Here is a 72,089-nt window from a genome sequence, read left to right on the forward strand (position 1 = left end):
TATCACTTCAAGTAAGTCAGTGTTGCTTGCTTGAGAATAAAGAAGCATGACATAATAACAAAGAGAGAAAATAAAAAGGAAAAAAAAAACAGCCACATTTAGTCACAATAGAGACTCACAACAGTGTTGATCCTTATGAGTTACCACAAAAGAAAGGAAATAGATAAGCCAAAGTGTTGCAATATTGTATAGATTCCCTCTAAATAACTAAGGAATTGTAATGAAGCTACAAGGTCCTTTGCTCCACCAAAGGACACAAGAAAATAAGTATAACACAGAAAAGATAAATCCAGAAAAAATGCAGACTAAAAAGAAACTGCATAAAAATGAGAATACATAAACAAGAAAAAGATCTAGGGGCCTATTAAGTAAGTCTATAAGAGTAACAAACTTGTCTATCTAATTAGCAATGAACATTCTGGTTCACATTCAGTGACACATACTATTCCCTTAGTAGGCTTATTACATATTCTACATTATTCTGCTAAGGTATTTACATCTGGGTGCAGAAATTCACAATGCTCTACAGATATAAACACTAATACAATTATTTACTAATAACATTATTTTCCCCCTTGTGCTTTTTTCTTTGTTATTTGGACCAATAAAAACATGACTTTTTTATTAAATACGACATGCTTTGTATTTTTATCCTCTTTGCACATTTTTGGCAGTACATTTTGTTACTTTTAGAAAGTCCTTATCAAACTAGTATTCCATTTCTAACTAAAATACTTGAAAGTGGATCCCTTTTCTATAAACACTGAGTGGAATGTAAATAGTTAGGTTCCCCTGCAAAACTGACTGGATGGTTTTCATGTTGTCAGTAAATGCTGAACTGTGTCGTTATCAGACTACAAATACGCTGGCCACTAGGTTATAGCATGTGGCTACATGTAGGGTGACTTTGAAACTACATATGAGCTATAATTATTATATGAGTTATAATTAGAAATGTTGCAGCCAGATTGAAGAATAGAGGCTTACCAAGCAGTCAGTCTACAAACTCAGAAGTTAGGGCAGAAGTGAGGGCAAACAAAATGCCTTTTAAAAAGGTATAGTAGAAACAGAGCACTACATGCCATTGCTAATTGGGATGAGCAAAGTTTTTCGCCTTATACCAATTATCGGCATTATTGCACATTTTCATAAATGTGAAAACTCCCACAAATCTGTGCTATAATTTCACCATTCAAGAAAAAATAGCTCTGTAGCTGTGTGGTGCATAGAGTGAGAGAAACAGTCTAACCTCTACGTTGGAAGCTATAACTACTCTGTACTTCTAATTGGCTTTTTAATTCCCATAAGTATATGTACATTTCTCAGCATTCTCAGATATCCATTCTGGAATATTGAACAAACAGGGATGAATCAGGGTCACCCTCACAGGATACAGGGAAGGTAATTCAGTAGTGATGAGTGAATCTGTCCCATTTCACTGTGCCGAAAAATTTGCAAAACTTTAAAAAAATGTGTGAAATATGTAAAAAAAAAAAAAATGATGCGCACTACAATTTTTTGACACAAGGCAATTTTTTTTAAGCATGCAACTTTTTTTTGAGAAAATCAGAAATTCATCGCAAATCCGTGCCTGGCTTATTATGTCACAAGGAGCCCAGCTGTTTTTCTATTAGGATGGAATGGTGAGTTTCTGATGCTTTCCCTTTACTACACTACACAAAAAAAAATAGTTTTGTGTTTTTTTTTTACCATACAGAAATGACATACTATCCATATACATATAACCTTAAAAAAAAGTCAGAAGGAGGACCAAAATGGTAGCGCACTCCTAACACAATGATTAGATATGCCTGGGTGCTCAAAAGAATAATGCAATAGTCCAAAATAATTTGGCACAACACAGGACTTATTAATCAATACTGAAAATGTCAATATAATGTCACAATAGTCACAATTAAGAATAGTCTCTTTCCCAATGAAACTTACAAGGTCCCTACTACATTCTCATAAAAAGGCACACACCATATGGATATGGGAATAAAACATGAACTCCTTGCAAATAATGTGGCCGTAAGCATAAAAGTCATTGGCCACAGGAACAAATCTGTGTTGAGCATTGGGTTGACATTTTAATTAGCATTACCAATTACAAGTACCAGAATACTAAATGCCACGTGTAGCATGGCCCTTACATGCTTTAAGTCATTAAAAAGCATGTTGGGAGACTGCCAATCCAGATTCTACCGCTGCTACTCTGTGAACAGGTCTGATAAGCTGAGAAGGAATAATTAGCACAATTAGCACGTCTCTGATGGTCAGTAAACAGTTTTACTTGCAATAATTGTTTTAGTGAGTTGAATATTATGTTACTTTGATTTAGAGACAGTCTAGGACAGTCTTGGCTTTCGCAGACAGCTAAATTCACTCTGTCTCTCAATGTACTGGGTTATATGAGATGTGAGAGAATACAGAAGATAAGCAGAAGCAGTTTCCACCACTCTCCTAAACCTGCTAATCAATTTCAGATAACTGACTAAGGCATTTCACATAATAAGTTAATCAATCTCACATGAATATTTTTACATTAAATGTGAATTCAATATGCCAGCTCACGTCTATGTACTTTTTAGTATCAATTGTTTTACCATAGTGATTTAATATTTTAAATTTGCAAAACAAGGGAAGCCTATATTTTACAGGAAATATTTATTTGCATTTGAAGTCTCTTGACAGATTAAAAGGCTAGATGATCATTTATAGTCACAATTAATAAAACCTAATTTTATATAAGGACCTATTTTTTATTTATCTTCTAGAGGTATTCTAAGCCCTGGTATGGGGTGTAGACGCAGCATGCACAGGCTGTCTGGTACTGTGGAATATTTTGCTGTCCATTTTGTATGTATATATTTCTAGGCATTAAACCATCATGTATCATATATGCAATTCTCAGTACTAAAAACCAGACAATGAAATAGCACCAGAGAAACATGGGCCAGACCCAGAACTAGACCAAGTAGCAAGTGGTTTCTAATAAAATGGCTAGAGAATCTGTATAATATTATATATATATATATATATATATATATACATATATATATATTGTATTACATTCATGTATTGTAATACATTCATGTATTATTAATGTATTACAACTACTTTGAGAACTCAGTGGTTCCAAAAGTACAGTATTTGAGTCCTAGGGTGTCTCCACCTGATGCACCAGTTGTACTGTAATTCTGTCATTGGTATGAATAATTGTTTGTATTTTATGCAATTTCCTATAACTCCAAAGGAAGACATCTAAGTCTTGTGTCAGTGGAAGTGTTATTTAAATGGTTACATTCATGAAAACATACATGTAATATAATCTTTATCCCAAGAAAATAGGGATATATATTTTTATATAGTTCTAACACATCAATGATCTAATTTTCACATAGAATAGCTTATATTAAATCTTGTTTCTAGGATTGTTCCCTTTTAAAGGAATAGTATTATCAGTTTGGGTATCCACTGAATATTTTAATAGCTAGACTGTGTGTTTCTGTGTGTCTAATAGGTCACTTATTACAAAATGAGACAATGCTGCATGTTTTTAACTCAGTTAATAATACAAACAGTGTTCTATACTGCCTAGCTCCCACGTGTCTCTGAAATACACTGTACAGGACACAATCTAGCAGAACACTTAACCATATCATTATATTTAAGGTCATCAAGACTGGCCAGATCAAGGATGACTTTGATATATTTTGTCATATTAAATATACTGACAAATGGTCTAGGACAGAGAGGCCACATTCACTACGGAAGAGAAGTTGTTCGTTCTGAATATGTGGTGTTGGGTCTGTGAAAAATAAGAACTATTGGGGAGGAATTCAGGTGGATGAAATAATATGGGTCTTAGTTACAGTATCAATGTGTATTAAATGTATTGCATACAATATTTGTGAATTGTGCAAATATCTAGCTTTACCTGACAGTAACTAATATGTTATTAAATGAAGTAAGTATTGGGCTGAAAATGGCTTTGGATTCCCCTGTTCATGGGAGTGTATGTGTTCAGGTGGGTATCGTATATGGGTGTCATAAAACCCATACCGTATCTATCAGGGGTTCCCAACCTCTTTTTACCTGAGAGCATCATTTAAATATATCAAAAGTTAGGGAGAAATGCAAACATGGGAAAAATTCCCACCAATAAGGGCTGTAATTGGTTATTTAGTAGCTCGATGTTGACTGGCAGACTACACAAGGCTCTGTTTGGCAGTAAACTTTATGCCTCCAAAACTTACCTCCAAGTCAGACATAAGCACCAAAAATAAAAAATAAGCACCTGTTTTGAGGCCACTGGGAGCAACATCAAAGGGCTTGGTGAACAACATGTTGCTCATGAGTTACTGGTTGGTAATCACTGGTATATATGCTGTAAATGCTATTAGCTCAATAATTTAAGTAGAATAAATATAAAATGTAATTAGTCACAAAAAATGAGAAGTGCCTGTAGAGCTATGGGTACTATGGCAATAAATGACAAAAACAATTTAGCAGGTGAGTGTGAGTGGACTGGTGATCGTAAGGGCTTCTCACCATGGAATCAGGCCCTGGGGGGTGCTGTATTGTCTTTGATAAAGTTGCAGGTTGCCATGATGATGTAAGCTCACATATTTATAGCAAGATGTATCAAAGTGGATTTGAAGATTATTTACTTGTGAGAATTTTGTGCTGCAGAGACATGAGATGAGATTGAGTGTAGTTGGCCATTAGCCATATTGATTAGGTACATTATGATCACCCCTCTGCTTGCATTATCACTATGAAGGGATATAGAAAATGAGCCATGAGAGAAGTGAGATGCCATATAAGTGCAGTGTCACAGACACTGCTGTTATTGAAAAAAAGTTATAGCTAAAATGATTTGGCATGAGGTAATAATATCTTATCATTAAATTAATATGGGAGAGGGTGAGGCAAACAGCCTAATTTCAGATGGGGCTTCGTTACAGTGCATTAAAACATCCCTTAGACTATAAAATGTATTTTTATGGGCAGATATACTTGTGACAAGATGGGTTAATGAACAAGCCTGCAGCATAATTCTCCAGATCCCTACAGCCAGCAGCAATGTATAGGATTATGTATTTTAAATCAGTGGTAAGACTGCTCTTTTGTGCTCTGTGATGGAATACATTTTCCCTTTCAAATTACTTACTTGTTAGCCTTTGGGTGGGAAAATGCAGACAAGGCACTCAAGCTGACTGATGGCTCCCAGAATCCAGCTGCTGAATATGCTGCTAACTTCACCTGTGTAGAAAAGTTTCACTGAGCTACAGTATGCCTTCTGCCTAGGTATGGAAGAGAGCAGACAACAGGTGCAAGCAGACAACAGGTGCAATCTCAGTGAAATAGTTTTAGGAGGAAGAAATCTAACTGTAATGTTGAAAGGTGGTGGCGGCACAGAAAATAGTAAAATGAAATAAAGAGGTTAGGGTGATATAATAAGATAAGAGATATGTAGGTGTGGAAAAATGAATTATAAGATTTATTTTTCCCTTTAGGTTTTACTGCATGTTTTTGTATTCAGTTTCATCCTAGTCTGCAACTGAAAATGCTCTTTGCTTGTAAGGGACAGCAAAAAAGCATATTAAAAAGCATATATTTTTTATTGTTATTTTTGCTTTTTATTGATTTTTTTTTGTGCTTGTATTTCTAGCCAGGCCCTCTCTTTTTCATCTTCCATTCAACTTTTCTGATACTGCCTGGTTGCTAGGGTAATTAAGCCATACAAATAAATAGCATTAATTAGAAAGGCTTATTTATCAATTTTCAAATTTGTGAATTTTAGCGTTTTTTCAGTTTCAATAAACTCAAAATGTTATCAAATTTGAATAAATTTGAATATAAAAGAAACTTGACTATCTCTAGAGGTCTGTAAGGTCTGTAGGGATACAGTTTTCTTTCCCAAATGTCAGAATTCCACTCATCAGATCTATTAAATGCCAGATTAACTATGCAACCAATGTATTGTGCACTTCAGGAACTGAGAGGAATCCCTGCCATACAACAGAGAAGAAAAAAAAATGCTTTTCCATAGTATTCTGAAGTGCACCCTTGTACTAATTGTGCCAATGTTACTATTGAAATGGTCTGTCAGTAAACACTAAGGGCTGTGACACGGGGAGATTAGTCGCCACGCGACAAATCTTTCTTGTCGCAGGTGACTAATCTCCCTGAAATGCCAACCCACTGGATAGAATTTAAATTGCCAGTCAGATGACATATGCGGCGGCGCAATTTGCCGAAGTTTCCTTGAGAGGAAACTTCTGCAACTTCGGCAAATAGCGGCACCGCGTATGCCATCCCACTGGCAATTTACATTCTAGCCAGTGGGTTGGCATTTCGGGGAGATTAGTCACCCGCAACAAGGGAGATTTTTTGACTAATCTTCCCGTGTGTCACAGCCCTTATTGTAGAAATAAGTCTATCCTAAACATTGTAACAAGCAGAAAAAGGAACAGTATTCATTGTCAATCAGTTTTGCCCACATAGGACAGGCCACAAAAATAGGTTAGCAAATAAATAATACGTGTAATAGTACAAGTATTGTGAAGTCTAAACAAAAATCTCTTGCCTGTGGTTGGGTGGAAGAAAATGCCCCCTGGTGTTATAAACCTACAAGTTATATAGTTAGGACATTGAAAACAACCTGGTTTGTCATTAGCTACTGGAAGATCTCATACCCTCGGATCACTTAAATTGGTGCCCCTTTTATAACTTATTAAAGCATACCCAATTGAGGAGTTTGAGGCACTAAAAAAAGACCAACTATGTATTAATGGCTGTTGAGATGCTGAAGAGAAATCACTTGCAGTACTTAAGTTTAGAAGGAAATGATCTGTGATCATTACAACTCTTCCTTCCCTTAGCATCTAAATGCACTATGAGGTGCCTACTTCTGCATGTTCATGAGTAAAGATGTAAATATAACTTTTTCTTTCTTTCAAAGAATAATAAAAGAATTGTCTTTACAATGTATAGAAGCATTCATTCCACATTTTCTAAAAACTATTGTTTCAATTCAGTTTTATTTTCTTTTTCATACTTAAGGACTAAAATAAAATTCTTTGAGTAGCTAGGGGATAGTGGAATTCACAGCACACTCTTGCTATATACCCAATCTATATATAGGACTGAAGCATACATCATTTACAACCCTGGAAGGCACAAGTGCAAGAGCACTAAGGGGCATTAGTGCTCATTTAACAACACGTGTGCCCCCCTGGAGTTGTTCCTCTCTGCATGGAGCATTGCCTGTGCACAGATCTTTGTGTTTTTGAAGCTATTGAACAATGCCCCATACAGTGGCCAATTTACACACTACAAGAGGCATTATGAATGCATCCTCTAATCTGTAAATATATACAGTGCAATTACTAAGCTTGAAAACTATGTGGTTCTTGCAAAAGCATACAGAACTTAGCAGTCCTCCCCCCGCCCTCCCCAAGTTGGCATGGACTGATAGCTAAATATGTAAATATAACAGTGTAGAGGCAAGCAAGCAAACATAACTGGATACACATTCAAGAACGGGAGCAAGTTCCTTTATGGTCAAGCACATTTACTCCCATATGTATTAAAAAGCACTAAGTTTGCCCAGGAGCAGTAATCCATAGCAACCAATAAGATGTTTGCTTTTAAACAGGTGACCAGAAAATTCTGCTTGCCGATTGGTTTCTATGGGTTACTGCTCCTGGGCAAACTTAGTGCCTTTTATTACATAACCCCATCAGTGTATTAAATCAAATTAAAATTGCAAATGCTTCATTGGTTCTGGTTTGAGATTATTTTTTCTTTGTGGAATGTTGTGTCCATTTTTATATTATTTTATGTGGGTGTGTAGCTGACCCCTGCAATAAAATGGTTTATTATTACTTTATGTAAAGTATATAATGATGCTCTCTAGGAGATCTGTGTTCCCCTCAAACAATCTCCAGTAAGAAAGGGTAAAAAATAGGTCCAATGAATTCTGTTAGAAAAGCGTATGAGAGGGCATCGAAAGTTTCAGGTGAAAGGTGTGGGATAGAGTTACAGTGGTTTGTGAGTGGAATTTTTCTGAACAAGAGCCTGTTTTACCCTAAAAGTTTTACAACGTGCGGTGACACTGTTAGCGTGTCACCTTTCCTAATCAGGTGGTTGCATCTCTGAGGAAACACTACCTGACTGGCCCAGCTAAACAATTTGCAGACGCACAGTACAAAAAGGTGAACTAAAGTTCATGCACAGAGCATTTTTTTTAGGGGACAAAAATGCTGTACATTGACTTACTGTGCCGGAGATTTACCTCCATCCATATATACTTACCATAGTCAAAACAATAAATAATTACATGAATTAGTCACAAATAAAATGAATAACTCAACATAAAATCAAAACAAAAGACACCTTTACAATGCAATAAATAAATAAATAGATAGATCTGTTTCCTGTAGTTAGTTGCACTGATCCCTGATCACAGGATTCCTATTTCTTAACAGGTAAAGCAGGTAATAGGAATTGCATCCAAATATTCATTTAAATATTTCATTTTTAAATATTTAATAGCGATGAGCGAAATTTTTCACCAGGCATGGATTTGCAGCGAAATCCATTGCATTTCACCATTGGCACCTTTTTCAGCGAAACGGGTGCAAAAATTTGCCGCAAAAATAATTCAGCAAGTAAGAAAAAGTCGCAGTCGCATCAAAAAAGTTGCGGACATTTAAAAAATCCTGCAGAAGCCTTGTTTCATTAATTTTTTCGCCGTTTTGCAAATTTTTCTGCAGTTTCGTAAACTAATTTCAAATATTCAAATGTCCATTTCAAATATTCAAATATTTTATACTGGGCAATGAATAGACAAATAATATCATATAAACACCAAGAAATATCAGTCTCAGATTGGATCTTTCTTCTTGTGGCTTCTCCAATCAGAGCATAGCTCTCTTGACAGACAGTAAAATTGACCAATCAGGGCAAAGCTGAAGCACTGCAGAAATGAAGGCTGATAAGAAGGACCTTCAGGCTATAAACTTTACCTAAGATCCTCACCAACTGTGAACTTTTGCTGCAGATTTCCTCCCACTCTCCCAGGTACTCTCCTGTTTATGTTCTAAAGGCTTTATCATTAGCTGAAATTTAATAGTATTTTGTCACCTGGCAACTATAATATCCCTATCACCCTTGCTCCAGTCCTAAATTAACTCTTTCCACCTGAAAAGGCTAATTGTGCTTTTATATGTTTTTATATATTTTTTGTTGTTTTTTTTCTTACTTTTGTCATTGTTTTGTTCATTTCTACTCAGTTACAGTGGAGCCCTCATGAGATTGCATAGTTGGGAAACAAACCAATGTTGTGTATCAGTGCCAGTGTTATAGTGCGAGGGCCTAAATATCTGCCATCAGTACCCACTGCATCTCACTGCATATAATGTGCAGGTTTTGTAAATACAGACTGCATTTCACTGTATATAATGTGCCTGGGATGTTAGTACCCACTGCCTTTGTCTCTATAAAAGTAACTAAAACATATTTAAGCTAACTGATCCCAAACACAAATGGACAGAGAATCCCTCACAGAAGTGCATGTATGAATACTTTTACATCATGAGTGTTTTAAGGTGAAAAAAGCACTTCACAGTATATATATATATATATATATATATATATATATATATATATAAAGCACAGTATACCCTGGAAGTCATTAGGAACCACAAGAGGTAGTTGGGAGGTTCATTTTTTATGCCAGCAGCAAAATTCGCAAACCTGCTGAAAAATGTCCTTCTTATGCTGCTACTGCACAACTTTTTTGATGCAACTGCAACTTTTTCCTCACTCGATTTTTTGTTACACCAAATTTTTGCAGCAGTTTTGTGAAAAAAATCACCAATGGCAAAATTTTGCATTGAATCTATGCCTGGCGAAAAAATTCGCTCATCCCTAGTGTTGCAGAAATGTATATATATATATATATATATATATATATATACTTGCTACTACATTATCTGCTGCAAATGTTAGGTTTTGACCTTTTAAATCCCATGGTTTTAGTTGAAATTATTTACGTAATGAACAATACATTCCTTACTTCAAGCACATTGAAAGTCAGTCCTGACAAACACAGGCTGCAGGGCACATTTACCTCTCATGTGATAGAGTTCCTCGCAATACTCATCTGGACATGACACAGACAAATGAGGAATGCTATAAAGTTAGCCTCTGATTTTATGCATTATCTTAACTAGATTTAAGCAAAAGCGAAATTCCAAATAGTACAAGTTATTGCCTAGTCCCAGTGGAATTTAAAAGCAGAGGTGGGGGGAATCACTGGGCAGCTTGAAACTGTTGTTCTGAAGGTACTGTCTGACCTTAGGCAAGATGCAAAATTATATGAACCTACAGTGTACCAGTGCATCTCGTAATTACGATAAAATGACAAGCTTGGCTCCAAGTTTATTTCATACATCTAATTAACCTGCTTTGTTGGCTGTAATGTTTTATGAGCAGTTTCACAGCTTCTTGTTCTCTACTCTTTCTCCAGAGAGTTAAGAATATCTCTGAGATTGTTGACTGTGCTGTGAAAGGTTTGTTTATTTGGACCCAGTGGGCTTTTTGTTTTTCTATGATTGCACTTCATGGGTGATTGAGAAAAGATGTGAAGCTTTGTAGCACATTAAACCTGGCTGTTTCAAGTTCTAATTAAGTAAACAATCCTTTACATCGAAGTCCATCTATGTAGCAAAAGGCAGAGTAAATCCTTGCAAGTTCTATTGGCAGCAAGATGCCTTTGAAAAGTCTTTAGGTTATCCGAAGAAAAGCTTTTTTTTTTTTTTAACGTAACAACCATATCAAATAATCCAGGATTTTCCACTTTGACACATCCCTTCCTCTGGAGGAGTGCATTCTGCCCTTGAGGAAAAGACAAAGACAGAGAAAACCTTGATTAGAAATCAAAGACGGCTTTACACGTGCACCCACATTTATCAGCAAAAAAATAACAAAAGGATCTAATATTGTGGAATGAAAGATCAACAGGCCTGGAACAGTGTTGCAAACAACTGTAAGTCTTGTTCACCATACTTCCAGCCTTGTTTAGGTGTAGGCCCCCTTTGACAACATTCCTTGCTTAATGAGAGATGAAATATTTGGGTCCTATGAAAAGCTGAATAGTGCAACTGAGCACCCTCAGGTTTTTCCTGCAGCTGATCAGTTTATCATTTAATCCTTTACTGCAGAAAACTCTTCTGCTATTATATGTTTACAGACAGTTAGCTGGGAATGGGATTTAAACCATATATTGTAGTTTCAGAAAAAAGAAAAGTAGAATCTGCCATTTAGATTCAGCTGGGATCAGAATGTTAAAGTCCGTCAGCCTTCCAGCAAAGCAAGGCTTATACCTGAATGAATGAATAGAACTTTCTTCTCTAACCAGCTATCGCTGAAAGTAATTTAAAATGTGTTAGTGTAACATATACTGAAATGTTTGCCTGGCAAACTTGTAATTGGAAAAGCTTTTCATTCCAAGTTGAGTTCCACAAGGATGCCTATCGGCCTCTTGGCTGTTTGCTTTGCATCATAATAATCTTGGTAATTGTTTGGCTAGGCTGAGCTCCAGGTGGAAGGTGATGATACAGTAATCCAGTCTAACGCTGCGCCACTGGGCACCGGTTCCCTAACTACATAGATTTGTACTTAACTGGAGGGCACAGCATTGCAAAGTAATGCAAAAAAAATTGAGAGAGCCTTAAAAAAGTGAAGAAAGAAAATCTATGTCTCTATAATCAGAAGCACCAGTATTAAAAAATGAATTTATTCAACTTTTACTGTTGAAGATTTGCAAGCCATATGCAGTCAATAGATTAGAAAGAATATTGTTTTAACTACTTAAAATATCTAACAGCCATTTGAATATTTTTAAGTCTTTTTAAGGTTTTAATGGGTTAATGTACTAGATACTAGATAGGTGCCAAACTGTGCCAGTTACAGGTATCAACCAATTAGATCTTTGCTTTCATGTTCAAATTTGTAGCATACTTAACTAATTTCTGATTGGTTACTGTACCAGAGCAATTTAACCCCAAAGTTTATCATGTAATAAAATATGTAAAGTTTGTTATACAGATCTAATGTTTAGCATCCAGTCAAAAGATAGCATTTACTGGTCATTCTCTAAAAGCAATTATCTTATTGGTTATTGGTAACTGGAGCTGGGCAAACCTAGGCAAACCCTGGAAATTTACCACATTTGCTTCAGAGCTTCCCTGCTTTGCGTTCCACCTGCGTTTGCCACTTACATATGCCTGTGTGAGGATGAGCACAGTAGCAACAATAGGATGCATTTGTTTCTGTGCCTCTGTGGTGGAATGCAGAGGAATGCAACACAGGGAAGCGCAAAAGCAAACAATCGTGAGTACGAGCCTTAAGGTCCCCATACACGGGCAGATTGTGGCTGCTGATATCGGTCCCTTGGACCGGTTCGATCCTGAAATTGGCCATATCTCGATCGGCCAGGTTAGAAAATTCAGTCGGATCGGGGACCGCATCGGCTCGTTGATGCGGTCCCCAAACCGACTGCCCCTTGCCGCCAGTATAATTCGATTGTTTGGCCCCAGGGCCAAATGATCAAATTATTTTTATTTTAACTACACGCTCCCCGATATCGCCCACTCATAGGTGGCGATCTCACCAAGCGAGCGGATCTCAGCATGTGTGTGGACCTTTAAGCATTGTCTCCCAAACAATCTTTATAAGTTCCAGTAAACTTACTGACCACATGTGGAGCTTGAACAATGTCAATGCACCAGTTGATTTTCTGAAGGGTTAATTCTTACAACGGATATTACAAATACTGCAATTATTTGAGCATTCAAATAAGTTTTTGGTCTATTTAAAGTTAAAATGAAAACAAAAATCTAATTAGTTGCTATGGGTAACAGTACAATTTATATTGATAAATCAACCATGTGTCATAAAAACCTAGGTTCAGTGCCAGATTTCTCGAATTTCTCGGATTTCCCATGACTAGCTCTCACTAGACAGGTGTCTAGCACTGGTTACATTCCGATTCTTCCTTAGTTGCGTCCTTGCTACATAGTGTGGAGAAAGGGATTGGGGTAGTAGGATTACACCTCTCTCCTGAACAAGTTGGATAGGATGCCAAAGGTTCTTGAACATGAACAAAAGGTTTATTTGCAAAACACATATGGAATAATGCAGCATCACTTGTGGTAGATGAACTACAACAATAATGTCATGATTGGTATCCCAAAACCCAGAGCAGGTGGCAAGGTGCAGTGATGGCTCACGCATCTGCTTATAAAAGCCGCCTTTCACGTCGGAAGGAGCCCTTTGCTACACAGATGCCGCCAGGACTTAGAGAGAGAACCAAGGCAAGAGTTCTGGGCAGATAAAGGAACCAAATTGTTTGATAGGTGAAACAGGAACAAGTCAGCATAGTCATAGAACAGGCCAGGGTCAAAAACCAACAGACAGCGTGGCACAGAATGTGAAAGTATCAGGAACTATAGGGATTTGAACCCTGGACTGTATGCGGAACTCTAGGTGCACATGCTTGCTGAGCCACAGGGGGCTTTTTGAGCTACATGGGATCGGTTGCCCTAATGTCCCCTCTGCCTTTCTACCAGTTTCTCTGTCTATATTGGTCATCACATGTGTGGCTGCTTTAGTAATTACCATACTATATAAACCCTCTCCAGACTACACCCAGTGCTCGATCATCGTTCCCGCTGAGCCTGGTCTTGCCACCTCTAATTCCTGATTCCTGTGTTCCCTGCCTTGTTCCTGTTTGGTTTTTGCGATATTGACTTCTGCCCGACTTTCTGGATTGCTTGAACTCTGCCTGGACTGACCCCTGCCTGACTAACAGACCTGCTAGAACTCTGCCTGGATTGACCCCTGCCTGATTATCGGACTTGCTAGAACTCTGCCTGGACTGACCCCTGCCTGCCTTCGGATTCGCCTGTTACCGAACTCTATATCTTATCACAGGCTGGTACAGTACTTTTATTTCCATTCTGTTTTGTTTTTCATTAAAGCTCTTTCATTCATCTCACTTGGCTGTCTGGCCCTTTAAGGGAGTTCTGGGTTATCTGCACATAGGCTCCTACCTGCCAGCCACCCACCTGTGGCTGCACCTGACAGAAAGACTAGTCAAAAAACAGGCAGAGGCTGGTTCAGGCAGTTATACAGGGATGGCCAGGAACAGACAGAAGTCAAAACACAGACAATCCGCACAAGGAACACACCCAGGAATTGACATACGCTGGGCAGTGAGTACACAGTCGTGGCACCTTTAAATATTTGAATTTTGTGCCAAAATGACATCAGACACAGCGCCCTGTACAAAAAGGCATGCAGCACAGTGAGGAGGATGGCAGCTGTCCCCAGGGTTGCCCTACTAGACCACCAGGTATTGTTACAAATAAAACACATGCACCACAGGGTAGATGATCTGGCAGAATTCAAGATACACCTTAAGGACTACCGGCAAGTGATCCAGATCCCCTTTCAGTAGAAATGTTCAGGTAAATACTATGTCTGAATCTCCTTTTCACACTGTGATCCCCTCCACTCTAAGGCATGTATTGACTAGGGAAAGCTACCTTCAAATATCAATCTTCTAGTGGGGCTCAGTTCTGCCCTTTCTAGCTATTTCTGTCTAACTTACAGTGTCAATGATACGGCTATTCCTATTTTGTCTAAACCTTGTTCACTGGGACCTTGTTCCCAACACTCTTTACTGGGGTTATGTTGTCCCAGGGCTCCCCAGCAGGATCCAACCTGTTGGTGGAAGTCAAAGAGGAGAAGACCTGGGGCCTTATTTATAAATATTGGGCAAATTTGCTGTATCATACTGTAACCAATCAGTGATTAGCTTTTTTTTAGCAGCTGCTGGTGGAACAGTGTCTGCAAACAATCTGTCAGTTGCCATGGGATACTGCCCAGGTGCAAATTTGCCCAGCCTTTATAAATGACCCCACATATGAGCTTGCACTCAACATATTAAACTACTGTATAACAGGAAGTGGTAACCACCCTCCCAGACTAATAGGAAACACATCTTGCCAGGTTTACAGGCAACCTGCTTAGCATTTGGTAATACTACATATCTTTGTATGCTTTTGACATTACTATATAATCTGTTATACTGCAGTCTATTCTAAATATAATACATTTTTGTTAATTTCAGCTTGAATATGATCCCACCATGACATTGTGTAAGCACCAGTTTTGATTTACTTTATTATCTGATTGACATTTACAAATTATATCCCATGTCCTAAATCATATTCCCCAGTGAGCAAGAGATTTTTTATAACCCCAAATTTCTGATCTGATGTTGTAACAACATTTCCTGCACAGCTTGTTTCCCTTGATAATTGAATAACTCATTAATTAGTTAATCTGGATCTGGCTTTTCCAATCAGCTGTCTATATATTTAGAGCTAGCATAACGAAAGCACTATTTGTTATAATATTTCACAGTTATAAGGAACTAGCAGTTAAACAAGGCAGCTGGAAAAGAGAGGCAAGGCATTGGACTATCTTCAAGGGTGAAGACAAATGGTACTTCTAGTAGCAGCTACTCGTCATGGCTAAAAAATAGCCAATGGTGATTAGTATTGTCTATGGCAGGGTATTTTCTGGCATTTAGTTACCTTGACAAGTAGCTACTACTAAGTAGTTCTGTGTGTCTTTGCACTACATCATGATGCACCCAAACAACACTAACCTTGGCAGACAACACAAACCAGAGCTCTCAGAAGGTTGTTGGGAGAGCAGACAGTTGATAATCCAATACATATATGAATGCAATGCTGGATTTCTAATGATGGCGCCCAGAGGCCTTCCCCATTCCCTGCCCCCCTCAGGATTGCGCATGCGCATCCATTTAGTTCACATATGAAGCACTGGGTACAGAGTGCACTGAAGTTTAGGTGCGAGTGTTCAGCATGCTGCCCCAGACCTTTGTGGCCTCAACACAAATCCGGGCCTGTATGAATGGCATATCAACTTCAATGTGTCTATGAAGATTTTCATTCATCCAGGTCATGGTATATCTAGTATAAATAAATTTAAAGCAACTGGACTTGTTTGGTAATCAGTGGGGATCATGCATCTCAGTAACTTTATTTGCACATCCAGGGGTTAACAGCATACAGGCACATATGCACAACATTTTGTACAAGCATGCATTCACAGGTAACATTTTCACACTATCCAGACAATTTTAGTTTCTATTACTGATAACCTAACCTAGCTATCTTCCTTGTCCCCAGTCCTGGGATCCCTGTTTTATCAATATGACATTCTCTGCAGTGTCCCCTTGCTATTCCGCATAGGCTTTTTCCTACTGGCACTACTCCTGGCCTGAGGCTGTACAACCCTTCTCAGTAGCCTATCCTCTTGGGTCCCTATCCGGTGGATGCTTCCCCAGGAAACTATTTTCTTTACTTTATTCATTGGGGCAATAGGGGGCCGATACTATATAGCCCTGTCTCAGACACCTAATGCCTGCTTACTAGTGATGGGCGAAAAGTTTCGCGAGGCATGGATTCGCGGCGAATTTCCGCGTTTCGCCATTGGCGGATTGTTTCGCGAAACGGATGAAAAATTTCGCCGCGGAAAAATTCGACGCACGTCCAAAAATTGTCGCCGGCGTCTTAAGAGAATAGTCGCGGGCGACGAAATAATAGCCGCGCGCGACGAAACAATAGCTGCGCAACAAAATAATAGCCGCGTGCGACGAAACAATAGCCGCGCGACAAAATAATAGCCGCGTGCGACGAAACAATAGCCGTGCGACAAAATAATAGCCGCGGGCGACGAAACAATAGCCGCGGGCGACGAAACAATAGCCGTGCAACAAAATAATAGCCGCGTGCGACGAAACAATAGCCGCGTGCGACAAAATAATAGCCGCGTGCGACCCCCTACAAGGTGGTCACATTCTTGATCATGCAAATCAGCACCAGATTTTTGCAGCTGCAAATTTCCACTGGTTTCCTAAAAAGCCAGCTTCTACCTACTTTTCTGGTAATTAATTCACTAACAATCTTTATGTTATGTTTAACTCCTTTCCCCACCCCCATATTCCTAAAAATAAGGCTTCTATCAAAATCATACTTCATATGTCTTCATGTCACATATTTACTCCTGCAACTGCCCTACTATTCCAGATACTGACTATTCCACTCCAATATCCAGCTACTGGGCTCATACATCCAGTGACCCCCCTCTTGTACCATGCCATTTCCTTCATTGGCTTCAGCTGTCGTTCATAATAAAATGCACAATTCTGACCCTGATTTTCAAAGAAGTTCACATCTCTACCCCATATGGTATCTCTAAGTATTCACCAAACACTTTTATAATGATCTACTCCTCAGCACCTCACCAATTACCTATTTACTGTACAAACATTCATGACTTCACTAGAGTAGCACTCTTTCTCTGGATTTCCCTTCTACATTATATTAGACTTTCTCTAATCTTGCTGAATCCCACCTTATGTGCCATACCTTCTTCCCCTTCTAGAATGTAAAATCAAATAAACAAAGTCAGTATTTGTATATACTGCAGAATATAGTAGTTCTTTATAAATGTACTAATACTAGTTATTATAATAACATTAAAATAGCTGCACCAATGTGCATTTGGCAAAACCATTGCTGAATGAATTGATGAATATATTTGTTTATCAACAGTGCAACTTAATATCTGTATATATATATATTATTAGTAACATTTATGCGCCAACATATTCCGCATCGCTGTACAATAAGTGGGTTTCATACATTGGACATACAGAGAAACATATAAAACAATCAATAACCGATACAAGAGGTGAAGAGGGCCCTGCCCAAAAGAGCTTACAATCTACAAGTATATATTTTGTTTGTCTTTATTCTGTGGTTATGTCCTAAGATGTGCACTTGCTAATTTATAATTATTGTTTTGTAAACCACTGTGGGTGGATACATCTGTACTTTGCACTTCTGCAAAATGGTAACTAATTGCCATCTTATCTCATGACAGGCCAGGAGCTGTGCCTGTATAAGGATTTGCTCTGCACCCCTCCCTGTGGTTCTGCTTTGATCTGTATCATGCTACTGCAATGTTCTGCTAAGTGGATTGGCTCAAGGTCAAGGAATGTTTGACCCAGAGGTCAACTGCTTAAACCCGGTAAGGAAAGCTGCAATTGTAAATGATAAATGGCCTACTTTATGTGAGAAATAACCCAGTGGGCAAGGGTATTTATAATGGATCTAAGAGGTTTACTAGATGGCAAGTTTAGATGATAGGTCAAAGGTCTAGTGTTAAGAATCCAATTAACTAATTATTTCTTTATGAACCTCCTGGGGCTTGCTTTTCTATATACTCTTGTTTAAAGCAATTAAATATATACAACAGAATAATAAATAATGAAACACATAGGCTATTTTGGTTTTATTTGGATAAAGGGATTTAATGTGTTGCATGTTGGACACTGGAGATCACGTTTTGCATTTGCATTGTAAAAATTCCCATAAAAGATCTGATTTATTAAATAGATCACAGAAAAGTGTCACTGTCAGACTGCATTCCTGAAACTAACATTTCAAGTCAGGGCTACATTTAGTAATGGAACCCAGTCCAAAAACTGTAATGTAGCAAACAATCTATCAATACCCTGAGCCCAGGACTCACTGCTGATTTATTGTACATTTACCTTAGTGTAACTGCTTCTACAATAAATGTTAGCATATGAATGCTATTGTCAAATACACTGAATAACATTATGTAGCTGAACAGTCAAATAAAATCTATACATGTATAGGGGCTAGAGCATTATTATCACTACCGTCACAACTCACTAAAGAATCTTGTTGTTTACAGGCAGTAAACAAATTTAAAGGCACTGCAGAATATATAACAGAGAGAAGCAGCAATACTTTTGCTGACAAAGGGGATGAGCAAGAAGGTAATCAAATGTCTTCAGCTAAACTGTTTCAAGAAACAGAGACAGCAACTAGTGATCCCTTCCCGTTCCACTTTGCCAAAAAATTAGCGAATCTTTCAAAAGATTCTCGAAACAGCAAAAATGTGGCAATTCCAATCTGCCAATTGTGAAATGCGGAAATTCGCTGCAAATCCATGCCTGACGAATTATTTCGCCCATCACTAGCAGCTACATCTTGAACCCTGACAAAGCTTGTGAAAGGACCTCCAGGGTCCAAAACATTGCCGTATTCATGCCATATGTGAAATAAAGGCGGTTTTATGATTACAAAATGGGAGTGCTGCAATCTTGAGGAATTGGAGCTTGAAGGTATGGGTATAGACCCATTTTGCTGTGTGCACATGTGTGCTGGAAATCCACTGTGAAAGTATACTGTTTCAAAAGTCAGAACCAGCAGTGCAAAAGCTAGAAAGGGACAAATACCGCCTTCAGTGGAAATCCCATTTACAAATAACTTTAAAGGTATTAACGTGTCATTTTTGTATATTGGAAAGTTGAATTTAGAATTATATTTTCTTTAAATAAAGCAAATGGTAAAAAATTTAAAATCTATCTATAAATGTATGCTTAGTTAATTTAGTGCTTCTTGTATATATGCAAAAAATGCTATAATAAAACATATTTAAATATAAACATAAGTACAGAGAGAGAGAGAGAGAGCAAATTGCTAAATAATAGTTAAGGTTTTTGAATCAAAGAGGCAAAAATGTTTTCAAATCTTAGACATGCCATTTAATGTTAAGAAAATCAAGAGACTGCCCTTGAGCTTTGTAGACAGACATTGCAAAGGCAAGACAAGGTAGAAATTGTAAATGTTTGAACTGCAAGGGCTAGGTTGTACTACTGAATGCTATATTTATACCGAATATGTGCTTTTTCTATACGCAATATGCTGTAGTAGCAGAGAAGGTTGCTGACATTTACCTGTAGGGTGCCTGGGGGCAGTGTCAAAGAAATGTTAAAAAAAACAAAAACAAAATAAAGACACACTCACAGGTCTTAAAATAATAAAGAGGTGCTTTATTTCAGATAAAATAGGCTGTAGTACATATTTAGTATTTGCCACAATACACTGCAGACTATGGAATGTCACTGGCGGCCAGGTGTGTGATTTTGGAGTAAATGAATGTTAGCTTGATGCTCAGAACCTTTAAAACCCTTAGGTACAGTGTATGTCTGCACTTTGCATATCTTCCATTACTATGAAACAAGAAATCTCATGGATCAGATTAATAGACAGGTTTTCTTGCATATGGGGATCATTTTTTTTTTTTTAAAGATGAAAAAAATTGTAGTTGTCCTTCTTCTGTATGAGAAATTGATCAATGACAAGTCTGGGTACATTTAGGGGGAGATTTACTAATCCACGAAAGGTACGAAGGCGTTTTTTTGTAATGATCTGTATTTTTGCGATTTTTGCCGTCGCAACTTTTTCGTATGTCCTGCGACTTTTTCGTCGATCTCGCGAAAAAATCGGATTGGTTTTTCTGCCGTTTACTATTGCTCAATACGAAAAAATCGCGACGGCGGCAAAATAGTCGCGCAGAAAAGGATAAAGTCGCAACGGCGACGAAAAAGTCGCAAAATTTGCGTTTCCAATACGATTTTTTCCTTTCGGGATTCGGATTCGTGGATTAGTAAATCTGCCCCTTAGTCTTACCCTAAGGAAGGCCAACATTTGAACATTTGCTTGGTCAGGATTCATCCCCCAGATGAATTCCATGTTCAAATGGATGGAGTGCGCTGATACAACATAACACTGCAAAATTTTTCGCCAGGCATGAATTAGTCGCGTGACAAAAAAAAGGTTGTGTGCCTCAAAAATTTATGTTGCACATCAAACAAAATTGTTGCAACATAATTTTTTGCAGTTGCAGCTTATCTGCTCATATATGGTGCACTTTGATAGGCCTAACTGACCAACATTTGGCAGAAAATTGGACAGGTTTAAAAATGTCATAGCTGCAACCCTCATCCCAACAGCCTGTATCCCTATCATTGTGATTTGATCGGTTGGCCCGAGGGACAAATGACTGGATGAGTCCAATATCGCTTACCTCAAGGTGGTCATATCGGCAAATACAGACTCTCTTTTGGTAAACTTGACAGGAAGCCTAAAGTGCACTGGGGGAAGCAAAATTCATATACACATGGCTATCTGACATGGATACACAAACAGAACAGTTAGAACAGCAATGCCTGCAAAGTACCTGCTAGGCAGAGAAAGAGATGGAGAGAAGTTCTCTCTTTTAAATCATTTGTTTAATGCCTAACAATACATTACCTCTATCTTTGTGTGATAGTTCGTGTACACTGAGCAGACAACCAGCAGAGGGAACCCTTCTTCCCAGATAAATGAAAACTGGCTTTGGTAGTCCCATCAGGATTGGAAAAACCCATAGACATTTCTGCAACCTGTTATATCTTTATTGCCATTTACCATATTTACTTAGTTTCACATTTATTACAATCCTCCAGATTTTTCACACTATTACCGAACATGGAAGTGTACAATGTTTAAAAACCTTGAGGACTTTGGAAATTTCAGGACTTTTGGCAGTCAAAGGGTTACTGTAAAATGCTCATTCAGGGAAAGGCCAGTAAACCTGAACACTTTATGATTTAAGGTAAGCATTTTGTGTCGTTTTATCTACTTCTCTGCGCTGATTGCAATGTATTATGCACAGATGTAACCAACATCTGGATGTGTTTAGTAAGCGAGATAGAGTGACAAATCAAATTTATTGTGGATGTGCATGGGTGCAGTGAGCAGATGCACCTCAAATTCAAAAAAACTGCTTGTTCTTTAAAGGTTAGAAGAAATAGCTCATGATAAATAGGATGAATGCCTGCTTTTGATGTAAAAGGAAAAAAGACCACATAAACTTTGTCTCAAACAAAAACCACATAGGCCACACACTAATATCTCACCCCAGCTATCATTGTCAGTGTTTTTTGAGTATATATGGATATTCCTAACGCAAGGTGCAATAACCAAAAACACCTTTGGGCTTCTCAAAGTAAGTTAAAGAATAAAAAAGCCAGACCAGTTTAGAAATTCATATGTTAGATATGTTAGAAAGGGATTTTTGTAAAGCTTTTATAAAGCACCCCTGGACAAAGCAACTGTGAAATGTTTCATCATCAGTAATCCTAATACAGATATGGAATCTATTATCCAGAATGTTGGGACCTGGGGGATTTTAGATGTAATTTGCAGAATCCTACCATGAGGCTACAAAAAATTATTTATTTGTTGAATTAAAAATCATAGTAGGATTCTTTTGCCACAAACATGGTTTAATGCTAGCAAAATACCTGTATTATTACAGAGGGAAAGGAAATAATTAATAGTTTAATTAAACTGTTGCGCCAACCCAGTCTGCTCTGATGAATCACACATAAGTGTGACTTTTGACACAGGGGAAACCTGTGCCTACCGCCACTCTGGAGCAGTAATTCCAGGTTTCATACTGTAGGCTACATCAATAGGCAAAGTAGACTTGTGCCTAGAGAATAATGACCAAACATCAATTTTATGCAAACCACCACAAAGTATCCAATCTGTTTTTTGTTTTTTTTTGAGGCAACTGTGCCTGATATTTATAAACACACAAGTGCCATTGCATATGCTTAAATGCACTGAACATGGCTGAACTATAGTTCCTATCTGAGAACAAAAACAGTTTGCCAATTTCTTGGTACAATTTTAGACATCAAAGTATCATGAAAGCATATCTTGCTTGTGCCTATCAAAAAGGAAAGGATGAATTCCTGCCTTTAAATACACCCATTGAGAACTTGAAAAGTGAAAATAATGATAGTAAAGGGGGCATTTACTAACGCTTGATTGTTATTTATTTATTTTCTTTTTGGTTAGTTATTTTTCCCTTCAAAATACAATTTTGTTGCTGAAAGAAAAATGTGATTTTTCATGATTTATTATTCAACAAATCCAAAAGCAAAAATAAGCCAACTAAAACCTGTCGAGATCATGTTGAAGTCAATGGCAGATGTCCCTCCTACAACTGGAATATCTTTCTTTGCTTTGTAGTTTTTGAGGTTTTTTGATGCTGGCTTCTTCCTGCGACAATACAAAAAGTTTGCGTTTTTTCCACATCTCGTTTTAAATTGAATTTCCAACTAAAATAACCAGTTTTTTATGGCTGTTTATAATTTCTTTTCTATTGGTACTGACTCCAGTGTCTGTGTGTTCCACCACAGACCCATTTTCATGCTTAGGGTTTTAGTGCAGAGCAAGAGTTCTTTTCAGCTGGTGTCCCACCATAGAACTGAAGCTGGTTTATTTCGTTGCATTTGCTTGTTCTTATTATTCCACTTTGTTATGAACTGCACTAAAAAAATATATTTTTAATTAGGAATAAAAAAATAATATAAAGCATCTAAGGCTCCAGTAACTTGCTCATTTGACACTGCAACATTCAAAAGCATGGGGTATATATAAAAATGCCCAACAAGGCTAGCTCTTCTCCATGCTCAGTTATTTAATAAACCAATATGAATAAATTGTTTTTCCACTGCATCCTATTATGGAGTTTGTAAAACTAAGATCTAATTGAGGAATGGGTTGATGAAGAGAATTGGAGATAAGGATGCCTGGATGAGAAGAATTTTAGCTTATGGTTAGTTGGGTTAGAAGTGTCTTTTAGATCCAAAGTTATTACTGGAATGTGTAACATTTCCCTGGTGGAACAGAATGCTGTAGACGTACAAGGCCATAAGGAGACCTAGCAAGTATCGCTGTGCTCTAGCAAGATGTGTAATTATTAGACACAGTGAGGACATTTTAGTGGCAGGATTATACTTTAAGCTGAAAAGGGTTCCCCATAGAGTGGGTTAATGCTGTCAGGAGGTGAAACGTATGATCTGCTGGAGGCAGTCTGAATCTGCATCTGGTTTACAAGATATTTTCACAGACCTTTACTACAACTTTCTAAATAAGGACTATACAATATGATTTGATATTCTAATTTCTTTTTATTATCTTCGAATTTATGCACTTGGAAAGTATCTTGTAGATTGCATGCTCTTTTGGGCAGGACCTTCTTTATGTTTTGTATAGGTTATTGGTGGTTTTGTATGTTTTCTTGTATGTTTAAATGTAAACCTATTCATTGTACAATGCTGCATAATATTTCGGGATTTTTGAAACACATAATATTAATGAACCCGTTGTGCACTTGGAAATGCCATATCTCTTTATGTGGTCAGATTCACATCTGGCTATGAGAGCATGTCTTTTATTTAGTAGCACATTTTTTGCCTCTTTAAGACATTTTGTCCTTTCTTTTTGGCTAATTGTGATATGATGAGATATTGATAGCGGGTGACTGCAGAAAGAACAATTTTTAACTGGCAAATTAAAGCCTAATCCCTTCTATTCAAGATGTTCTAATTTTTATTTCCAGAAGGAACTTACTTTTTCATCCAAAAAGTTGCGGGAGATGTCTGTTTTATGTCTGCCCTCACTCACCTCTCTCTCTCTGCTCCCTGTCCTGCCTTGGCTTCTTACAGCTCATAGCTGAAACAGAAACTAATCATTCAGGATGATATCAAAGGCTCCTCTGAAATCAGACTAAGTTAGAACATATGTTTGTCTTTTCCCATGTCTGTCTGAAACCTCACACTGTATGACAGATGTACATAGAACCAGCTTGTGCACTTCTGCGCAAGTTGATATCATTGTAAGTATTGTCATCAAATGCACCCCCATCACTCTGTCTACTTTTTCTTGTTACAGGAAATCTATAAACCACAGAATGATTTTCTCCATATGTACTAACAAGGACAAAGTTTAGCCAGGTTTACTTTTAAACAGGTGACCAGTAAATCTTACCTGCTTATTGCATGTTAAAGGTAACTGCACATTTTTCAAGCTCTGCACCTTTTATTGCCTAACTCTAAGTTTGCTGTATAAAATTTTGATTTCACCACAAAATGAATGAGTTTTGCCTAATAAGTAAGTACATTTAGAAAATCCCCATTTGGTATACCCTGGCATCCCAGCCCATAGACCAGGCTGTCCTACAGAAGGCCTGTGGGCTGGATGTGTCCCTCCAAAGTATTTTTATGACATTTTGCCTGCTCATGGGCTCCATAGACAGCTGTGCATGCCATCAATCATTTGGCCAACAAACAAGTATTTGCCAATTAACTGGCCCACTACATTGCACAACACTGCCATAGATCATGTCTAAATTACTCACTTACTCTATGTACAGTATATGTATAGCACTTTAAATACAAAGGCCTATAATCATCATCTTACATGGGCAGCAAGAATACAGTTTCTTCCTATGACTTGTGATTTTTGCATTCTTTTGGGGAATAAAGGCTGGGAGGACATGCAGATCATGGGCAATTTAGCCATACAAGTTTGTGGCAAAGAATAACAGATGCTTAAAGGTTACACTTTTGGCACTTGGGATAAATATATAAATTGTTTAACATACAGGCAAATAGAATGATCAAGTCAAACAGGGACTCAACAAAAGTTCTCAGTTCTATTAGAGGCATTAATTGCTGTCAACTGTCAATTCATGGAATAAAACTGGCAAAGCAAATGGCATGCTTTCCTGGGCTGTACTGAATACTGCTCCTCAGTGCCCTAGAAATGTCAAGCCCCTAACAACTATACGTTCCATACCTTATGGACATGTGTTTGTTTGGACCAGGCACAATAAAAAGGCACATTATGAGTGAATTATTGATATAATTCATACAGTTTACAAAGCCCAAAAGAAAAAAGGATTGAGAGACAGTAAGACAAAAACTGTAGGAAAACAAGAAAAAGGCTCTGTCATCAAATGCAAATGACAGATGGTGATTGGCAGATTTTGAAATGGCTGCTGTGATCTTGGGAAATAATTGTATTTGTCTTGGACATTCTATTGTTCCTTAACCAAATCTGTACTTTGTACAAAAAAAATAAATTTTGCAGCATAATTTAAACTATTTTAGTTAAATATACCAGAAAGAAACAAGTTTCGTTTTTGCTAAGAAAAAGTAGAAGTATTTCATATCAGACAGCAAAATAGATGTATGGGAGATTATGTCATTTTGATTATCATTCTTGGCAGGAGCAGCTACAGGGCTTTCCTGGGACTTCAGTGACATCATAACTGCTCAGCCCCCAGCTATAATTTAATTGCAGTACCATTGCTGTCTATATTGTAAATACAGAGAACATTATTTACAGCTCTTTGCCAGAGATAATCCTGTAGCAGCAATTAGCAGTTTTGGTACACTCAACAACAAAGAATCCCTTGCAGCCAAAATCTAAAGGTGGCAAAGATTAGAAAATCTGCTTTATGCATCCTGGAGAAATTTTGGAGCAAATCCTTCAGGATTCCCTTGAACAAGCCTAGTAATGTTCTTCCAGCAATTCTTTGACTTTCTTTCTAATCTCATAGAAAAATAGGATTAATTATTGTAATATTCCCAATGGCAGCTAATAAATTGGACATATCTTTTACAAAAACTCCAAAATCTATGTTACTGTTACTGCTTAATGTGCATATATGTTTTTAACAACATTCATAAATGTTTAAAATCAATTTATTGCAGAATTCTGCCCTGATGGTCTGTGCAGACTATAAGTGTAGTAACAACTAAGTCCCGAACGAGCCTGCATTGGATTGCTGCATAATGTCTAGTCCCAATGGAAATGAAAAAATAGCTTTACATTTCATAAACAAAGATCTTTTGTTGTTTGGTGTTTTTGTACTCTGCAAATCTCATTAGAAAATAAGTATATTGATTATTCTTGTGTATTGCGACGTGTTAAAGCAAAGGAATTGTATTCATTTTCATTATGAATTATAAAACAATGTTTTGAAATCATGCTGAGGAAAACAAAGGTCCTTTGAGAGTACAGTATTGTATTAGTGGGTGCCATGGAAGCAGTTAAAGCAGGACTGTCCTACTGGGGGCCTGTGGGACAGATATGGGCCTCCAGATGATTTAAATGGCCTCCAGCCTGCTTTAGGACTCCATAGACTTTATTGTATGACATTTTAATATAATCTGGCCTTCACACATGCTGTACGAGAATTAATTTGCCATTTATATGTAACAAGTTAACCAGCGCTGAGTAAAAGGATTTACTTTGCATTGTCAGCAGGGGTCAGGGTTCTAGGTAAGTAGATTAATCATGTAATGTGTAACCATACAGTAGAGGGTACTCAGCTGTTGAATAACAGGTTCTAACCATTTTTTCAATAAATGCTTCTTAACCATAAATTTTTTTACATAGGGTCCTATTTTGTTTATTAACGTTATACTGGAGTGTTCCGGACCTGCTTGATTTTGACTCTTCTAACCTCTGATCATCCTTTTCAGCATGTCTGCTTCTTCTTAAGTGCTCCTAAAGTAGTTTTAGTTCTAATATTGGGCACTGAAGGCAGATTTTGATATACAATAAAAAAATACTACAGTAACTAGCAAAGCCCAGGGACAAAAATAAGGATATTGCTTAATGTCTTTAAAACTATGCAAACGTCAAATTAAAAAAGTTAGTGGATTAACAGCAGCATTTGCATGACAGGCAGGATAACCACTTACAGGGAGTGACAAGCAAATCTGTTCCGTTTCGCCATAAAATTTGCGAAACACATTTGTCGCCCGCGTCTTTTTTTGGCGCAACCACGTCATGCCCAATTTTTCCGCAGAAAATCTTCACAGAATTTTTGCAAACAATTTGCCAATGGCGAAATGTGGAAATTCGCTGTGAATCCATGCCTGGTGAAAAAATTCGCTCATCACCACTTGCAGGTTGATTTGCCACAGATACAGTATGTCTAGGTTTCCTGAATGGCTGCAGATTTTTTGTAATTTTAAGGATCCAATGGATTGATTTAAGCAAACTATTCTTAAACGTCCGCCCCCCAAAAATATATATATGCTTTCTAGACTATAAAATGTGCTTTCTTTTATAAGTAAAATAATTCTATTTACATATGTGGTTTTTAGGTATTTACTGTATCTGAAGCTACATATCTAGTATTTGTCAAGGAAAAGCAAGTCAGACATATAAGCTTCCCAAACTTTTGCTGTGCTATTGATCCCTTTACCACTTTCATTTTATGTACCCTATGATATATCCCATCTTTTATCTATTGCATTCTAATTGGCTTTTGCCACATTTTGAAGCATTAGCAGAACTTTTTCTCAAAGCAACAGCAAAACTTCCTCAATTGCATATTTGTAAATTGTTTCGATGACAACAAAACAACAGAATTTCTAAATGTCAAATATTACTGAAGCATGTCACTTATAACTGACGCTGAAGAGAAAACCCTGGGATTGGGAAAGATTTATGCCTTAACTATGGGGGTGGAAATCCTTCAAACTGTATGCTTATTTTAGCACTTCATTACAGTTGTTTACACTGCAGCACAAATAACACATTTAGAAATAAGCATCTTTAATACAACTAAACGATTGTGCCTTAGTGAGTAAACTGCAAAAACAATTATATAAATTGCTCCGTATGTTATTTGCAAGAGTTATGTTGTGTGGACACTATAGTTATAATAATTTCCCCAGCAAAGAAAGTGGATGTAGAAAACAGCAAAGAACAGATGCATGTAGAGAATTAAGTAACCCTTTGCTACAGATAAACTCTACAGTATATGAAGTATTATACAGGCCAGGCATTTTGCCTTGCATTCCCCTCTGGTGCCATTCTCCTGCGTTCTACAACTGTGGGTAGGGGGCAGGAAGGATTACACCCTTACCCTCATGAATACAGTGCTGCCGAATGCTGGCAGTCCTGTATCCATTGAGAAAGTGCTGGTCACCATTCTGCAGTGCATTGTGCAAAAATGCAAAACACATGGTCGCTTGCACTCATTTTTTGCACTTTGTACCTTTTCTGCACTTGCAAACAAGCTCTATACTTTCTGTTTGACACTGGTTACCCAATACATCTGGAATAAGATACCACACACACTAAAAGCATGCATATTCCATAGGTGAGAGCTTGCACCTGAAGGGTTTATTGCTTGTTCCTATCAGCCCTAAGTGGCATTTTCTTTCCGACACTTGGCTTTGTAACTGGGAATGAATAACACCTACAGGAATGTATCAGTTATATATCAGTACACCAATAGGGATGATCAAACTTTTTTGACCAGTACAGTTTTGCATTGAAATTCAAAGCAAACAGGTAGAAACAAGCAAGGTATGTTATGCCTAAAAAGAAATACAGATGTTCTTATTGGCTCCTTGTCTTCCACGTCAACCAATAGGATTAGCGCTCACCTCCTTTCTATCTTGGGAGCTGTCGGAGCACCATGTTTGGAAGAATTTTGCAACATGCGAGCCTTTTTTTCTATGAAGAGGAGTTGTAGCATGGTGGAAGAGAGCTTCTCTAACAAGGTATATGCTTTTAAAAAATACCTTACTGCAATGGGATTTTGCCTTCACATTGACTTAAGTATTGTATTACCATTATGTAGCACATTTTATTTTATACCAACCTTTTGTGGGCAGACCCTTATAGTTTCACACAAAGTTTGAAATACAACCTATACTTTTAATTTACAGTATCTTTCACTTTATCAGTGCAAAGAATTCTTTTTTTTACCATATAACGTTTGTATCCCACAATTCATCAAACTAAGCCAAGTGAAACAGAAAGAATCATATGCTTGTCTTATTATCTTTTTGAAGCAGATGAACAACTTGTTATTTAAAACATGACATAAAAGCAGTCTTTTGTTTTTGCACAGTTTCAACATTGTTTTTTTATCACTATTATCAAGAGAAACAGAAATGTTTCTGAATCCCCATATATTAGAACAACACAAAATGTGCCTTGCCAAGGTTTCCATGCAAATTAGTCAATAACAGGCAAAACAGATATATGTTAAATATATTTTCAACTGGCTTTTTTTTTTTTATCATAAAACAGTTTAAAAAACTGAGATTAAGATGAATTGTTTCTTAAGAGGCACTAGACAGTAGTGAATCAAGTGGTGTCTCAAGCAAATTAAAGGTGAAGCTTGTTTATAATGCAGCTCATGCTTTGCCAACTTTAGAGACTTTAGTTTATAACCCTATAGTCCCTTGAGATGCTGCTGAGCTATAACTTTCTGCATCTCCCCACTGCCTTTAGCTGTCATGGTAAGCTGGCATTGGATTTGCTCCAGGGAGGCAGAAATGTTCAGCATTGCTGCTCTCTGGTTTTTGTGTGCAAGTTAACACCTTCTTAAACTTTCTATTGTTAGCAGAATTTGTTGGGTACTGTCATTCTGAACCCTAGAGACTTGCGTAAGTTTGTGTAAGTTTCATCTTGTATTATACCCATCCTTGGCAGCTCCCATACATCTAATTTGTTTGTTGAATGGAAAAAGAATTGTGACTCAACTTCTACAAAGGAATGCAGAGGTCAGTACAGCAGCTCTGAAAACAAACATGACCCATGCATCACCCTACACTCGCTCACCTCACTCACCAATAAAAACTGCCTGACAATATCATTGTTGGAAATGATAATGGCCACAACTTTATTTAATAATACAAACAGTGCAACATAATTGAATACAATACAAAATGGCAAACATGTATAAACATAATCAATATATAACCATAAGTGCAAAACATTACCATGCCCAAAACACTGACAGAGCCCCTTGCCAGTCTGCCCTTCCACAACCAACCTAAGCCGTGCTATCCTCCAGCCGCCCAATCCCTAGCTCGGAGGATACCCGCCACCAATCCGGGACCTATCCGGTCCCCTTTTCTCCTTAGCCATGTTAGTACCCACCCTGCGCTTTATAGTGCACCATTTGTATTCTGTCCACCAATAGTCACCCACCTTAGGGGTTAAACCATCCACTATACCTGATCTGGCATACCAGAACAAGCTTCTCGCCCCCCCCCCCCCCCGCAGACTGACAAGGACCCTCCAAAGCTGTGACAACTACCATGATGTTGATCATTCACGCCACTTTACCTAGTCTCACCCAAGTTTTTCCCTACTAGCAAACTAAACCCTTGTACCCCTCAACCTTTCAAGGCCACATATGTGACAACTAGAAAACAATAAATTAAAACAAAAAAGAACCAACCCCCAGCTAAGGGAGGGTGGGTTTCCTCTGCTGCTTCCACAAAATGGTAGATAGCCAACCCTCATTAACACTCCTATATACCCTTCTCTGCCCCCCCTTTTACACTCCCCTTTTATTTAAATCTACACTATCTCCCACTCGTAAAGCTGGGCTGGGTCATGCAGCCCCTCCTCTGACCCTGCTGCTCCAGGGCTAACATGATGGTTAATTAGTTCCCAATAAAATTAAACATAGTGGGGCTCATTTATCAATGCATGACAGCACATAAACCGACGCAATTATGATTATGCGCCATTTTGTGGGCACACACATTTGCATATGCGTTACATTGCGTTGGTTCATTTATTTGTCCGCCAGTTCTTTTTATGCGCATGTCGCAAATACTGGGCAATAATGTCGCAAACAACTACATGTTTTTTGGGGGTGTGGCTAGGGGTGTGTTTTAAGTGCCCAATTTTTGCGAGAGTGCGCCCTTTGCGCCTATATATGTGCTTTTTGCGCGTATATAGGGGCAGATTTGCGCAGGCACGGCTGCATCAAAATCTTTATGCCTGTTCATTTGTGGCGTATTTCTGACTGCATGTTCTTCAACATTTGCGCTAGTATATTCACAGATTTGCGCTACAATAAACTAATTTAGGTAAGTCATTAATAAAACCATGTTAATGTTAATTTATGATATGTTGATTAGCATTATTAGAAAAATATAATTGTTAATTTGTTTACAATGTGTTAATAACAGTTACCCCTTTTTTTAACTTTGTTCTTATCTATAAAGGCAGTTTCCCTTGTTAATGTGATGGAGCCTTTCATATCTTTTTTCCATTTAAACACCAACTGACTAGGTTGTTAAGTTAGGAAGCATGTCGTTGGTACGGGTTCATAAGAGCATTAGCTTGCACCATCTATGCACACAATTTATGACAAGTTTTGCGTTGTCATATGTGCAGTTTTGCGACATTATATGTGCATGTTTGTATGGCGCAGCAGTTTGCGCCAACACTAGCGCATAAAACTTTAAGCGACCGTGTTTGCGCTATACTGTTAAATATGCTTATGCGCAGGGCAAAAGTTTTGCCTCTGCGACTATTATAGCACTGCGATGCGTTGGTAAATGAGCCCCAGTGTGTGTAAATGTGATAGGGTCTGTATAGATTGTAGGCTTTACTGGGTCAGGGACTGATGTGAAGGGACCAGATATGTTTGCACTATGCAAATAAAGCATAATAATAATACATTTCCCAATATACTTGTTGCTACAGTTACAAAATTACCAAAGCATGAATGACTTATTTATGAAATGCAGTTTGTATCGGGGATTAAAGATTCAGGTGGTTGTTAGTCCTCGGAAAAGCCACTGAGCTGCGCCAAGTACTGACACCCATTTAAAATAAATGCGTTTAATTGAACAAATCACTCAAACACATCCAGACAAATGAAAGGGTTGTTAAGTAGGAAAACATTGGACTACAAAGAATTATTCAGGATAAATCTGCCCCATAATAATTTAGATATAGAATATTTTGGGTACCCCTTTTTTAAGATGTAGTATGATCAGTGCTATACATTAAAAACTTTAAATCCTTTTATTAGCTGTAAGGTAGTAGTGAGGAAGTAGAGAGCAGCTTTTACACCATTTATGTTGGGGAAATTAAAGACTCTATAATGTAGGAGATGGGTTTCATAATTTGTCTTTCTTGCAAAAGAATTTTTTGCCAACCGTTCTTTAAATAAACATGCATAATTTTTAAAGATATGTGAATTATATATTAGAAATCCCTTACCGCACACAGTAGCGGACAGTCTTTAGTCACCTTTTCATTCTCTGTAACCTTTCTAATGTCTGGGCACAACTTACAACTATTAAAGCAATGAAGTGTCACTAGAAGCTTGCGGATTTTCTTGTCTGGCCTTTGCATTATCAGTTTCTGTGGGCTTTATTTTTCACAACATGAGCACTCTTAAAATTTTATAGGAGGAAAGAATAAAAAGAAATGTCAAGGACATAAGATTAGATGTGTAGAAAGAAGGAGATGCTTAGAAAAAATGTGTGTCTGCCCTTATCTGTGTAGAAATGGCAATTACATGTGGATTAGTGATGCTTTTATCATAAGCAGTGAGGAGCGAATCTGGGGCATTTCAATTTGCTGGAAAAGATTCACAAAATGGCAAAAAAAAAAAACATTTGTCATGCGCATCAAAAAAAAATGACGCACGCAACTTTTTTGACGCAAAATTTTATTAACACCAACAAATTTGTTTTGACGCGGCTGACAATTTTTTGACATGCTGCAAATTTTTCCGGGATAAATTTTGTCACCCATTTCGAAAAACAATCCGCCAATGGCAAAACACAGAAATTCGCCCAAATCCATGCAAAACACATACACAGCCATGTAGTACTGCAGTAAGCATGTTTTGAGGCATATTATTTTATGGATATTTCTGTCAAATGTTGCTTGTTATTTTGCCATAGAAGGACCTTACCACAGACAATATATTCATCTGTAAATAAGGGTTCCAGTTTCATATAATGCCTTATATTCACTTTTGCCTCTTTAGGTATTAGAACTTGTTTACTCCTGAATATAATGCCAGAAGCTGTTTTGTTTTATATCCCACAGAACCCTATTATGAATGTCCAGGAATCCTGCTCACATCAGTGAACTAAGCAGGCCTGAAGTCATTTAATCATTAGAATGTCATAAACAAAAATACCAAAAGGGTTGTATGTAGACTAGTACTTTATTATACTACTTAAAACACTCTAGTGAGTTAATGGGATTATTAAAAGAAGCAACAATTGTTTCCCTTGAAAAAGGTAGAATACAATAATTGCAATCAGCAAAAAAATCATGGTTTTAGGAACTCATCCATCTTGAGCATGTTATGTATAAAGAGCATATACTGTACCTTACAGACAAAGAGAGGGGAGAGGAGGTATATAGTTAAACCAGCATGGATAATGTTTGTAAATGAATGGATAAAACCTACACAATTTAATTTTTAAATGTTTTTCCCTTCCTGGAAAATTGCAACCTCTGTTGTCAAACAGTCAGGTGTAAGAAATGAGCAAAAGCTAATGGACACTCTCATTACCCTTGGCTGGAGCAAATTACATACAAATCTTATCTGCTTCAGCAAGCCACAGTAATGGTTCTATTAAGCACTAGTCTTAATAACGTCTCTCTGCATAAAGGAATGCTCACAGTGGCCCAGAGGATGCTCTCACAAGACAAATGCTTTATCTGTAAAATGCTCTTATGTACCTGAAAGTCTGAGGTTAACATCTCTCTGCAGAGATGGGATTAGCCCGCTCTTTTTTTATTTTTCCTTTGGACTGCAAGCCGTAAGGCCAGGGCTTCGTGTTCTAATAACATTTTCTGTTGGCAAGAATGGACTAAACCTAAACCTTGATTCAATGACTGTAAAAGAACGGCAGAGCAATGTGCAGCAAACTACTATAATATTCTAAACAGAGGCTATAATATGCACTGTAATGTAATATATGCACTGTAATGTCAGATATATATGAGAAGGCTCAAGAAATCCTATTTTTGTTTTCTGCTAGGATCCAGAATCACTGATGTCCAAAGAAAAGAATGTATCTTAACCTCAAAATTGTCAAAAAAAAAAAAGAAAAAAAAAAGATTTTGATATTATCAGAGAAGCTCGGACTATAAAGATAGTGCCTTTGTTACAAATGTGGACATTCACTGAGAGGCATATGGATTTAATATGTCAAGACATGATTTATAATAAACTTTGTAAGCATTTGTTTTGCTCTTACAACATTATCCCTCTGTACTGTGCATTTAAAGATCCTGCTGTTCCCTTATCAACGCTCCCTTCAAATAGGTGAAGATGAGCTGGCAAAGAATAAAGGGCACTTTAGTGAAAACATAAATTGCTTTAGAAGTACAATCCCTATAGAGCGAGGAGCATCAAGGGAAATATGTTCTTTGTCTAAGAAGCTTGTTCCTGTTTTCTGGCTCTCATGGGAGTCTTTAACCTGTCATTTCAAGGAAAGGCCTAGGAATGGACCACAGCATTTCAGTGTTATGATAAGCTGTTCTGGGAACACAAGAGAAGTCTAAAAAAACTTGGGATCTCTTTACACTGTAGCCTTTTCTTGCAACATAAACCTTCTCCAGGAATTTCAAGGACACAGGGCAATCTGCGGACTCTCTGATGCCTAAGGGTTGTGGTCTGCTGGCACGGTTCATTGTGGGGCCAACTTCTCTATGGTAAACAGATACCATAGCTTCTATTTAATAAACCATAATGCAATGGGTGTGGGACACATTTATGTAGAATTATGAGTGTGGCTAGCCTTAAGATCTGAATATTTCTTCAGTAAGTATTCATGTATTATTTATTCACCAACATAATTTGTAGTTTTGTTCAATGAAAAGAAGGGTGTAAACAAGCAAAACATTAACTACAGATCATAATATCAAAGTTAAGGAGACCTTTGTCATGAGACGTTATGTAGTGTTTTTATTTTAACAAATTACATACTTTAAAGAGCAGAATTTATTATCATTTTATCTACTTATACAAGGTATTGTGCGCAGAATATACCATTTTTACTAGGTTTAAATACAACTTTTTTTGTTTGAACACGGGGGATTTTTGCTTTAAAGCCTACAAAAATTCCTCTGTCATGCCAAGCCATATTGATATTAAAACAGAAAAACTATAAAAGCTACTAAAAATCACCAAGTAACTGGGTGATCCATATGATGGCACTAGAATGGACTTTGAATATCTTTATTATTTAGTGTGAGAGGGATATTCTATTTATAATTACAACAATTAAACCCAGTAACCCTGGCAAATGATTACACGCGCACCATGATACATATTATCCCCACAAGTCACCTGAAAGCAACAAAAATAACCTTAATCTTAACATCTACTGTATTCTGATTTCATCAATGTATTAGTCATTTAAAGCAAATATAGATCTAATTTTTTTGTCTGATACTTTTCCTTTAAATAGAAAGCAGAGAGATTGTGGTTTATTCGACATGCTGAACACAGAGGCTCTGCATTTCCATTCTTAGTTATGAATCTGTACTGCAATATCGCTTGCTTCCTCTGAGGCAATCTCCATAAACCTCAGTGGAAGAATATTATCTATTACTGGACAATATAGGGCAATATTTTACTAAAGTCAATGAAGTGAAGCAGTATGGCACCACCATTTATACAAATAAAGGCAATAATGCAGAAGATGAATGTTTTATGCATACAATATACTACAGTCTATGTTTACTCTTTTGAGTGAGGGGAAAAAGAAAACAAATCTTATGTATAAGAAATCTACAGTTTTCTTTTTTTTTTATTTTAACATTTAAATTTTAGAACTTATTCAGTACTCTGATAATTCTGTTTATTCTTAAATTGTAAATTGTGGGACAGGGACCTTCTGCATCTCTTGCAATTAATCTTTTTAATTGTATATATTTATTTATTGTTATGCTTGGGCTCCCTGTTTGTACCTTTATTGTATTGTAAAAATGTTCAGAGCTGCATATGTATGCAGCACTATATAAATATACACACTTGTAACAGTAAAATTATCTACACAAAAGAAACATTTGCTTCTCTAAGAAAAAAACTCACCCAGACAGATTTTCTTTGGGTCAAGTATATTATACCAATGTAAAGTGCTTGTTGACAGCTTGACATGGATGGAGCCTTTTGTCTAGTGGAGACTATAGGGAATTGCACCTTTACAGTGGACAAGACTTTAAGGTATTACAAAGCTATCCATTTGCAGCCTTCACAGTGATGAATGAGGTCCTAGCAGATGTCTTGCAGAGAGAGAGAGAAAGAAAGACTGCAAGAACATTGGGGGAATTCACATGTGTCTGCCCTTGCTCCTCATTTCTAATTGGGCGAGGCAGGTGAGAAGAAAGAACTGTTTTAATAAAATCCATCTGTTCTTCTGACTTTTTAGAAATAGATTTCACAAAGGTCAGAAAAGTTGCAAATATTTAGGAGGAGTTAAAAAAGCAAATCAAATTTGGCTTTGTTTCAGCTCCTGAAGAAATCGCTTTTGTTTATGCTTTAAGAGCATAATATTAATGCCACTCTATTCAGTGTCTAACAGTCAACATGCCCTCTTTTGCACATAGTTGCATGAAACAGTGTACAAGACAAATAAACTTCTTTATAAACAACTAAGTTGGGAAAAATAATCTTTTTAACCTGCATATGGTATATTTTATAATTCCAAAGACTAAAAGAGTAGGTCTATACTAATTGTGCCCTAACAGAAAAAAATGAAAAAAAGAAAAAGCAATAAAGAGCATGCTCAAGACTGAAGATTTTAAGGTGCCACCACACATATGGTATATAAATATGGCCTCTTTTGCCATAAGGGTTCAGTTTTGTTCATTGATTGGCTTGTAAATTAGTGAATGGAATTGTGCTTTGTTAGGCTATTTCCATTTTCAACAACTGATGACATGGTAGATCAATGCTACAAAGTATTAGAAGTACATTTCGTGTTTTTACAAAGAATCCAGCATGCTATGCTATGTACCTTTCCCCTCCAATCATCTACATCAGTGCTGTCCAACTGGCGGCCCGCGGGCCGCATGCGGCCCGTGACCCCCCTCTGTGTGGCCCCCCACCTGTCTGGCTGCTTTGATGGCTTACCTTTGAGTAAGCATTAAATGGTATCAGTACTGTGATTAACTGCCCCCCTGCATGGTTCTCACCTCAGATTCAGGCTGTAATCCCTCTGTATTGTTTAAAAATGTAATCCCCTGTGTTTTTCACACCTTTTAATACCTGCATTGTTCACCCCCTGCAGTGTTCACACCTCAGGCTCAGGCTGTAATCACTCCCATTGTTAATTTCTTCACACCTCAGACATAGGTACTGTAGGCAGAGTATGGCACATACAGCCAGCATAGGGCAGGTAGAGTAGGCACACACAGGCAGCATAGGTCAGGGAGGGTATGGCACACACAGAAAGGGTAGGGCAGGCAGAGTATGGCACACAGAGGCAGCATAGGGAAGGCAGAGTATGGCACACACAGTCAGGGTAGGGCAGGCAGAGTATGGCACACAGAGGCAGCATAGGGAAGGCAGAGTATGGCACACACAGTCAGGGTAGGGCAGGCAGAGTATGGCACACACAGGCAGGGCAGGCAGAGTATGGCACACAGAGGCAGCATAGGGAAGGCAGAGTATGGCACACACAGGCAGGGTAGGACAGGCAGAGTATGGCACATACAGACAGCATAGGACAGGCAGAGTGCTGCCTGTGTGTGCCATACTCTGCTTGCCCTATGCTGCTTGTGGGAGGTGAACCTGGCAGGGGTTTGTTGTGGGAGTTTGTTAGCAGTTGGAAATAGCCATTAAATGGTCCCTAAGGTGTGTAATTATGTACTGTGGGTTGCTCTGCTATCCTCAGGGGAGGAGGAGGCATATGGAATTTAAGGGTATATCTTAATATGACATAATTCTTTCACATATGAATGATGGTTGATATCCCCACAGTAAGGACCAATCATTTGGGATTTTGCTGTGCTACCACCATTGTGATAAAATAGGTGTGGTTTGAAGTGGGTGTGGTTTAAAAAAGGGGAGTGGTCAAAACTGGCTTCCATTAGCGGCCCTCCACCATGTATGTAAGAGAAATTCCGGCCCTCGGCACCGTAGAAGTTGGACAGCACTGATCTACATGTTAAAGCTGCACAGGGGTCAGGCAAAGTACCATCATTTTTGAAGCCATCCAAGAGACATTTGGAAATATCAGCAGGAATGTATTTTGGAGCTCCAAGTTTTAAGGAAAATGCTTTTTATTTGCTTTTGTAACTTTAATTACAACTAAGTCTTTGTGGAAATATTTGGCAGTCTTCGTTAATGTGAGCAGACACAACAACTGACAGTAGAATTAATGTGATATTGATCACTATTTTCCCAATATATGTCTACAGAATAAATATATATGCAAGGTAAGTAGGTTATTTGCATCTGCAAGTAGGATTTTAATGAATTCAGCCATCTGTAACAATGATTAACAGTTGTACTCTGTAGTAGCCAGTAAACAATATAAGACATTTGTGGTTTGTTAAGGACAATCAGGACCTTTATTACCATCCAATATCCAATAAATGTCTTTATTTCATCTAAATTGCTGTAATAAGATTTAGAACTGCTCATTTACTATGCAATGGCAGAAGTAACTTCTTTGGAGGAATTCAGACCTTAGGAGATCAGATGTCTGCAAATAACAGCAACAAAAACAATTATTATTCTTTTAATCACTTTATTGTCTTTTTATTTTTAAACATAATATAATCATACATATTGCAGCTACTCTGGAATAAATACATATCATGTTGACAGATACCAGCGGGCTCCATATCTAAAACACCTCCAAAAGGTAGCAAATGTTACACCTATAAACACTAGAAGAGTCATTTACTTAAGCTTTGGGCAGAAGTACAAGACCACTAATTAGTGCATGAGAAGTGACGGACACATTTTTTCTGCAGGCATGGATTTGCAGCGAATTTCTGTATTTTGCCACAGGCGAATTGTGTCGCAAAACTTCCATGAAAATTCGCTTCGGAAAAAAATTGTTGCATGTTGGGCATGGTCACGTCAAAGAAAGATGCGGGCAACAAAAAAATTGGGCAACAAATGCAAATTTTCAGCATTTTGCGAATTTTATGGCGAAGCGAAATGGGACAGATTCGTTCATCATTATGCATGAGTGCACCTTAGTGCTTATTTAGGAAACTTTTCTGCCCCAGGTGCTCTGCCATATATTTACTTCCTGCCCTGCTGAGGTCTGTGCCTGTCGCCGCTACTTAACTTGCACGTTTTAATTATAGTACAGTAGTAGTCACTGAATGACACTGCCTGGAATTAGACAAATTATTATCTACAAAAATCCCCAGATCCTTTTCAAGTAAGGATACCCCCAACACACTACAATTTAGTTACAATACAGGTATATCCAATGTTCCAATCTGGCTAGCAGTTAATAGGCTGGCTCCACTGCATGCTCCTGTCTTGGCAGCAAATGACCAGGAGTTTGTAAAGGCTAGTAAAGACCTTACTCAAAGATTTAAGGAAAAGGGCTACAAGGTATCTAGCATGCAAAGAACCCTGGCAGAAGTAAAAACAATGCAATGAAAAGAAAATACAGTACTATGAGTACGAAAATGGAAAATATAATTAAGCAATATTGGCCTATAATACAGGGAGATAAAAACCAAGGGCATTTGTTTACTCATCTACCAATGTTCAGTTATAAACGGAGAAGCACACTTAAAGATATGCTGTGCCCAAGTGAATTCAAAGCAAAGGCGAGCACACAGAACTTCCTGGGTACTCCAAAGTACGGAACTTCTCCGTGCCTTTGTGTATATTTTGCTCGGGTATAATAAAAGGTGATACAGTTAATCACCCAGCAAGAGGCCCATTAAACTGAAACATTTCTCTATGTGTGATACTAAATGTATAATATACATGCTAAAATGCCCTTGTTGCAAAGTATATGTAGGTCAGATTACAAGGCCAGTACAGACTAAAATCAAAGACCATAAAGGGAATATTCATTCCCAACTTAGGTGGTTGGTTCTAGAAGTGGTCCAAAGACCATCACATGGTGGCAATATAATAAAATTGCTCCTGCAGAAAGAGGCTAGGTGGATAAAGAAGCTAATAGCTTAACACTGTATGGGTTAAATGATACATGGAGCATTAAATGTTTTTTGTAAGCCATTGATGTATAGCCTCTAATGTGTTCTGTGTTTCCTTCTACAGATATAAATGAACCTGCCCTAGAAAACAGCCAGTTTTGGCAAGATTATCCCTTAGTGTTAACTTATTGGTTAATGGGCAGTGTATATGTTCTATGTATGTATATGCTTGGCTAAAGGACCGCAGCCTTTGGAAGACCCATCAGGGTAATTCTGGGGCCAAAAGGTTATCTTATACAATGTTGTTGTGATTCTTATTTAGGGTCAGTCTCGACATAAGCCCTAAGCAGTGACCATTTATTAGACAATGGATGGTTAAAGGAACAGTTACACTAAAAAATAAAAATGTTTTAAAATAATTAAAATATAATGTACTGTTGCCCTGCACTGGTAAAAATTGTGTGTTTGCTTCAGAAAGACTACTATAGTTAATAGAAATAGCTGTTGTGTAGCCATGGGGGCAGCCATTTAAATTGAAAAAAGGAGAAAAGGCACAGGTTACATAAGAAGATAACAGATAACTGTGAAGAATACAATGGGAATCTATGCTACTTATCTGTTATCTGCTTAGTAACCTGTGCCTTTTCTCCTTTTTTCAATTTAAATGGCTGCCCCCATGGCTACACAGCAGGGTATTTATATAAACTGTAGTAGTGTTTATGAAGCAAACACACAACTTTTACCAGTGCAGAGCAATAGTACATAATATATTAATTATTTTTATACACTTTCATTTTTTGGTGTTACTGTTCCTTTAAGTCACAATCCTGGACTTGAATTGCACCAATGAACTATATGTGAGGGAGGGGTTTTACATGCTTGATCTATTTGTACTCAAACATGTTATGCACTGTGTTCATTTGAGAAAGGGTTGTGGGCCCGAAACATGTAGTGGCACTTTTCAATAAAGTTTATTGCAGTAAAGTTATGGTTTTAGGCTTCCTCCATTTACTTTCTTTAGTGCATAATTCGCATATATATTATTTCTACCAAAGTGCATAAATTTACATTTGTCAACGTTGAACCTCATTTTCCATTTTGCTGCCCAGTTTTCCAATTTTGTCAAATCGCTCTGGAAAGTGGCAGCATCCTGCATGGAACTTATAGTTTTGCCCAATTTAGTATTGTCAGCAAAAATATATGAGGACAAGCTGGCACAGGCAAGCAGGACATGAGACCATTATGGGTGCACTAACCTCCACCATCTTCCACCACAGTCATTTTGGAAGTGTCGTAGTTTTGCAGCAGCTGCAGAGTCACAGTCTAAACTCTAAGCTTTAGAACTAACTGTGAGAAGGCTGAAGCAAATATTTGTTAAAATTTATTTTATGAATATGTTCCCAGACCCATTATTTTGTATGCTAAAAGCAACTAGCAACATAATAAAGTATATAAATGTACTCCATGCCAGCTGCAGCTATGGAGTAAATCTGTTAGTGCTAATAGATTTTTCCTAGAAGCACAACTTATATTTTAACATTTGTTTCCTTTTGGACTAAAAAATTCGGGCCATAGAGAAGACTTTGGGAAGAACATAATAGAAGATAAATAGCAATATAAACACACTGAAGGAATTGATTTAGATCAGAGCCCTGGGGATCTCCAATAAAAGGGTGAGTAAGTGTGTGGAAAATATCTTGGCAGACAAACTGAAAACATTAATCGACTCAAGGCAACAAAAAAAGGGGATCAGAACAGTTCAGACAGAGAGCACTTAATGTAGGTCTCAGCTCTCACTGGTATCAAGATTTTCATATGTGTTGTCATGTACAAATCCAGCACTGGCTTTGATGCATATGGCTGACATACATACAGGGACACAAAAAGGAGAATCCAAGTTGGCCCAGCAATTTGTATCACAAGCTGCCAAACAACTGAAATCTAAGGATTTGTATGTGGCTCACACGTGTGTTCACTCAGAATTAATGTCCCGCAGGCACAGAATGGATGTTTTACTTTGCTAAGCTGCATAAGAGTTACAATATACTGTATAATGCACATTTGTTGGTTTATTCTATTCTCCTTTGTCTCTGCATGATCTCTTCTGCAGACAGACTAAAAATGCTTTGTGTGTGTCTGCACACAATCTGTGTATTTGTGTTTCATGGTGTGGTATACAGTGACTTGTCTTTATTTACATAACCTCATTGATTCTGGAATAAGCTTTAACTTACCAATTGCCAAATCCTGATTCTCCAGCTGCTGTCTGGTTTGAATGCTGGGAAACAAAGTTCTGTAACAGCTGAAGATACACAGTTTGGCCGGTATAGTTTGTCACTATCCAAGCCTGTTCATGTTATATCTGTTTCAGTTGCAGGTCATATGAGTGGGTGGCATATTGGCTGATCTTGAGTACACCAAAAGAAACCCTTGAAGAATACATTATACAGCTTCCCAAAAACAGATAGAGATAAAGGAATATGGGGGGTTAATCTCTAAAAATGGCAACGCAATGGCCTGTCAGTATGTAATACCAACCTTTAAATGTAAGGCAAGGAAGCAAAAATTCATTTTCTGACTTTTTAAATTGTCCCTATACTCACTAGTATATGTTGTTGCTATTTCTAAACAGTTATTTAAAGGAGAAGGAAAGGCTAATAAAGAGTTAATCTCAAGCTGCAGGCATACCTTCAGTTCTCTCAATAGTGCCCTTAAGTCTCCCCATATTTCACCTGTTCAGAAGATCTGAAGCCAAACAGGAAGAAAAAATGCTGAGCTGTGTAGAGAAGATTCCCATAATGCATAGCTCCTTCAAGACTTGGCGACTTGTTACTGCACACAGGGCAGGAGTGTCCGGTTGCCATGGAGCGATGCAGCGTTGCCGAACTCTGTGACAAGCAGGTGGGGGAAGTGGGGGGGGCAGGTGCTGCGAGCGGCGGAGGGTTTGTGGCAGGATCGGGGGGGGGTTGTGGAGCTTGGGGGGGGGTTTGTGGAGCTTGGGGGGGGTTTGTGGCAGGAGCGGGGAGGAGTGGGGGGGTGTGTGGAGCTGCAGAATCTTTGTGACAGGAGCGGGGAGCTGGCTTGTGCTTTTCAGCCCATACAGACACGCTGGACATGATGGCGGTGCCGTTCACTGAAACAAGTATGTAGGTTCTACTATGTGTATCTCTGTAAATCTTTCATTAGGCAAGTCAGGAATATAGCGTTTTTAGGGCTCTGGCACATGGGGGAGATTAGTCGCCCGCGACAAAACTCCCTGTTCGCCGGCGACTAATCTCCCTGAGTTGCCTACCCCTGCCATCCCACCGGCAAACATGTAAGTCGCCGACTAATCTCCCCGTGTGCCAGAGCCCTTACACAGCAATAGTAGTACTATTTAATAGTGTGCTTAATAGGTTTTGACTTTCCTTCTCCTTTAAGAAATCTTGAAAATCCCACAGAAAAGCCTATCATTTCCACATCTGAATATGTGAATGAGGTGGTTTAAATTTAATTGGTGACCAGAAATGGATGCAGTGAGCACATTATAGCATAACTGCATATCAACATAGCTGATCCAAAAATAACATAATGCTCGGTGGTCTGATTAAGCTACTAATTTATCCGCAGTGATTTATGAAAGTTATCAACAGTTGGCAATTGGAGAACACAACTGGTGACAAGAGTATACAAAATATTTTTAGTACAACAAGTAGTGATGAGTGAATTTTTTCTCCAGACATGCATTTGCATTTCACCATTGGCATGGTTGCGTCTAAATGGGCACAGTCACGCCAAGAAAAAATGCACGCACAAAAAAGACCCTGGACAAAAGAGTTCGCAAATTGTCACCGTTTCTCAAAATTTTCTCTTGTTTTGTGAATTTTTTGGCAAATAGAAACACAACAGATTCCCTCATCACTAACGACAAGTACAAGAGAGCATAATATGTTAAAACCTGAAGAAAAACAAAGTATGTTATAGATTGAAAAATTCTAAACAACTTTTCAGTTGTTTTTTCATTATTTATTTTTTATAGTTTTTTAATTATTTGCCTTCTTCTTCCAACTCTTTGCAGTTTTTAAATGGGGGTCACTGACCCCGGCAGCCAAAAACTTGTTACTTTTTTCTTTATTCAGGTCCCCTCCTAATCATATATCAATCTCTCATCCAAACCACTCCCTGGTTGCTAAGGTAACTTGGACCCCAGCAACCAAATAGCTGCTGAAACTGCAAAGTGGAGAGCTCCTGAACTGAAAATGAACTAAAAAATGAAGACCAATTACCAATATTACTCTCTGCTTCATACTAAAAGTTAACTTAAAGGTGAACAACCTCTTTTAAAGGGCTGATTTCCGAAGATTTTCAAATGGAAGACTACTTGCGCTGAAATTATGCAATGCTCATTTGTTTCTTATTAACACATTAAAAGTTATATTTGTTGACACCCTATAGGAAAGAGTTGAATTTGAATGTTTCAAGCCATGAAATAATTTTTTAAAAAAAAACTTGGCACATTTTTCAAATTACGTTTTATAAATATGCTTGTTCATGGAGACACTTTCCTGACTGTTAGGTAAGATTTTCTTGTATTGAGTTTTAATAAAAGTGTCCTGTAATTTTGTATGTCATTTATAAAAAAAACAAAACACCAGTCGAGAAGTTAAAAAAAATCGACACTATGGGGGAAATAGGCCTCTTAGAATAAAGCTCTATATTTTTACTCTGTCTTTTTATTTGATTAAGTTTCATTTTACAATTTAGCTACTGTGCCTCATTCAATACAGCACTTTTACAGAAACTTAATAGAAATTAGGTTAATTCAAATGTATCACTTTGATTTTTGGGTGTTTCTAAGCAATTACAATGTTGGACTAGATAGCAGTTAGTGGGCATGTGCTTTAATACTTAATAAAAATTATTGGTGCCTTTTCAGTTTAGTCAAATAAATCACAGATTGCAGATTAGATATCCCACCCAAAATGTCTGAAATAATTTATTAATAGCAATAACACTGTACACCATACCTTTCAGACTGATTTTTTTTCTTTCAAATCTTATTTTATTATGAAAGCCCTGTAGATCTAAAAGGTTAGGTTACATTGTATATTCACGCACTAATTTTACAGCTGTTTGCACAAAACCTGCTGATCTACAGACAGTAGCACCCAATTAACACCACCTAATAGCTGCTAAATAGCAAGCTAATTACTTGTTTCTTCAGTGGTGCAAATTCGTTTGAGTTGCTAATAGCATATTATTTCTTAATAATAGTTACATATAGTTACATAGTTACATAGGGTTGAAAAAAGACCTGTGTCCATCAAGTTCAACCCATCCAAGTAAACCCAGCACACCTAACCCACACCTACCAATCTATACTCACATACATAAACTATAAATACAACCACTAGTACTAACTGTAGATATTAGTATCACAATAGCCTTGGATATTCTGATTGATCAAGAACTCATCCAGGCCCCTCTTAAAGGCATTAACAGAATCTGCCATTACCACATCACTAGGAAGGGCATTCCATAACCTCACTGCCCTCACCGTGAAAAACCACCTACGCTGCTTCAAATGGAAGCTCCGTTCCTCTAATCTAAAGGGGTGACCTCTGGTGCGTTGATTGTTTTTATGGGAAAAAAGAACATCCCCCAACTGCCTATAATCCCCTCTAATGTACTTGTACAGAGTAATCATGTCCCCTCGCAAGCGCCTCTTTTCCAGAGAAAACAACCCCAACCTCGACAGTCTAACCTCATAGTTTAAATCTTCCATCCCCTTAACCAGTTTAGTTGCACGTCTCTGCACTCTCTCCAGCTCATTAATATCCTTCTTAAGGACTGGAGCCCAAAACTGCACTGCATACTCAAGGTGAGGCCTTACCAGGGACCTATAAAGGGGCAAAATTATGTTCTCATCCCTTGAGTCAATGCCCTTTTTTATACAAGACAGCACTTTATTTGCTTTAGTAGCCACAGAATGACACTGCCTGGAATTAGACAACTTGTTATCAACAAAAACCCCTAGATCCTTCTCCATTAAGGAAACCCCCAACACACTACCATTCAGTAGATAGTTTGCGTTTATATTATTTCTACCAAAGTGCATAACTTTGCACTTATCAACATTGAACCTCATTTTCCAGTTTGCTGCCCAGTTATCTAATTTTGTCAAATCGCTCTGCAAAGCGGCAGCATCCTGCATGGAACTTATAGTTTTGCACAATTTAGTGTCATCAGCAAAAATAGAAACAATACTGTCTATGCCCACCTCCAGGTCATTAATAAACAAGTTAAACAGCAAAGGCCCAAGGACTGACCCCTGCGGTACTCCACTAACCACACTGGTCCAATTAGAAAATGTTCCATTTACAACCACTCTTTGTACTCTATCCTTCAGCCAGTTCTCTATCCAATTACAAATATTATGTTCTAGGCCAATATTCCTTAATTTGATCATTAACCTTCTGTGAGGTACTGTATCAAACGCTTTAGCAAAGTCCAAGTAGATGACATCAACTGCCATTCCAGCATCAAGGTTCCTACTCACCTCCTCATAAAAGGCAACTAAATTAGTCTGGCAAGATCTGTTACGCATAAAACCATGCTGGCACAAACTAATAGTATTGTGAACTGCAATGTATTCAAGTACCCTATCCCTTATTACCCCTTCCAAAAGTTTTCCTACTACTGATGTCAGACTAACAGGCCTATAGTTTTCAGGCTGAGAACGGGATCCCTTTTTAAATAACGGCACCACATTAGCAATCCGCCAGTCTCTTGGCACCATGCCAGACCTCAATGAATCCTGAAAAATTAAGTGAAGAGGTTTGGCAATCACAGCGCTCAGCTCATTTAATACCCTGGGATGAATCCCATCCGGCCCTGGACCTTTGTTTACCTTTACATGTTCAAGTCTCTTTTGAATTTCCTCCCGAGTGACCCATGCGTCAGTAGCTAAATTACTAGAACTGGGCATATTACAAGGGAAGCCTTCATTATCTGGCTCCTCAGATGTATAGACAGATGAAAAATAAGAGTTCAAAATTTCAGCTTTTTCCCCGTTTTCATCAACCAACGTACCCCCCCGTGATAATAAAGTTCCCACCCCTTCTTGCTTCATTTTTTTACTATTCACATAATTAAAAAATAATTTTGGATTCTTTTTACTCCTAGCAGCAATATCCCTTTCCATCTCTATTTTAGCTTGCCTGATAGCTTTTTTGCATGCTTTATTTGCTTCCTTGTACCTGATGAAAGTTTCTGCTGTCCCAGCTAACTTGAATGCCCTAAAAGCACGTTTTTTCTTACCAACCTCGACAATAACACTTTTATTCAGCCATAAAGGTTTTGCTTTGCGATGCCTCTCCTTGCTTACTAGGGGGATATACTGTTGCGTATACCTACAAAGCAATGTTTTAAAGATGTTCCATTTTCCTTCTGTGTCTAACCCCATGAAAAGCCTTTCCCAGTTGACACATTGCAGAGATGCCCTTATACTGGCAAAGTCTGCACGTCTAAAATTGAGTGTTTTAGTTACTCCCTTATAGCGCTGTCTCTGCAGCATTAAGCTACGCACCCAATCCTTTTATAACAGCTTATATAGCAAAACTACCTCTCACAGTTCAGAAATGATTAACCCTCCATTTGCTAAAGATGGATATTTTCTCTGATGTATGGTCAAATTAGAGCCAGAAATGGAAAATTCTAAATACATGTTCCACTGTTACCATGATAAATGTAAGGCACAACATGGATTGCAATGATAAGTAATTGGAATTGCAATAACAAGTATATTATTTTCACTTCCTTTATGCAATCACTTGACAGTTTGTGTTTGGTTGGACTGCATAGGTACATGGGCATAATGCAATAATATGACGTATACAGGCCCAAATTTGTGGCGAGGCCAAAATAGTTAACAGTGAAAAGAATAAACAAACCCCTCTTTTTCCCTGGCTATAGCCTGTTATCTTTTTTTAAAGAGCAGTTCATTATACAAAGGCTTTTTAGTGGACTGACAATTTGTTTTTACCTTGCTCAGCAGCACACAAGTCAGAATGTGTTTTTTGTTTCAGTTTTGGATTTTGCCCTGTATTCATGTAATAAATACTGATATTTGAAATACTGATACACATTGTTACTTTGTGTATTGTTACTTTGTGTGTTTGTCTTTTTCCAGAAGAGCAACAGTCTTAAATGTGTTTTTCTTTAAAAAACACATTTTGTTAAATTACTGGTTGTGAAAAAACTGTATTTAGACAAAAATGCTCATATGGAAAGTAAAATGTTTTTTTTTTTGCAGAAAGAGACAAATAGAAGGAAGAACGAGAAACTAAGTTTATAGTATTTTTTACATGTCAGTTTTAACATTATTTCAAATATTTTGAGAAAGATTCTCTAATAAAGAGATAACTCTAACTTAGTAAATCTCATACCTATATATACTGTATATGGCACAATTGACTGCCCTGATAGGCGCTCTCTTGCATGGTAAGTCCTGGTGGCAGCTGGGTAGCCAAGGCTCAGAGCCAAGGTATAAAGAAGGTAATTACAGGAATGAAGAGTGTGCCAAGCACCGTTTCCTGCAGAACTCCTTTGGGTTGGGTTGTACCATGTGAAAAATACTTCTTTCATCTGAGTAAAAGAGGATAGTTATTAAACAATGAATGAAAACATAGGTATGTCTAAATCTGCTGGTAGAGCCACAAAAACATTCACAGATCTAAACAAAAGAAAGATTGGGAAAATAATCATATATTTAACACTTAATATTGAATTAGATAACTGCAAACCATAAAGTTGTAATGGTTATTGAAACCAACAATGAATAGAATAAGCAATTGAAGTAAAAACAGGGTATTGATCAATACACATTCTTTGGCCCCATGTTTTATAAGTAAATGTGTCAGTCGTTCAATGTGTCTTGACATAGGTTCTTACATTGGCAGTTGAGCCATGTTCCTTCAGGCATTTCATTGGTTGTGTATATTAAAGCCCCTGCATGTGCTGGCCATGCACGTATTCTGGTGTGTGCACTTGATGCTTAAAGGGACACCAATGACCTACGCTCTTTTCTAGGTATCATCTGATTCCTGGTTTCTGATTTTTGGTCTGTTTGATTACTCTTCTGGTTTGTGCCTGTCCTACCCCTGGACTTTGATTACTCTGAATTTGTTATCTGACATGTTGTCTCAATATTGCCTTAATTATTATATATCCAGATGTCTCCACTGAGGTATTGCTGAACATGTTATCCAGCACTTCTGATACGCTTCTTTTTGAGCTTGTCCTGTTTCTAACCTCAGGTACAGAGTACTCAGTGGGAGGCATTGTTAATGCTATGCTTCTACAGATCCAGCAAGAATCTGATTCATTTAATCTGTGCAATTACAGAGAAACCAATAGTTTTTTTAGGTACAAGTTTGGCCTTCACTTTTGCCGAAAAATACAAAAATAAAATAGGTTTAAGCACATCAAGACTAAGTAAAATAATAGTTCTTCCTGTACCATAATAGTTAAGTCAGCAAACAATGTTCAGTCTGTCAGTAAAGCCACTAAAACCTTACAGATCTAGGCAAAATAAATCATCATGAAATAATCATACCTTTACATGTTCTTATTACACTAGACAAATGTAAATGAGAAATGAAATGAAGGTGTAGTTAACATTTAAAGTTAAGGATCCATAGCATAGTTACTATGAAACAGAATCACGTGCAAGTGTAAGATTACTGTAGGGAAAATAGTTGAATACATTTTCATCATAAGTATTAGCACTTTTGTCAACCTCATTTGATAAAGCGTTAAGAAAAAGCCTATAGGGCTCATTTATGTCTGCTGACGCAGTGAGCAGTTTTCAGTTTTCCTGAAGTGAGCACCTACTTGTGGTCTGTGTCTATAAGTCTTTTCTGCCTTAAGTTCCGAATTGAGTGCTGCATTAGTGTCCCGTAAATGTGCCCTTTTATGTTAGAGTATTGGGGTGCACTTCATCAAAATACAGCATCAGTTCAGGCCTTTATGAATCCACTAGAACCATCTGCATTTTTACAATAATGAATACTTTTTGGTCCCTGCTAGATGTGAAATATACATGAAAAATAGGCTAGCTAGTGCTTACGGGTTCAGTTTCAGTTCTAGAAGGATTTTCAGTATGTCACTATGCAGAGGCAATAAAAAACAGAACTCTGAGACATGTTCAGATGTCTGCAGCGTAACCTAGGATTAGACTTTTTTTGAACCAACCTTTTGTACAGTCCCTGGTAACACTTTCATGTTTATGATGTTGATTTCAGTTTGATTTTCAGACAAAACTTTTGGTAAAGCCAGGCTTAGCACTGTGATACCCTAAAAGACAGCTGCTTTTATTCACCCTCAGACTATTTTTTTTGCCTTCTAGCAATTCTCAGGTCTAAACCTGTCACCTCTAAAAAAGCCATTTCTCTATTGAAACAATAATTAATCATGATGCTATAACACCTTTCCATCTCCTCTGAAATGCAGGGGTTAACAGCTCATTTATCAAGTATTTGAAAGATTTTTTTTTTTTTAAAGTGATGGCAGATAAGAGGCGCAAATGTGAAGGGGTTTATGACACCCTGGGGAAATTTCTATAAAGACAAAAAAAAAAAAAAACATTATCTAGAATTTCACATGAAGGAACTGACACAAGCCTCTGATGAGTCACAGAAGATGAAACAACTGTCTTTAAAGATGATGAAAGAAATCTGTACAGTTGGAGATAAGGCTGCTTGGTTACCCTCAACCTCCTCCAAAAGATCAGTCAGCTTACGGCCATTACTCGCCAGATAAGATGCACGCAGAAAGAGATTGAAGGTTTAAAATGTAAATATAAGTATTCGTTTCAATATCTTATATCATTATAGTTTTACATGAGAAATATTTGCTTAGTACAATAAAGACAGAATGCGATGCAGCCTAAACCTCTGTTAACAGGGTCATTAGTATTTAATTGTAAAAAAAAGTGGTCTATTGCATACAGGAATGAGCTAGTCTAATTAGCCTTCTAGGTACTTAAAGGAATACTGCAATGGGAAAACATATTTTTTTTAAAACGCATCAGTTAATAGGGCTTCTCCAGCAGAATCCTGCATTGAAATCTGTTTTTTAAAAATACAAATGGATGTTTTTATATTTGATTTTGAAATTTCAAATGTTTTTCATTTCCCAGGGTGCTACAGCCATGTGACTTCTGTTCTGATAAACCTCAGTCACACTTTACTGATGAGCTGCAAGTTGGAGTGATATCACCCCCCCTCCCAGCAGCCGACCAGCAGAACAATGGAGCAAGATAGCAGCTCTAAGTAGATATCAGAATAGCACTCAATAGTAAGAAATCCAAGTCCAGCTTGGGACTCCTCCAGTTACATGGGAGTAGGAGAAATAATAGGTTACCTGAAAGCAGTTCTAATGTGTAGCGCTGGCTCCTTCTGAAAGCTCAGACTCAGGCACAGTGCACTGAAATGGCACCTACACAACAATATTACACCTAAAAAATATATTTGTTGGTTCAAGAATAAAATTTTAAATGGTAGTGAATTATTTGCTATGTAAACAGTGTAATTTAAAAAAAGTACACCATAAACATCATGACAGAATCCCTTTAAAGAGCCTATGCATGTTGTTATAATCTTCCTTTGCTTTGCAAGACGGATATGGTAGTCCTTACTTTTGTCTAACTTAATTTATTGCCTAAATAAATGTCTGCACACATAGGGGCAGATTTACTAAAGCACGAATTCGAATCCCGAATGGCAAGAATTCAGATTGGAAACGAAAATTTAGCGACTTTTTCGTCACCGTCGCAACTCTATCGTATTTTGCGCGACTATTTAGTCGCCAAAAAAACGTTCCAACTTTGCATGATTTTGGAAGCCTCACAGAGGAATAAATGGCACTCTGCAGCTCCAACCTGGCCCAAGGAAAGTCACGATACTGAAGCTTGAATGAATCCAAAACTTTCTTACTTGGTGCGACAATACAAATTTGTCGCAAAATTTTGTCACAAAATACGAAAAAGTCATGACGGCGGCGAAAAATTTGCGGAAGATACGGAAAAGTCACGACAGCGATGAAATTGTCGCAAAAAACCCGCACATTACGAAAAAAACGCATTCGGATGCATTCGAAGCGTTCGTGCCTTAGTAAATCTCCCCTATAGTTAGTAAGCACCCAAAAGTGCACCCCAATTAACAGTCAACATGTCTACAGAACCTAAAGGCTATATATTAAAGAGCAATTATTACTAGGGATGAGCAAATCTGCCCCAATTTCCCTATGCTGAAAAATTTGTAAAATGGGGAAAAAAAATAGAGAAACACATTCAAGTGGGCATGTGGGCATGTTTTTATTTTAAGGCAAAATACATGGTGGTCAATGAGTATTTTTTCTCATACCAACTGCATTAAAGTCAATAGAAGTTATTTTTATCTAGTTTATTCTCATGCCAAATGCATTAAAGTCAATAGCCATTTTTTCTCAAGTTTTAAAGTAAAAGGGAGTTTTTGCTCACTGAATTGGCATTTTTTCTTGCGTTTTTTTTTTTTGAGGTGAAAATTTTCACAGCAAATCTTTGCCACGGCTTTAAAAAAAACTTTGCATATGGTGAATTTTCACTGCAAATCCATGCGTATAACCATATATATGCTAACACACTTTAGAAGTTTGGTATTTCTCTATACATAAACAAATTGTTCCCTCTTTGCCGATGTCTTTATAATTCATATTTTTACCTGTTTAAATCATTTTTTTTTCCAAAACACATCGGACCATACCCATCTTGGCCAATGGCCACTCCTTCCTGACACCTTGAGTATTTGTTGCTGACAAGTGCATACAGTTCATGTATTGTTATCACAATGTCACTCATATGCGGTCTCTCTCTTGCAGTAAGTTTAATGCTCCACTGTACTCTAATCTTCTCTCGTTTCTGTTCTACAACATTTGCTTTGCCATTGTTTTGACCCAGGCCAGACCCAGTCTTCTTCACTCGTGTCTTTTTCTCTGCCTTTGCCACCCCCCCTATTATATTTAGTTCTTTCCCTATAATTGCCTTCCCTGTTATGGATTTCATTACTTACATGTCACTCTTTGTTGCTTTGTTCCAAAAACCCTTAAAGGCTCATTTATAAGCACATCTGCAGTTTGCAAAGTTTAATTTTGAATACAATTTACAAAGTTTATTTTTTTTTACCTAGAATGTTGCATTTACCCCCATAATTCCCATAATTATGGTGTTATGGGGGAGTTGTGATCAACACAGTTGTGGCCGGTGTATCAAAATTTGATTGATTTAACAATTTAGATGCAATTGAGCTGAAAATTTTGGGATTGCGTTATTTCCAGCAGTTTGCCTCATAACAGCTGCATGTTATTTGCTATTCTTACTGAGTAATTTTGCCCTGAGGATTGCTGGTTCCTGCAACACACATTGTATTGTGAATCTACTAAACCTTTGTGTCTCCTCTGGCTCAGCCCTCTTGGATCGAGCCCTGTTTAACACTAGAGATGTAGCGAACTGTTCACCGGAGAACTAATTCGCACGAAAATCGGGTGTTCGCAAGTTCGCGAACTTTTATCGAAGTTCGCAATTTTGGGTTCGCCTTAGCTGGAGCCAAATTTTGACCTCTCACCCCAGAGCCAGCAGATACATGGCAGCCAATCAGGCAGCTCTCCCTCCTGGACCACCCCCGGACCACTCCCTTCCATATATAAACTGAAGCCCAGCAGCCATTTTACATTCTGCCTGTGTGTGCTTGTTGAGTTAGCATAGGGAGAGAGCTGTGCAGGGGTTTGAGGGACAGTTTAGGTATCTTTGCTGACTAGTAATGTACTTTCTACTGCTCTGTATGTAGCTGCTGGGGGCAGCTGTCCTGCTGATCTCATCTGCTGTAACCCGATAGTCCTTGTAAAAGCAGTTTATTACACAAGTTTAGAAATGTAGTGTGATTTCTGCCCTTTACAGCACAAAACGCAACGCTGTGTCAACAACGTATTTTTCAGAGACATTTTTGCCCTGGATCCCCCTCCTGCATGCCACTGTCCAGGTCGTGGCACCCTTTAAACAACTTTAAAATCCGTTTTCTGGCCAGAAATGGCTTTTCTAGGTTTCAAAGTTCGCCTTCTCATTGAAGTCTATGGGGTTCGCAAAGTTCGCAAAAGTTCGCACTTTTTGGCAGAAGTTCGCAAACGGGTTCGCAAACTTTTTTTGTGAGGTTCGCTACATCCCTATTTAACACAGACACCACTCTATCCATGGTCATGTCTAGTGCAGAGGCCTGCAGGTATACAATACAGGATACAACATACAAAGTGGAAAAGATAGCGGATTGCAGCTTTTTTTTGCACTTTGCACATTGCATCATGCATTGTAAATTACAAGTAATATAGATAAATAGTCTAATATCTTTTTTTTACTTTTTGGTATTGTTGATAAAAGAAAGCTAATTTTATCTGAGACAGCAAAACTAAAAAGCTTTGTGTATTAAGTGCTGTGCTGCCTTCTCTGTAGCATTCTACAAATGTGAGTTATTTCCTCTTGTGGTTCTAGAACTTAAATGTTAAGCAATAAGTCACACAGAATTATATCTATAAAGATTCATGCTCAGCTCTCTATCCTTGTGGGACCTGTTGGCACATTAATGCCCTGGCACACCTGCTATCTGATTATATCCCATTAAGAATGGCACTTAAAGGATCAACATCCGATCTTTAAAAAAACATCATGTACTCAGGGGGAAGTTACAGAGCTCATAACGGCCAGATCTGAGGATGAGCTCAATTAACTTCCCCATTCACAAGTTGATCTCTCTACAGTGGGGAATTTTCAGAAATGGGAGCAGAGCACCAGGAAAGTACCTCTGTGCTATGTTGTATTTAGTCCTGCTCCTTGCAAAAATCACCAAAATAATCAAAATCAGCATAGGCTCCTAAATATTAACAACTGAATAAAAGTAAGAAATAAGTCAGAGTAATAATTTATTTGCGATGCTATTTTGTTTGAAGCAGTGATGAACGAATCTGTCCCATTTCGCTTCACCGAAAAATGAGCAAACCGGTGAAAAATTCCCAAAACGTGAAAAATGTTATATGTCGGAAATGTTTTTTTTTTTATTTAATGCGTGGCATTTCTTGTTGATGACATTTTTTTTTTGACACGCTGAGAATTTTTGTACGTCAAATTTTTGCCCCCGTTTCACAAAAAAAAAAAAAGACCAATGGTGAAATGTGGAAATTTGCTGTGAATCCGTGCCTTATCAAAATTAGCACTCATCACTAGTCTGAAGCTGTAAGGTTGATAAAAAACAAAATGGCTTGAAATAGCCAGCAACATGTATAGTTACATTGCACTCAATCTCCTTATCCAGCAAGTGGTCTAAACAACTGCTTCATACAAGTAAGTCATTTTCAGCAGAGCACTATGACCATAAGTTGTGTTTGGGCCCCAGCACTTAAGCCATCCAAACTTTGGCATGATCAATAAATGACCAAACACCAACATTTTTTTGCAATGCCTGACAACAAACCATCTGATTAGAAGGAAGTGGTTGTTCCCCAACAGATATGACATGCACAGAGAAAGGTAATACTGGGGAGTAGAACCATGTTTGATACATGCACTCATTCATCAACCTTAGGTAACTATAGTTCAATAAAATAACACCAAGGATATTAAATTACATTTATTTTGCACACTTAAATAATCATACACTAGTTGTCTTAATGTGCATTGTGCCTGAGTGCACAGCCTCATATACTATTTGTGTCAGTTCTTATGTTTTCCCTATTTTGTTAATTTGTTTCTAATAGTTCACCTTTAGCCTTCTCTTCTACTCCTACTGTAAAAATCTTTATGCTTCTTTTTCTTTTTGTGTTGCTTTTTTTCTTAACCTTATTCTGCATTCTCCATGCTTTTCCTTCTTTCTGTGGCCATACCTATGTATCCACTTGGTTTTCCATCCCTGAATGTTTGTTCCTATCTCTAGATACTACATTTTGCTCCTCACTATGCCTTTCATTCCTGTTTCTGTTTTTTTTGTCAGCTATTGATTTGCCTCCTTCTGTGTCCTACTTCATACTTACGTCTTGGGATACTTTTTGATTTCACCCCCTGGGTGCTCCTTATGTTTCTCCTCTTTCTGTGCTCCTCTTTGTTTTCACTCCATCTTGCTCCCTTTTGCTCTATTTTTCAACATTAATGTCTTTAGGCTGGTTGGCCTCTTATGGTACATAGGACATTGTTTCTAAACAACATTCCTTTCCTTGGTGATAACATTACTGCATACCTCGGTTTTCTGCATAGGCTTCAAGAGGACTGGACCACCAGTGACAATAAATAGACAATGCTTTACTAGCCTGGTTTGTAGAGAACAACTTAGTCCAGGCAAAATAAATCTCATATGTATACATACAGATATGCAGAGAAGGTATTATAGTTTACATTTAGTTTAAAGAGAAATAAACAAAGGACTGACATATTTATAAAATGTAATATTGTTGATTAGAATTCATAAATATGCTAGTGTGTGTAAAGTCTTTTTTGACTCTTGTCCACTTTTTTTTATTTTTTCCAACTATTTTTTTGTGAAGTAGCTTTTTTAAGATTTATGCTTACTGTAGTGAAGTAAAATTGACTGGAATTCCCACGACAAAACCCCTGATATTCAGTGGCGGTAAGAAATGTGGTTTATTGGAGGCATATTCTAAAACTCAGCCAAGGAACAGCTAAATATAACAAGTCTGTCAGAAGCTCATTTAAGATAATAAGGACAGAAGAATCTTCAAAGCCAAATGACCAGAAGGAATAATGAGACAAAGTGATACTGCTAATGCCTGGCAAGCTTCTGTAGTGTAGCCAAGTGGATTCTAGATAAAAGGACACAAACAGGGAACCCTCAGGAGACTCCCCAGTTGTTACTGAAAGAGGGTCTCTTAGTAGTCCAGAAGAGAGATTTTCTAATTTAAGTACACCTTAAATGTATACAATTTGGTCCCCCGGTACACCACAACACTATTATAGGCATATATAAATTGCAAAGGCAGTTATTGAGCCACAGTTCCCAAAAAATTACAACATGGTAAGAGGCACCAAAATTTGGGTGGTAGATCAGTTGCAACAAAGATTGCAAGTGCCATTATTTAGCCTGTTTTTATTTACTTACAGCTTTTTGCTTGCCACATTATTAAAATGGCATAGCTTTTCAGTACTATATTATATATGATATCGGACATTCCTGCCAGGGAAAGTATGTAGCTGACATTCTTTCATATCCTGCATTTACTTCTTTTTAACTGCTTAGAGGGCCCTAATCACTATGTTGGTGCTTTTTCCATCTTAGTAATTGAATACAAACTTGCCAGTACATGCAACAAATAACTGGTACATTCTTAAATGAACTAGATTTGTAGCTATGCATATAATATTTCAGGCATAATGTACATTTGGCATGTTTTGCTAATTTTTGTGCTTAAACAAACATACTTCAAACTGCATGAGGCAGAAATGTGGTTTCCAGGGAAACATCATTTGAATAAGAAAATGGAAAACTGGGCACCACAAACCAAAAAAAATAAAAATAAACCATTTCTCTCTTCAGTGTGTGAGCAGAGTAGAAATCAAATTACTGTAGTGCGCTGACGGATGGATATGTCAGTAATGTCACACTAAAATGGGTTAATGAAGTTAGAAGGAAAAGAGAAACATTTTAGTCCAAATGGTTAACATGAGGGGAGTTTAGCTCACAAAGGAACTGCAGGACCTACTGACATTCCTGAACTACCTTTCCCACTCCCACCAATTAGTACTAAATTCAGTTCTCACATACATTCCAGCCAAATGCAGGTAAATTGTCTGAACTGTAAAAAGTAGTAGTCACCCTCAGCCTTTAACAGCAAACATTTCTTTGTTGACTACAGCAGTGATATATAAGAAATGCATTGTGAGGGTACACAATCTAAAAATAAATTTTTTATGGTATGATATTATCATTAAGCAGTTATAAACATGTAGTATACTTTATATATAACAAAAGGGGCAGACCATATATATATATATATATATATATATCACCGAAAGTACTGCGCACTCCAATAATGTCCACTTCAATTTATTGCATTATAAAAATACATCACATCGACGTTTCAGTCCTGGTCTGTGTTACACACAATAAAATACACATATAAGGAACCACCCTTTATAGGTAACAAAAGCCCCACCCACACAGGTGAGCACCAGTGAACGTGCCCCATCAGGCTAAACCAAAAAATACACCCACTATAGACCTGTGACTAAACATCACAAATACAAAACTAAATCAAAATGTCAGAAAAAGTTCAAAACTGTTAAAAAAACTTATCAAAGTATATATTCACCCATATACCAATATGCATATGTCGGGGCTTGATACTACACAGTACAAAATTGCATCACACTCTATCTTACTGGTAAGTAACAATTCAGGGAACAATATTCATTAAGACCTTTGGGGGACAAGGCCTCCAATTTCTTTATCCAAAAGGATTCCCGCTGCAATAATAACCGTGACCAATCACCACCCCTTTTAGGCATAGGTATATGGTCAATGGCGATGTATTTAAGGTTGGTAGTCGGTGACCCACTTCCAAAAAGTGCTTAGCCACCGGTTTAGAGGACTTATTGTCCCGGAAAGCAGTATTGATGGCAGCTGTGCAAAAATCTTTGGAGGCTTTTGAGGGGTACAGTGGACCCCCAATCCAGTTTGTTCTGGAGTTTTTAGAGCTATGCCTTAAACTCAACTATTTTTGGTTTGAAACTAATTTTTACCAACAGCTGACAAGAACGGCTATGGGGGCGCTGATGGCATATGCTAACCTCTTCATGCACCAGTATGAAAGCAGATACATTTTACCTAAATATGGACATAAGATGTTATTGTACAAGAGATTTATCGATGATATCTGCATCATATGGATGGGTGAAAAGGATGAGTTCCTGACGATGGTGGATGAACTGAACCTGTGCACTGATGAGATTAAATTTACAGCGACTGTAGGTACAGTTTCTTGATCTGCAGCTAAAAATTATGGATTCGATGGTAGGGTGTTCACTATATAGAAAATCTACAGATCGCAATTCATTGCTTCATGCTACTAGCGCACATGCACCGGCCCTTAAGAGGTCACTCCCTGTGTCACAATTTTGTAGAGTTTTGAGAAACAATTCTGATTCGGATATACGTGAGCAGCAGTTACTTGATATGAAATTGAGGTTTTTGCAGCGCGGATACAGTGAGAAGGAGCTAGGATAAGCTCTAGAAAGAGCCAAGAAAATTTATGAAGGTAATGGTGAAAAGAAAAAGTATGATAATAAGCATTTGGTCTTTTCTACAGAGTATAATAGAGTATCCCAAACTCTGAGTCATTCCATATGGTCCAATTGGGCCATCATTAAAGCTGATGATACTTTGGGGAGATTATGCTCTAACCCCCCAGTTATGGGATATCCCAGAGGCAGGAGTCTAAGAGATGTTAGTAGTGAGTGATCCAGTTAAATGTTATACATCAGCATCGGGGGTTAAAATGTGGCTATCGACTAAGAAACCAGGATGTTTTAGATGCCCAACCTGTACATCGTGTTGATACATGACACCGGGTACCAGTTTCACCCATTCAAGGACTGGACAGAGATATAAGATTAGGCATCATATCACATGTACTACTACACACGTGATATACTTGATTACCTGCTTGTGCAGATTGTCATATGTAGGCAAGACTGACTTGATGTTGAGGTTACGAATGGATGCGCACAGATCAGCCATCAATACTGCTTTCTGGGACAATAAGTCCTCTAAACCGGTGGCTAAGCACTTTTTGGAAGTGGGTCACTGACTACCAACCTTTAAATACATCGCCATTGACCATATACCTATGCCTAAAAGGGGCGGTGATTGGTCATGGTTATTATTGCAGCGGGAATCCTTTTGGATAAAGAAATTGGAGGCCTTGTCCCTGAAAGGTCTTAATGAATATTGTTCCCTGAATTGCTGCAATTGATGAAATTTTGTACTGTGTGCCCCGACATATGCATATTGGTATATGGGTGAATATATACTTTGATAAGTTTTTTTAACAGTTTTGAACTTTTTCTGACATTTTGATTTAGTTTTGTATTTGTGATGTTTAGTCACAGGTCTATAGTGGGTGTATTTTTTGGTTTAGCCTGATGGGGCACGTTCACTGGTGCTCACCTGTGTGGGTGGGGCTTTTGTTACCTATAAAGAGTGGAGTATATGTGTATTTTATTGTGTGTAACATCTTGATTAAGGTCCCAGAACAGGACTGAAACGTCGATGTGATGTATTTTTATAATGCAATAAATTGAAGTGGACATTAATGGAGTGCGCAGTACTTTCAGTGAGAGATATCTAATACAACTATATGCAGCACCCTACCATGTGAGCAAGAGTTTTAATGTTTAATTAAAAAAAAACAAAAAAAAAAACATGAACATTTTGGATCTGTAAAATTATATGTGACTTTTTTTTAGACTATGAAAGGCTTTTGATGAGAATTTTTTGAATGTTATTGTAAAAACACAAAGAAATTGAATAGTCAGTGACAGCCTGACCTTGACACATTTTCAAGGGGAAGTTAAACACATTATTATTTTCTATTTCACACACTTTCAAGGGGAACTTAAACATATTTATTGGAGGGCTTCATGTCTGGAAAAAATTGATTGAGGATTCATGAAAATGAACTAATAAACTATTTAAATTTCACAATTTTTTTGAGAAACAGTAATATATTCTCGAAACTTTCACCGAAATTCTCAATTTTTTGGATAAAACTAAATTGAACATTTCGGATAAAATTAAAACAAAATTCGAAGCTTTCATATGATCAAAAAAAATTGAGTTTCTAAAAACAAAAACAAAAAAAACAACAGATTTTTAGTAAATCTACCCCTAGGAATAGATATGGAAAGGATAAGTTCAAGTAGTAGTAATGTTTCAGGTTTTAAAGTTGTGACAGGAGCTCCCCATCTTGGATTCTTTTAGAAGTGTCAGTGACCCTCACATACTCAGTGGGCTCTGGGCAACTGTGGAGAAGCTAAGCTTAGGGGTTGTCACAAATTATCAAGCAGAAAATGAGGTTGGCCTGTCATATAAGCTGATGCTACTGGGCTGATTATTAAATTCTGATACTAAATGCACTCCAGTGGCGCCAAGTACTAATAATCTGGATTTTTTTTTATTAATTAGCCATATATTGTGACCTTTATATTCTATTTACAGTATATTGTGAGCACTGCACAGAGCATGTGCAGTGAATCAACAGAAAAGTAGATGGGGAGCTACTGGGGCACCTTTGGAGGCACAGATCTTCATTGCTTAAAAAAATTATCTGAAAACATAATGTTCAACATTTCTGCCCTACTTCTTTAGTTAGGCTCTAGTTCTCCTTAAATGTAATTACTTAAACTATCCAGAAGATTTCTGCTTGTATCACTTTTATCTCCACTCATGTTGCCTTCTTTCCAGTCCTTCCCAGTCCATCTCCTCAAAAGTTCATCTATCACCCTTCCAACAGAAATACTACAGTATAAAATGAAACAGAATGAGAACTGTAAAGCCTCTGCACTGTCTTCCTTTGAAAACTATTATTATTTTTCTTACCTTCCAGCTTCACAGCCAGAGGACTTTGATATATTTACCTAACAGGCTGTACTGTGGTAATGGAGTCAGGTAAAACACCATAATTACGTTCCACACAAGACAGCAAGAGAAGCTTTTTAGGCCTGTGAAATGTGAGGATGGTGTTAGAAAAAGAGAACTGTACCATATCATAATTAATGCTCAGATGAGAATGACTTTGTGGTAATTCTAAAGCTGCGCTGAACATCTTTTCACATAACAGACAGATGAAAGGGCTCTTACTGAAGCAAAGTACTTTACCCAGTGTATGTTAGCCTCAACAAAAAAATGACTGTTTATTGCATCCAGGGAGAGATGATACTTGTTTTGTGATAAAAAGAAATGCACTCTTTTCTCATAACTACTTTTAGAACAAGCTATAATTTATTGAGAAATAAAATCTATATATTTCTCATTAGGCTGGCAATTACAGATTACTTTGAAATTGCTAGGATTTACTATGTCTAGTGCTTTTAAATATCGAAATAGCTGAAAGTGGCAGTTCCTTCCCTTGGATGCAAGCACAAAATGCAGTCAGCAAAGGCTCTATTTGAGTACTGGATATTTACTCAAATGTGTCCCAAAGCTTTCTGACCAACATTGGGCTTGATTTGGTGAAAACCTTTACTTTAAGTCCAAAGTGCTAAAATAATTTAGAAACTATAATATTTAACAATAAGAAGCAGTTTTTGACTATGTGAAAGTTTAATTTATTGTTTATTTTAAAGTAAACAGAACAGCTGTTGTGACAGTGACATGAATTTTTTCACATAGGTTAACTGTTTTTCATTAAGACATTTTATTACATTGACTGCGCAATGTCACAAACATCAAACCATACAATCTTTTTTTGGTTGTTGAGTCACAAGATTGTTGCAAAAAATTTTTTCTCATTGGGTGCATTTTTTTCAACTAACACCATTTACTACCCAGGAGGGTTTAAGTGTTCTGGTAAATTCTTGGCTTCTCTAGCACAAGAGCCCTACTCAGATTAGCCTCTTTTAAATAAATCTTTTAAAGACTTCATAGGGCACATGTATGTCCACCAGAGCAGCAAGCAAAGGGCTATTACAAGTGCAAATGCTATGGCAAGGGTGTGATGCACTTGGCAGAATTGCAATGTGCCTACTGTAATTGCACGCAATTGCTCAGAAGTCCAGCTGGCATCATTTCTGGTTGGAAGGCGTTATGTCTGCTTTCAGTTCTTTAGGTGCAAGTGTGTGATGCTGGGTGGGAAGAGAACCCTGGAGCTGCTGTCTGGAGGAGCTCATTTTGACAAAAGTAATGAAAGTGGTGTTATGCACAACTGACTTTGGGGGAATAGTGGGAACCATAACTTAATAACCAATTAAGGAATGTTATTTTAGAGAGCAATAAGAATGGTGCAAAGGATTGTGCTATTCATTTGTTTGTTTAAGATTCCACTTGCATTTAGAGCAAAAAGAGCATTTAACTAGGACCCACCAGCATTTTAAGCCCAGCATCAGCATAATACAGAAATGACAGACCTCTTATTTTAATCAGCTGGAAGTGCTCTGCAACACAACCTTTTTATTATTTTTACTATTTTATACTCTATAAGACATTTAAAATTATTATTACAAAGATATTGAAAACAGTTTTGATTTTGAAAAGAACTGGATGTTCCATTTAGTTAAGTTATTGCCCTTAACATAATCTGTTAGCCTCCATTTGACTCTTCACAACACACATCCTAGAATCTCAGCATTTTATTTTGCAATATCTTCTGACACAAATATAAGAAAAACAAATGATCTTGAGAAAAAGGAAACATTTGTAGTTAGAATGCCGCTTCGTTTGGAAACCCCACAAGCTTCTTATTTGATTTCAGAACATTTGTTTCCTACATTTCAAACTAAAAATCAATATTAGAGGCTGAATGATTGAAGCTTCAGAAGAGATGTCAGGTAAACTGGTGCACATAATATAATTTGTGGGCTCTCTATCTCTAGACTGCAAAGGTGGAACAAAAATAGATGCAGCTGATTTATCTTTTTGCTTCGTATATAAATAGCACAGAATTTGAAACTGTGGGAATATGGTGAGGGTATAAAAAAGTCAAGTTACTCATTCAATAAAAATCTCTGCAGGGTACAAGATATTTGCAGGTGCACGGCCTGCACTGAATACATTAGTTTAGGATGTTATTTATTTTTTACAAGGTAGTGCAGGAAGAAATGAATGGACGCCATCTTTCCCTACAGCATCCACCAGCACCTCATACCAGATTTTTAATCAAACACTTGCATCTGGGCACTGCTAAATGACCCCTATTGTATATTTGTGTTTAACCAGGACTTGCCTAATAGCAATCATCAGTACTGACATGTGACTTCTTTAAACCTTTCTGTGGCATCTTTCATGGTGTTTAGCTGGGAGGCTATATTAGTTTTTAATAGTATGGCCTTACCATTTGCTAGGAGGTACACCTAGATACTATGATCATCAATGTAGCTATCATCTTGGTACCTTGGTACTTGGAATATAGGAACCCTTTGAAAAAAGCCCTAAGGAATACACTGTATTTATTAGAGATGGGAACGGCCACCACTTTGAATATTATTTCCTAGTAAGTAAACTCACTCTTTTTTATCCGTGATTTTGCATAGTTTATATTTGCACTTTGAAGAAATGTTTCGGTCTGCTTTCATTGTCAATTTATCTATGGTAGATTAGGGGTTCAGAGACGGTCCCTCTTAGAAATTCAAGTTCCTTGCAGCAAGGCAAAGAGGTAGAAGCACTGAAGGTACAGGTACAGGATGTGTTTTCTAGAATGTCTGGGACCTGGGGTTTTCTGGATAAGGGATTTTTCCATAATACCTTTCTAATACCTTAAGTCTACCAAAAATAATTTAAACATTAAATAAACCCAATAGGATTATTTTGCCTCCAATAAGGATTAAGTATATATAAACTGGGATCAAGTACAAGTATGGGACCCATTATCCAGAATGCTCGGGACCTGGGGTTTTCTGGATAAGGGATCTTTCCGTAATTTGGAACTTTATATTTTAAGACTAGTAAAAAAAAAAATTTAAACATTAAATAAACCCAATAGGATTGTTTTGCTTCTAACAAAGATCAAGTATCAGGTACTCTTTTATTATTAGAAAGAAAAAGAAATAATTTTTCAAAATGTAAATTATTTGATTATAATAGAGTCTATGAGAGATGGCCTTCCCATAATTCGGATGTTTCTGGATAATTGGTTTCTGGACAATGTGTGCCATACCTGTACAAGTAACTGTTTTATTATTACAGAAAAAAAAATGTTTTTTTAAAGAATTAAAATAGAGTCTATGGGATGTGGACTTCCCATAATTTGGAGCTTTCTGGATAACAGGTTTCCAGATAACAAATCCTATACCTGTATATAGAGTCACACTGCTCTCTCCTATGTTGAGTAGTATTCTGTTTAGTGCACTTCCCAGCTATTTATAAATAATAGCTTGAACCGGAAGATTAAGGACCATTAGAGGTGAGTCCCTATTCATTAGTTGTCTGTTTTTTCATGGTAAGGAATATACCTGAGATTCAGCTCAAGTCTCTTATGCTTTAGATTTTTTGAAATGGCGTTGTTATGTTCTTTAATTGAACTAAAACCACAAGGTTTTTGCCACTGGAGTCATTTTTAGAAGTTTTATTTTCCTTTGGCAGTGAAATGATTAAAACACTGAATTCACAGTTCACAAAAAAACGATCAACAAGCGAGACAAACAAAAGAAAACAAAAACAAGAGAAGATGCTGCAGTTTTCTTTTTTCCATGGAGACCGTGCTTGTAACAAAATCATCTCAGCAGTAAGCGCATTTGGCAGAAGATATGCTGAAAGCAATTCTGACAGCATACAAGGCACAGTACACTGTGACTTGTTGTTAGCTAAGGTTATTGAGTTACCTGCCTGGTATTGCAGCAAAGGGAAATGTGCAAGGCGTCTTCTTACATTTTTCTTCAGTGCTTATTACTGCTAAATACTGAAGTATGGGATGGATAAATGCAGAAAATGTCTGCAGTCACCAAGCAAATACTGAAACATGCCCCTATGGCTATTAAAAGAAAGATATAATCACAAGTTGTCAGAGAGTAAATACAATTATTAAATAAAAAAGAAAAAAGGAGTTGTGTTATTTTTTTCTAAAACATCCCTAAACCATGCCTATTTGTAATATAATTAGTGTATGCCCCTTAACGATCATTGTAACAGTCACAACAATAAAAGGCAGTTTCGAATTTGTTTCGAATCCTACCCCATTAAAACAAGAAAGCATGTAATATAAGCAGAGTTCAACGTTTTAGAAAAGACAGTTGACAATTCAGCCTTACACAAGCATAATACTTAGATGTATTTTTTGCTGATTCATATCAAATTCTTTGTAGGTTGCAAAGTTACAAAACAGCAAATTGGTGTAACACAGATTGTCACTTGTACATGTTGCCCATCACTGCCTGTTGTTTAAAAAAAAAAAATTCTGTCATAGATACTGTATATTTGCTGTAACTGAATGCTCATGGGGAAATGTGGACAAATTAGAACCAGGTTTCTACTTCATAGGAGGAGAGATCAGGTACAGTGCTCATGTAAGGATTAATTGCATTTTTCACATACATAGAATAATAACAATGAAAAGCAAGCAGAGAAATATAATTATAAGACATGCCATTTTCTCAAATAGCACAATGTTTATAGGTTCTGAATAGTATAAAACTATTGCGTCTACTACCAATTCAGTATAATAACCTGTACCTGTATTTATCCCAATAGTTTTAGTTTGGAATTCCACATTTCCGCATTGGTGAATTTCTTTGAGAAATGGCTGCAAAAAATTCAAAGTAAAATGTGACTGATTCACTCATCACCATTTCTGCGACAAATTTTGTCTGATTCCTGTTTACAGTAAACTAGAAATCTCATTTATGATGTGCAGAATGCATAATGTGCTTGAAAATACTTACACTTATTTTTACTACTTTTTAGTTTGCCTGCATTGGTGCACGAGATACAAGACACAGCACCCTTTGTTGCAAGGGACCAGGGGTGGTCCAAGTTGACAGGGTGCCCTAGGCTTCCTGGTTGGCCACCTTCAACTGCAACCTCCTCCCTGTGTGCGCACACGCATGTGCAATGCCATTGTGGGGGTGGTGGTGAGGTCATTACCCCTGCTGCACAATGACAAGCGGTGGGGCAATGACAAGGGAGCATCGACCAGGGGTAGGCAGGCAGGTACCTGCCTGGTGCCCCTCCTCCATTTTTGCAGGTGCCTCTTATGCCTACCCCTAGTTCCAGCCCTGTAAGGGACCAGGAGATAAATACATGGCTTCCTTTGTAAGTTTCCCTTTAGGTGCTTGCCATTGTGCCAGGTCAATCACATGCAATTACAGGGAATTAAAGATATGCCACCCTAATGCCAACTTTTACTGCAGAAAGTTGTGCCTATTTGTCTGCATTTTAAAAACCAGAACCTATCTTTGCCCCCCAGCATAAAGCACACCTCATCGAAGCAGGCACAGTTATACTTCAGAAATGTTGCACTGTGGATAACACATACTGGGGCTCATTTATAAACGCAGGGCAGTAACCCATAGCAACCAATCTGTGATTAGATTTTTCCAGCCAGCTGCAGGTAGAACAATGAAAGCAAACTTCTGATTGGTTGCCATGGGGTTACTGCCCAGGTGCAAATTTGCTCAGTGTTTATAAATGACCCCCAGTCCTTTAAATTGCCTTTACATAGATTCCATATTTTACACAGTAAAATTATTTATTATTATTCCACATACTGTATACTATTATTATATACATTGCTGTAATGATGTGTTTATAAGGTGAAAAAGACATCTTTCAGTTTTTTGTAATTCTAAATGCCATGATAGCCAAAATTCTAGTGTACAGAAATCAAATGTAACACCGAATTCCCCATATTTATGTCAACATATAAAACATACATTCTAGAAAAAAAACTGCCAGTCTTGCAAAATGTTTGCCATTGTAAACTAGGATGCAGGAGACTTCCAGATCCTTTCATAATCACAAACACTTCAAACTGACTGCCAAAATCCCCAAGAACTGGTTGGATAAATATTAGAAGTTAAAAGCAAATTCATCATCTTGAGACTGCCAGAAACGATTGAGGCTGATCCTGAGTGTGGCAGCAAGTCATTGTTTTAGTTCTGCTCTGCCAATTGACATTGGTCTCTTCATTTACTGGCCTTAACGTTTTTGGGTACTAGAAAGAGAAAATGAAAAGCAAAAATACTTTATAGCACTTGTTGATCTTTATTTAAAGTAAGCACTGATGATTAGTAGCACAATGCAAATATGTATGTATGTATATCTTTATTTATAAAGCGCTACTTATGTACGCAGCGCTGTACAGAAGAATACATTAATACAAACAGGTGTTAATAAGATAATAATAGATAAATACAAAGTACAACAATAAATACAGATAGATACAAGATAAATACAGTTGCAATAAGTTAAGAGTCAAAGACACAAGAGGATGGAGGTCCCTGCCCCGTAGAGCTTACAATCTATATGGGTAAAGTCAAAGTCAGTTAATATCAGCAGATAAGTTTAATAAACAGATTGCATCTGATGGGGTGGCGTAATAAAAAACTTTATCAAATCATCAAACTGGGGAATCTTTCAAAAGATTCGGAAACTGGTAAAAAATTGCGAAACTGAGAAAATGTTGCACAACAATTTTTTTTGAGGTCTGTCATTTTTTTGATTTGTGCAACAACTTATTTTGACGACATTATTAAGGTTAAAGACAAGTGAATGAAACTAAGACTGGATTTGCTGTAAATATTATTTAAACAATGGACACCTCTGTTTATGAAAAAAATATATGATAAAAAAAAATATATATATATCTTATTTCTTATCTCTCATGTCCCTTGTGTTTCACCAATCCAAACACCTTCATTTAAGAACAGTTCCTCTAATATGTAATAACAGCTATTCTGGAGCTTTTCTGAAGTATGGGACCTTACATTAAGAATGCCCAGGGGTTTAAGATAAAGAATCTTTCCTTAATTTGGATCTTCATACCTTATGCCTGCTTTAAAAAAATCAATGAAACATTAATTTAACCCAATAGGATTTTTTTTTGCCACCAATAAGGATTCATTATATCTCAGTTGGGATCAAGTACAATGAGTTTTTTTTATTATTACAGAGAAAAAGGAAATCATTTTAAAAAAAAAAAATTTGATTAAAATGGAGTCTATTGGAGATGGCTATACTGTAATGTGGAGCTTTCTGAATAATAAGTTTCCATTTAACAGATCCCATAACCAGTATTTCTTAAACAATAAAAGAACTGTTGCAGATTGAATGAGTACTGCATATGAATAGCCTTTGTAAAAGCATTAATGGTGGCCACACACGTGGCGATCCGCTACACACCGTCAGGGCTGAAACAGCAGATAAGGAGGTAGAAACAATAGGATTTCTACCTCCTTCTGCCGATTCAGCCCTGACCGCAGATTTTGGTCAGGCGCCTTCTATGGCGCCCAATCAAAATTTTTTAACCGGTCCGATCAGCGAGTCGACCGATATCAGCAGCTTCCTGTGATATCGCACCGTTTCGTACGATAGTATCGGTGCGTGTATGGCCAGCTTAAGACCTGTGGAATTACACACAACCTGTATTAATGCATTCTACATGCATTCTAAATCTCAGGTATTGCTACCTTTAGGATGCCATACTGGTAGACAGCTGAATATTGAGAATGCATACTGCAGACAAATAAAGAACTGGGGGGAAAAAATGGTTACATTCGAGTGATGCCGTGTACATAAATATTATAAGGAAATATATGGCAGAAATAATGAATAACATTCATGTGATCATGCCTAAATTACTGACTAAGTACAGGAGAGAAGCCAATGTTCTAGCTTCAGAAACACGTTTACGGTACATATAGTATGCCATAAAAACCATTTTAGTGTTACATGTACATTTAAGTTCAGTGTTTGAAACTTTCATATGGCTTGGTATTTGTGCTGGCAAGATTTAATTATTAACTTACAGAATTACATTTGGGAGGACTGGTTTTCTGCCAAGCTCTGAATTTTATTTGAGAAGCAAAAGCAGAATAACAAAAATGTGTTTTTTTTAATGTATGCAGATTAAACGTTTTGGAGCTTTCACTCAAAGAACATTTGCTGTACTTTTTTGTTGTTTGAAAAACGTAATTCTCTTTAAAGCATAGCAAGAATTGTAAATTGCTGCAAATTTTTCCATGCTTTATTCAGTCAATAACCTATAAATAAATACTATAATGAGAAAAATGTAGATAGCATTTCCGGTATCTCTTTGGTTCATCCAATTTCCCCTTTGGCCACTCTACTACAAGTGCTGCACATATTAAAATGAAACTACATAACTTTGCAGCATCAAGCTGAAGGACTACCTTCCTATAACCATTTACTCCAGTGCCATCACATTTACAACAACTTTTGGAGACATTAAGAATGCCCTGTTATGTCAGGACATGCCATAGCTGAATTACCAAACTGATAATAAACATGAATTACTTATGCATACGTTAAACTGGAAAACAATAACAGGTGAATACAGACAACATATATAACATTTATATAACCCCATAAAAATTCTTGCCTTCAGAAGAACCACCAAAGGGTACTACATGCTGGTCACCTTAAGTGACTGCAAATAAAAGCAGGCATCCAGAAAAGCTCCCACCCTTTCCAGCTGATCCCAGGTGATCCCAGTGGAGCCAATAACAGGGCAAGCATTTGGGTGTTTTAACCTTGAAAGCAAGTAAGTTGCAGGTAAAACTCAGTCCCTTTGTTAAACGTTTATTGAAGCAGTTGAATTTTTAATGAATCAGATAAAAGTGAGTGTAGGACTGGCCAGACCAGGGATGACTTTGATGTAGTTGACCAGCTTGAAGTATATTGCAATATATGGACAACCAATGTTTTGCTTAAATGGGAGGGCATATCTTGGTAGCTTAATGCACAGAATGTCTTAATGTCTTATATATATATACATCCTGATAAGGATCCTGTGGGGATCGAAACGCGTAGATGGGATGATTGAATAAACAGACTGTTTATACATTTATTGCCGTGAGTGCTTTCTACATATATATATATATATATCTATATATTGATAATAAGAAAGTGTTATTGTCTATCCAGAAAATCCTCCCACCCTTATTAGATGTTTGCTTTTGTTTTCTAACTTGTAGGTGTCCTGAATTTCTTAGTTTTGTGCTACTGAATAAACTGCCCAAAACAAGATTATCATCCATGGATAATCATATCCCAGAGATGCTGATGCATCAGCCCTAAAAGGGTGAATGTTAAAGGTAGCCTAGTATCCCTGCTGATCTTGCAATCTAACACTCCTTAACTTTAGGTTTAAAACTCTTAAGTCAGGCATACTGAACTCAAAAGGAAAATACATCTCTGCTGCCAACTTCTAATTGCCCATCATCATCTGCTGGGAAAGTTACTGTACCAAGAACTTTCTTCCCCTCTGGCCGGAATCCAACACATCAAAGATACCTTCCTGTTCCTTCCATTATCTTTCTAAAATCAACAAATATGGATG

General features: G+C 37.4%; 2 long non-coding RNA genes across 3 annotated transcripts; both read left to right on the forward strand.

Moving 5' to 3' along the window:
• Window positions 1-14,161: 14,161 nt before the first annotated feature.
• Window positions 14,162-25,967, forward strand: LOC105948214. Of its 2 annotated transcripts, XR_004220045.1 has the most exons (5): window positions 14,162-14,546; window positions 18,061-18,207; window positions 18,901-18,985; window positions 21,503-21,651; window positions 24,786-25,967. It is a non-coding gene; the product is annotated as an uncharacterized LOC105948214 (long non-coding RNA). The 2 variants fall into 2 exon arrangements; XR_001925182.2 differs by lacking the exon at window positions 18,901-18,985.
• Window positions 25,968-27,405: 1,438 nt separating this feature from the next.
• LOC116406958 lies at window positions 27,406-34,757 on the forward strand. Its single transcript, XR_004219924.1, has 2 exons — window positions 27,406-29,425; window positions 34,691-34,757. It is a non-coding gene; the product is annotated as an uncharacterized LOC116406958 (long non-coding RNA).
• The last annotated feature ends 37,332 nt before the right edge of the window (window positions 34,758-72,089 follow it).

This window comes from Xenopus tropicalis, chromosome 8 (assembly GCF_000004195.4).
Source record: "Xenopus tropicalis strain Nigerian chromosome 8, UCB_Xtro_10.0, whole genome shotgun sequence".
Classification (NCBI taxonomy): domain Eukaryota; kingdom Metazoa; phylum Chordata; class Amphibia; order Anura; family Pipidae; genus Xenopus; species Xenopus tropicalis.